The following is a 72,089-nucleotide window of genomic DNA, read 5'->3' on the forward strand; positions in this document are numbered from 1 at the left end:
GAAACAGGAATGGTTAAACATTTCTGGAAAAAGCAATATTAAGCGTTTTTTCAACAAAGGAGAGGGAACGCCGTAACCAGCACTCTCCACCAGGATTTACGTTTCCCTGTCTTTTGAAATATGTACGCGCCGTGTGTATTAGGACTAGTTTTATTATACGCAGTAGAAAAATTCTGTTTTACACGTTTATTGTGGCACAGTACTCGTGCGCATCTATTCTGTAATCGTCACATCAAGCGTAGCTAGAGAACTTATTGGCGGCCCTGTACATGTGACGGTTTTTTTTAACGCGCTTAAACTCTTGATTGAACTACGGCAATCTATTTGTTTGTTTGTTTTTTCGTCTTCTACAAAAATGTGACATCTTTGCAGATAAGGTGAAGACCTTGTAGATATTATACTTTAAAAAATACTTCAGTATTGCCGTGCAGCAAACCATATGAGTATTGAGATGTAGATATTGAGGCAAGGATGACACTGAAATAAACTAAATTGTATATTTTGGGTGGCGTGCGGCCTCTTATTCACTATTTTTGCTCTACCACATGGAAACAAATTGATGCTTAGGGCACGAGTTACCGGAAGTGTATTTTTTTATGGTGGCTCGCAAAACAGGAATCGCCGACTGGCTCGATCTTAAGGACCCCAACAACTGATTGCGTAAAGAACATGCTTCTATTACATGATAAATTGTTTAAAATTGAATCGGTCACTTCGCAAATGCGGTTGAGGCACGTTGGCTGTAAGTATTTTTTAAACAGACAATTTATCCAAAAGACGCCATGTGGAACATTAAATCAAGGCGCTTTGCGTTCGATGATGAAAGCAAAAACCATATTGAAATCAAAATTGCTGAAAGAATAGATGTTTCTCAAAATTCAGGCAACAAATGGGAGATAAAATACATTCATTGTCTAAGCTTCAGTGTTCTGTGTTTGAAGTTTGGCGAACAGGTTGATTGCTGCCTTTTTCAAAGGTAAACAAACCACAAGTACTTGTAAAATAATGTAATGATATCGGCGTTTTAAGCGTGTTGGCTCAGTATTTTCTACGAGAAATGTCACACGTCATATATTGATTCCCATCTCCTAGCATATGATCGAACTATTTGTCATGTTTGCTACATGCGTTTAAAATTGTCCAACTAATTTTCATTCAAAGAAAACCAAAAAAAACCATGTGGATCAGAAAAAAAGACGCGTCGGTAATAAAGAAAGGCACTTATCGTTTAAAAGTAGGCATGTTTAGAAACTATTTATAAGGAACGCTGGCCAAAACAGCTCCCTAATTACCTGGAGACAACAAAAATCGAACGCAATCAAAGTTAAGATATAATGTTCAATTTCTGCCGAAACATTTTTCAGAGATATTTGACACGGCCCTTTAAGATAAACAATTAAAGTTCAAAATATCCTGTAGTTCTGAAAGTCAAATCAAAACCCAACGTGTTTAATGGCTTCCATGGAAACCAGAAATGTTTATAAGCAACTGTTCAGTATCATGTGGTCTAAAATGGAAAAATAGAATACTGATGCAAACATAAATTGCTATGCATTTGTGGCTGCATTCACCATGCAATCATTGGACCCGCAATCCTAAACAATCAAGAAGATCGCCGGGGGAGGAATATCATTATGCGGATTCCCGCACTGACTCACCGGTCAGAAGAAAAGGTTAGGGCCTACGACCCCTGCCCATGCCGAGCCAAGAACATGAGTAAGCATTGTCGCCTATATTTTGTTTGCTATTAGAGTCAAAGCAAACAGAATTACATTTGTTTCTCTACGGCAAACATTCGTTAGTAATAGTGCCATCAATATAACTTGAGGTCTACTGCGACAGTGAATACATGTACTAACAACGTTTATAACCAAAACACCAGTTGTTGACAACAACGCCCACTAAATGCAATAACAATGTTTACACTCAACACCCCGGTCCTTTTATTTGTTGTCTGCGGCATCATAAGCGGAAATATGAATATCTGACGTCACTAGCAAATCTAGAGTAGTGATTACGTAATGTCTTGAGCCATCTTTGAAGATTCCTCGCATATCATGCACCCCTGGAATAGGTTTGACAGCTTTTATATTTGAGAGTAAGTTGGTGTGCCGCAGCATTTTTGCGTAGATTCGTCTTGTTGGTGCACTGTCGGTTTTAAAATTATTTTGATATATCAAGAGACCGTTTTACTCCATGAAACCGTTGATGTGGCAGGAAGTAGGGTCGAAACAACTTACGTATTTGCAGTGTCCAGCAGATAGTAGCTTCGACGCACTGGAATAAAGTGGCAACGTCTAATAGAGCGAAGAGATCCATGAGTGTATGTTGCTGTAAACCCACAGACCTAATGGACGCGTTCCTTGTTCCTGGTAAACGCCGTTTCGGGTGGTTTTCTTAAATTAAGAAGAAAAATAAACGAATCAAAATAATTTGGTTTTACAGAGGCTCGAAAAGGCAACACTAAAGCACAACTCGCAAATTAAGTACGTTCTCTCACGATGCGGGACGAAGCGTCGCCAATGGCAACATTGGGTTGTTTATTAGCGAGTATATGCAGCGAGGTCGACGTTGCAGGCCTTTGACAGAGCCCAAAAAGGAGAATAACGTTGATCCACTCTCTTTTATGTGCATATGGGATTGCGTAAGAAAGCTGTAAGAAATGTAGTCGGGAGTCATTACACCCTTTTAAGTTGCAACACCCTTACTCTTAGCGTCACACTCATTTTGGTTTGCAAAAATTGTGTTGGCGGCCTACAGTATCAATTTCAACGAATGTGCAGTGGGTTTTAGTACGGTGTATAACAGGTGTTGAATGGGTGCTTGTGATTTCATCTCAGCGGTAATTATTAGCACCATCAATACTTCGTTTTACATACTCTTACGTTTACTACTGTGAAATATGGCAAGGAACCCCACCTTGTATACTTTCAAAACAGCCAAGTCTCTTTTATTATTTGTCAACGTTATTTCTAAGAATTTATATTTTTTGCGCAAAAATAAGCAGCCTTTTATTTCGCGGTATTGACAAAAATTATGGTCTTGTAGGGGCTGATGCAGCCTAAAAAATGTCGCGCTCAAGGCTTATGAATCCTGCGTTTTGAAAATTTTATATAAAAATGTTCCTATCAATAAAAATGAATAATTTTCGAAAGGTTTAAAACATGTTGACCTGAATCCGCAAGCTAAACTTTTGCTACCTTTAGTTCTCTCCAACGGCCGGGAAGAGCGTTGTTGGGTTACACCCCTGGCCGAAACTGAACGACTGGCATATTCTCTGTGTACACCCCAATGCTTTAAAAGCTGTTGTATAGGTGGTATTGGGTATTTGTAAAAGGTTACACTCTCGTTTTTTGTGTCAAAACCCCGTATCTATTTGGGTGTAATGAAACTCATTCTGTTCAGCAAAAAAGGTGGCGGCCTCCGTACGCACCACGGCTTGTTTTTTTTTTCAAGGCGTGGTACGGGAGTATTTAGCTGTAAATGAATTAGGAGAATATATTTGTTTTAGAACATGTCATGCATTAAACTTGCCTGCTCATGTCGCAAAAGCTCTATTCCGCCCCAGTAGCTTCTCCTTTCCAATAAGTACGGTTTTTTAAATAGCATAAAACAATATTCGTTAGGCTGTTTTTAGTTGCCACACTATAATTAAACCCCGTACCAATACCTAGTACCTACCGGAACATTTTTTTATTCTTATACCGTTGACAACCAAAATATCGTAATCAAAGTACACCGATAACATGGCAATTGAACACTACTAAATTTCGCGTATAAAATTAAAATGAACATTCCGAGCAGCATTCAAAATTAATTTCACGAATCCTCACATTCATTTTTTTTTCAATGCAGCGCTCTCCAAAAGCGGTGATAAGTTTTGCATGGTGGTCATATTTGTTTTTTGTGGTGTTTTACACGAAGAAAAGGGGGGTGAAAATAATCAAAGCGTCTCTCGTTTAACACAGTGAAATGCAAAGATATGTTTTGTGCGATAATAAGTAAGTATACTTTTCCAATTATGTATCTCATTTATTTTTATTTGGAAGTTAGAGATGCATGAAAACATTCATATTTAAAAATTATAACTGCTGGCATTGTGTAAGAGCGGCGCGTTTCGATAAACGCGCGCTATATACCGCTAGAAACACCGGTTTGACCGCGATTACTACACACGCTTTTTCTTGTATTATCAATCGCCATGTCGTTATTATCCTTATTTTTACATGCCATCTCATTGTTGAAGTTGGTTTTTGTATTTTTGCTTTTAACAAGACCACAATTCAAACCAAGAAAGCTCCGGGTTATTTATGAGCACGTTTCTTGGATCATTTTGAAAAAAAAGTCTGGAATAGGTGTTTGGGATGTAGTTAAATTCTATGCAACAATAAACACATGCTAACACCAAATAAACCGGTTTTAAAATCTTCGTGCGGACTAATATATGCTGAAAGTAAAAAGCCTCAGTGGAAAAGAGAAAAAACATTTGATTTTTCGCAATATGCTTACCGACTCTAAAAATTACTTTGCTCACGACTTTATAAGAAATTGCAAGTATATACTTGCTTTGTTCGTTCATCCGCTTTTGCTGCTCATTTCAGTTTGGTCCATGTGTGACCCTTCGGCATGTTACTCATTCTGTATATCGTTCTGCGCTGATCCAATTCCAATTTTCACGCCTAGCTGCACGGCCCAATCTTTATGTTAAGGTGTGATGCAAACCTACACTTCTATTTCGGGTGCTCACCACATCAGAATGTTTTATTCTCAGGCTCATTTTTAGTTCGAAGATATCTTAAAAATGTGTTTGTGGGACAAGCCTTTAATCATCCTTAAAAGGCTTTCTAAAGCTTCTTGCATAAAGGTAAGGAAAGTAAAGTTAGTAGACAAGTTACATCAGCACTTATAGATGCGATTGTTGAACCCACATACAATCTTGCAAGGTGCTGAGATATACACAATTCGCTCTTTCTAAACATTCACACCTGAATGCATTCTTGTTCGGAAACAAAATGAATTGCTCACACAAAGCCAAACTTATTGTTATGCGCAACAGAAAAGTTTCACCAAGGCAGCTGGACTGGTTAGATAGAGATCACGGATCGTATGACATGTTTTAGGGGACGCCACAACGCTGAAGTACTTGAGCACCACAAGCGGAGCCTCCTTGTCACAGAGGCGTATTTGGCACAAGATGAAACTAGATTTGTTGAGAGCCTCGAGATTCGGAGGGAGCATCTTCAGACGGCAGGAATAGGTTGAGTTTCACTAGTACCTGTTTCAACTTTTTCATGTTGGACGGGGAAAGTTCGGTAGTAGCTGGTTTTAGTCTGATCCTTACAGAGCATGTTTTATTCGGGTCTCAGGGGTTCTCAGGATCAGAATAAAACCGTCTACCGAATTTGCCCCGTCCAACATGAAAAAGTGGAAACAGGTAATCGATAAGGCATGTTTACAATAACTGAAATAATTCTGAATCACTCCGAAACTACGGCCCATTCTTTCCAAAAGAAAGAGGAACTACCGTGTCAGGAACTAAGCAAAAGAGAGTGGAACATTTTAAGTAAGTGCAAATCCAAGAAGGCATCCGCCATAACCCGAACAAAAACCCGCAATTTTACCGAGATAAGATTTCTAACACTGGCCACACGCGAAGAATCTAACAAGCTCCAGCACTAGTAACTTCCCGCACTCTGACAATACAACCGATAATGTCCCTCCGACTGCAAGAATGCTTCGACGACTACACCCTAACCAGTTCAGTTAAGCACCAGTACAAATAATTTTTCCTCGTCTGCCGTCACAAAAGAAATCTTACCGGGAATGTAATGAACCTTTCAAGTATAACCTTCTCCCCAGTTCAGATGAACGTCTTGTCAAATAACCTAAACTTTTGCCCGGCTACTGGTGTTTTTGATGAATTTGAACTTTTTAGGACTTAGATAATTTGGCCAGAAATTTGAGGCTACGAGAATACTTCTACGTTCACACTGCGAGGGAAGAAGCCCACAGCACCCTACCTAGCTATAAGCACTGAATCCCTCCCACACAGCGTGATTGTTGCCTGAATATGTGCATCAAACCTGTTCAAAGCGGTGTGGCAAAAGCAAAGCAAACACAAAGTTCTTTCCACCATAACGTGACAACCAACGAAAAGAAAGCCCGAGAGGAACTCACAAGTTGTCCTGACATAATTAATAAACCTGCCAAATCAGGGAGGTGCCATCGTAATCCTTGACAAAACCGACTATGTTAACAAGGCCAATAGGCAACTATCGGTATCAACGTTCTACTGACAATACCGAATGATCCCTCTCCAGACTATAAGCAAGTCATCAAAAATAAACTTGTTGAGCTTTTTATAACTAAAACAATAAATTAAACCACTGCTAGTTCCCTGATTCATTCAAGCCCAGTAGCCTGTAAATTCTATATTTACGTTAAGATTCACAAGGTGAACAACCCAGGGTGCCCCATTGTTTCTAGCATTGGCAATGTTATCAAAGCCCTCTCGCGCTATGTGGATAATTTCATTTCCAACATCCCGCCCAGCTTTCCCTCCTTCATTAAGGATACACATGATTTTCTCTCAGACATCTCAAAAATTGAAATTCCTGATAACTACCTCTACTAACCCTCAATGTGGCGTCACTGTATAATAACATCCCCCATAAAGATGGCATCATTGCTGCATCGCTTGAGTATGAGCAGTCATTGTGCGACAAACCTATCGATTCTTCTACTTTCCAAACTTTTCTTATGCTTAATCTTGTACTTAACAAAAGGGTCATGGTTTGGGCCTGTTGGTGATGCATAATTGAAACTGAAAGCGCAAAAATAGACACGGACAAAGAAAGGGGACAACAGGACGAGCGCTAACTACCAACAAAATGTATTTGGAAAAAACCACAATATATACATGCCACGCTTTCCACTTGCATACTACCACACATGCGCAGAGACACTTATAATCGCCTGAGATAACAGAGTTCTTTTTGAGAAAGGGATACAGAGGGTGTGCTCACGCAGTGAGACTGCAACCTATCTATTTTTTCAGCTTCTATAATTTCTCTTGTTAATCTATCTTTATTCTTGCCGATTATGATACATTTGTCGAAGAGCGGTTCGCAGTGCGGTTTGTGGTGACACGTGGAACAGTGATGCGCTAACCATCCGCCACTCCCGTTTTTGACATTGCTAGAGTGCTCGCGAAGCCGGTCATTAACACAGCGACCAGTCTGCCCAATGTAACGTTTGCCGCAAGAAAGAGGAATTTCATATACCACGTTTTCTGCGCATGTTGTGCGCTTACATTTATGTTTTATACCGCAACGGCTACGGCGTTGACCCCAGGGAGAACTCATTATGCATAACTAGCCCAGTTTTTCTGGGGCAGAAAAAACCACTCTAATATTGGTACGTCCGGCAATTTTCTTCAAGTTGTGGGAAATATTGTGGAGGTAAGGTATAACCGCATACTTTGGACGGTTTTCAAGTGAGGCCGGCTGCTCTCCCTGCGTTCGGGCTCGCAACTTTTTTAGCAGGGACTCAGCAACAGCGATTTGCAACAGAGCCGGATACCCCGAGTTTGACAATTTTTGCGATTGTTGACGGAGGCTGGTAGCCATTGAATGGTCACACGATTTCTTGATAGCGTTCTTAAAACACATGTTTATGATTCCCCTCTTCACCAATTTTGAGTGCGCGGAAAGAAAGGGGAGGAGTGGTTTGCTGCTCTTGGTTGGTATGCCCAACAAGTGTGATCTGGGTGAAATGTCAAGTTTATGTCGAGAAACTGTATTGAGTTATTAACCGGAAGTTCAAAAGTACATTCGAGGGGCCTAAAATTTTCTTTAACAACGGATAACACATCATGGGCGCGACATTCTAGAGCATCAGAATTACAATCTAAGAAGAATAAATAATCATCCACAAAGCGAAACACACGAACAACATTCATGCTGTCAAGGCGGCCAGCCACAATGTTATCTAGTTTGGATAAAAACAAATCACTAAGAATCGGAGCAATGCATGAGCCAATGCATATTCCTTCGCGTTGCAGGCATGGCTTACCATCATACTGAATAAAAGTGGAACGTAGATAAAACGATAAAAGTTCTAAAAAACCGCTAACAGACACCCCTGTGGCATTTTGAAATGGGACACTACCGAACTCGTCAATGTAGCTTTCCATAAAATTAAGCAATTTGTCATGTGGCAAAGAGTAATAAAGGTCTTTAATATCTAGAGAAAAGGCATAGAGCACTTGTTTAGAACAAGAATGCAGGAAGTCTAAAATATCTTCCGAGTTCCTTACAAGAAAGGGATCGTCAAAGGTTAAAATGCTCAACTTCTCTTGTAAAAATGATGCTATTGACTTCTGCCATGTTCCCGTTTCAGAAACTATAACTCGCAGTGGTCTATCAGGTTTGTGCGTCTTGGCACTGAAAAACACATCAAGAAAATCTTTTTTTGAATTTTCGATGCCGTTGACCACTGTGCCTAAATTTAGCTTTTTACACAGTTTCTTGGCTTCACTTTTCACTCTAGAAATGACAACTTTATCGTGGACTTCATTTCTAGTACATCGGGCTCTTTTAAATGTTGTTCACTTGACCCTTCAATGACCATCGCTCTCTTGGCATTAGCCACATGTCGTGCACGTAGACTATCTTTCTGCATTCGGAACAATTTTCTCCCCGAAGAAGTCAAGCAGTTGTTCGGTATCCTTGCCCCGTCTGTAGGCCACGGCACTAGAATTTGCAGAATTTTGAAGGCTGAGTGGAATCGCCAAGCACGTTTCTACAGAGAGCTCCTGTCTTCGCAACTGCTACGCACCTATGGGGCCTGGAAAGCTGGGAGACACCTTCGAGAATGTCTACGCATCGCAAACCAGACGACGGAATTCCTCTGGACCCTTGAACTCACGCAGCTAAGGACAGCCATCCGAAAGACTCGGCCAACTTCCAGGTGTGTCGTTGATCGAATGGAACCGATAGACTTGCCTCCGTATGTTGAAGATGTCCTGTCCTTAGGGCCGAAGTTTGCTGTGGAACCGAGGCGCTCGGCGCCTGAGTTACTTTCTTTGGTGCATCACGTGTCGCGGCACGCCGCTGACATTGAGCATAACCGGTGCATCTCTGAAGGCGTCGACGTGTTGTCTCGCTGCAGGCCGGTTCCCTCCAAGTTACTGGTAAAACGTGTTGCTACATTTTTAAAAGACCACAGCATCTCGGTTGTTCCCGCAGACAAAGAGGGGGGGTTTGCTGTTATATCTCATGACCTGTTTCGTACAAAGGCGGACGCGGCAGTTTCCTCTGTTTTTGGGGTTCACGATAAAGTTGTCATTTCTAGAGTGAAAAGTGAAGCCAAGAAACTGTGTAAAAAGCTAAATTTAGGCACAGTGGTCAACGGCATCGAAAATTCAAAAAAAGATTTTCTTGATGTGTTTTTCAGTGCCAAGACGCACAAACCTGATAGACCACTGCGAGTTATAGTTTCTGAAACGGGAACATGGCAGAAGTCAATAGCATCATTTTTACAAGAGAAGTTGAGCATTTTAACCTTTGACGATCCTTTTCTTGTAAGGAACTCGGAAGATATTTTAGACTTCCTGCATTCTTGTTCTAAACAAGTGCTCTATGCCTTTTCTCTAGATATTAAAGACCTTTATTACTCTTTGCCACATGACAAATTGCTTAATTTTATGGAAAGCTACATTGACGAGTTCGGTAGTGTCCCATTTCAAAATGCCACAGGGGTGTCTGTTAGCGGTTTTTTAGAACTTTTATCGTTTTATCTACGTTCCACTTTTATTCAGTATGATGGTAAGCCATGCCTGCAACGCGAAGGAATATGCATTGGCTCATGCGTTGCTCCGATTCTTAGTGATTTGTTTTTATCCAAACTAGATAACATTGTGGCTGGCCGCCTTGACAGCATGAATGTTGTTCGTGTGTTTCGCTTTGTGGATGATTATTTATTCTTCTTAGATTGTAATTCTGATGCTCTAGAATGTCGCGCCATGATGTGTTATCCGTTGTTAAAGAAAATTTTAGGCCCCTCGAATCTACTTTTGAACTTCCGGTTAATAACTCAATACAGTTTCTCGACATAAACTTGACATTTCACCCAGATCACACTTGTTGGGCATACCAACCAAGGAGCAGCAAACCACTCCTCCCCTTTCTTTCCGCGCACTCAAAATTGGTGAAGAGGGGAATCATAAACATGTGTTTTAAGAACGCTATCAAGAAATCGTGTGACCATTCAATGGCTACCAGCCTCCGTCAACAATCGCAAAGATTGTCAAACTCGGGGTATCCGGCTCTGTTGCAAATCGCTGTTGCTGAGTCCCTGCTAAAAAAGTTGCGAGCCCGAACGCAGGGAGAGCAGCCGGCCTCACTTGAAAACCGTCCAAAGTATGCGGTTATACCTTACCTCCACAATATTTCCCACAACTTGAAGAAAATTGCCGGACGTACCAATATTAGAGTGGTTTTTTCTGCCCCAGAAAAACTGGGCAAGTTATGCATAATGAGTAATCCCTGGGGTCAACGCCGTAGCCGTTGCGGTATAAAACATAAATGTAAGCGCACAACATGCGCAGAAAACGTGGTATATGAAATTCCTCTTTCTTGCGGCAAACGTTACATTGGGCAGACTGGTCGCTGTGTTAATGACCGGCTTCGCGAGCATTCTAGCAATGTCAAAAACGGGAGTGGCGGATGGTTAGCGCATCACTGTTCCACGTGTCACCACAAACCGCACTGCGAACCGCTCTTCGACAAATGTATCATAATCGGCAAGAATAAAGATAGATTAACAAGAGAAATTATAGAAGCTGAAAAAATAGATAGGTTGCAGTCTCACTGCGTGAGCACACCCTCTGTATCCCTTTCTCAAAAAAAACTATGTTATCTCAGGCGATTATAAGTGTCTCTGCGCATGTGTGGTAGTATGCAAGTGGAAAGCGTGGCATGTATATATTGTGGTTTTTTCCAAATACATTTTGTTGGTAGTTAGCGCTCGTCCTGTTGTCCCCTTTCTTTGTCCGTGTCTATTTTTGCGCTTTCAGTTTCCATTGTACTTAACAAGTTTGAGTTTGACGGCGTTCATTGCGTGCAAGTCAGCGGAACGTCAATGGGAACTCGAATCGGACCCAACTACGCCAAAATCTTTATGGCTCAATTGTAATCAAACTTTATTGACACTCAAAATTTAAAACCAATGTACTATGAATGGTATATATTACGACGTATAATAATCTGGCAGCACGGTCACGCGGAGTTCCTCACCTTCATTGGGGCACATAACCTAGCCCATCCTACCATTTCTATTGCTCATTCCTCATGCAAGGTTCAAGTCTGCACCCAAAGCTACTCGCATGTCGCAGTTAACGCTGAAACCTGAAAAGTGCGGATTCGAATACCAGGAGCTGAAATTTTTGTGCCACATCATCAACGCCGCGGCAGTTCTGCCTAACCCGGCGAAAACGTCAGCCATAGCAAACTTCCCAAGTCCGAACAACAAGAAGAGCGTGCGAAGATTTCTCGGACTGTGCGCATACATCCGGCGCTTCGGCGCAAACTTCGCACGCACACTCAGACGCTTGAAGAAAGATGGCACTGCTTTGATCTTGAAAAGTGCCCAAGAAAAAGCATTCTGGGAACTGCAACAACGCCTGCAAAGCCCACTGTGATTGCTCATTTTGACGAAAACGCCGAAACGGAAATGCACAAGGACGCCAGTGATATAGGCGTTGGTGCCATCCTCATCCTAAAGCAAAGCGTTCATCTGTTTACAGCCGTGGTCTGTCTAAAGAGAAAACTACTCTGCCTCCGTAAAAGAGTGCTGACTATCATATGGGTCATTTCAAAAATTCGCCAATACGTGTATTGAAGAGCGTTCAAGGTTGTGACAGACAACCATCCGCTGTGTTGGCTCGCCAATTTTAAGGACTCCTCTTGCCGTCTGGGTAGGTGGAGCTTGCGCCTTTAAGCATTCGAAGTTAGAGTCGTCTACAAATCTGGCACGAACAAATACGACGCACACTGCCTTTCGCGCGCCCCCATCAACCCTGCCTCCACAACATTCCGACGAAGACGGCGCATTCTTCGGAGTCCTGATGGAAAGCCGCCGAGCCACCCAGCAGCGTTCCGGCACACTGTTACGCGTCATGATTGAGTACCTCGAAGGACGCAACGCCAAAATGGACGTAAACGGAACTTAACAGCACTCACCCTGAAGAACTCCGTCTTCGTGAAGAATTTAAGCACCGGAACGAGAACAAATATTATTCTTGTCATCCCAGCAGACCTTCGTGACAAAATTTTGGGAGCGTGCCACGAAGACCCGTGTTCCGGACATTTCGGCACATCTCGCACTATTGAAAAGATCAACGCAAGATACTACTGGCTCCACCTTACCTCTGACGTAACCCACTACGTCCGCAGCTGCCGTGACTACCAGCGACTAAAAACGCCGCCGACGACACCTCCCGGACTTCTACAGCCGATCGCCGTCCAATCGGGGCCCTTCCAACAGACTGCATTGGACCTTCTGGGCCCGTTCCCTTCGTCCCGATCCGAGAACAAGTGGATTGTCGTAGCAACAGACTACAGACGCGCTACGAAGAGAGCGCCGCTCGTCCGAGGGGGACTGCTCAAGAGGTCGCGCAGTTCTGTATAAACCAAGTTGTGCTGCGGCTTGGAGCCCCTGAATTCCTAATCACGGATCGCGAAACAGGCTTCACTGCGGAGCTCATGCAAGAAATCCTACGCTACAGCAACACGGATCACCGAAGAATGACGGTGTACCACCCCCACACGAACAGACTAACGGAACGCCTCAACAAGACGATCGTGGATATGCTGTCTCTGTAGGTCGACGTTGAACATGAGACTTCGGACGAAGTCCTTCTGTATGTCACGTTTTAGCACAACACGGCTATCCAGGAAGGTACACAGATGACCCTGTTCCAGCTTGTTGACGGAAGACGGCTGACTACGTTTCTTGACGCCATGCTTCCGCACGTACATACGACTAACTTAACGCCGACGTCCAACGATACCTTCAGAGTGCGGAAGAGGCCCGCCAGCTCGCTCGAGTTCGCACAACGGACCGCCAGCTAGTGCATGCCGGACGCTACAACCTCCGACGCCGAGAAGCCGAGTACCATCTTAGGTATCGTGTGTTGGTTTGAACTCCCATTTGACGTGGGATTAGCCAGAAACTTCTGGAACTGCATTTAGGACCCTATCGTATTCTACAACGCGTTGGCAAGCCCAACAATGAGGTAATCCCCGATGGTGATTCCGGAACATCGCAACGACGCATGCGGTCCGAAGTCATTCACGTTGCTCGCCTGAAACCTTACTACGCAAGATAGCAGACTTTTTGTTGTTTGTTTGGATTGTCTTTTCTTTTAGCATCGGGTTGGTGCAGACATAGAAGGGGCTAATACCGCAAACCATATTTTGGGTTTGTTTATGTTTTGCTGTTTCCGCCCGACTTTGCCACCTTATGTTATCTATGTTATCTGTGGGCCAAGGGAGCCCGTCTTCCATTCTTTTTTTCAATGCCGCATGTGTTAAATCTTCTGATAGGGAGAGCGTTCTGAATTAACGTGAACAGTCTAAAATAACCTTCCTTGTTATGGGTGTAATTCGACGGTTCCAGAAACACTCGGCCCCAAATATAAATTCCCGTGGAGCCAACGCCACGGCATTCGAATCGTCGACGGTTGCCTACGCATGTCACTTTGTTGACAGCTGCTTCGACGCCTGAGTATTCTTTGAGTTGTTGGGGAGCACTAGATCGCTCCAGTAAACTTGTTTTTTTTAGACAACTGCATCATCTTTGGCTTCGGGACAACATGTTTGGGTGCCGTCCTCATGCAAAAGCAAATCCGTTGCGAAAAAATATTCCTCTAGTGCGAACGTACCTTCGCATTTCGAACGTGCCCTTTCCTAAGGACCATCCGCACCACTGAACACCACCCACTGGACCACCCCTGTCTCTCTTAGTGAGTTTTCACCACCTTTGGACAAGTGCCAGCCGAGCGCCGCACTAAGGCTAACGCCGAACGCCGGCCGCCACCGCCGGCGTGGTCGACCATGCCCGCCGTGGAGGAGGCCGACGAAGCGCAAGCCCCGTCCGAAAACCACAGCCACACCTCAAGGCGCCTCTACCCATGGGCCATGGAAGTCGAAGAAAATTTCCCAAGGCGTGCCAGCGACGGCCATCTGGCCGAACCCCTGAACGGGATGACCCCTACAACGGAACCAGCAGCCATGGACACTGGTATTACAACCGTCAGCACCGACGGACGTCGGGACCCCGAACTTCAAGTCGACCGTAGCACCGGTCGAACGACTATCGCCATCCACGGAGCCGAGCTCCCGTCAACAGACACGGAGGGCTGGCAAGTTACCGGCAAGCGAATCCGACAACGTACTACCTCCACCACTAACCGCTGGGGCTACCTGCAAGGAGCCTGTCACCAACCCCACCGCGTACGCGAGGAGGGCGGCAGCCCGTATTACAAAAGCGGCCCGCATGCCTCACACGCTCTCGCGAGAGGATAACAAGATCGTCCTGCGCCCACGAGGAGGGCTCAATATTGCCCGCACAGAGGCGTCGACACTCATGTCGCCCGTCTTCGCAGCGGCAGAGATATCGCGACACGAGTCGAGGAGGACACGATTTGTACCAACGTGCCCCAGAACATCGTAGTTTTAAGCACCCCCGACGAAGGCCGGGCCAAACGTTACACCAGCGCATGCCACCTCTGCATCGGGGGCATGGAATACAAAGTAAGCGCCTACCGGTCGGCCCCGAGAGGAATGGTGAAAGGAATCATCCGCGGCATCGGAGTAACAGACACTTACGAAGATCTCCTTCCAATATCGTCAACGAGGCCAACGCGCTAGCTCTGGAAGCGCACCGAATCGGCACGTCAACCACCATCATTGTACTGTTTGAGGGAACCCGAGTTCCCAATTACGTGAAATACGGCTCCATTCTGGTCAAGTGCAGTCTCTACCGCCAGCAATACGAGGTGTGTCAGCGGTGCGGCCAGGTAAGAAACCGCACGGACGTCTGCCCCTTCCCAGACACCAAAGTATGTTACGCGTGCAACGCACCGAACCCGGGCCCCGAACACGGGAAAGAATGTACACTACGCTGCAAGCTCTGCAGTGGTCCTCACCCCACTGGGGCGGTAGGATGTAAGAACAGCTACAAGGTTCCGTTTGTCGCTACGCGTCGCCGTTGGGAACGGACACACGTGGAGCTACAACAGCCGCCATTAGGCTTAGCGGACTTCCCACAGCTGCAGCTGCCAGTCCCAGCTGCGGGCAGATGCAGCCGCTCACGCCATCGCAGCAGCAGCCGCCGCCACTCCGCCAGTCGTCGCCGGAGCGCCAATCGCAGCGCCAGCCGTTGCGGTCGAGCGGCCCGGTCACAAGAGCGAGTGGCGTGGGCGGATGTAGTCACACCGCCTGCTCCCAAATTAGCGCCAGCACCAGCGAAGCTGCAGCCAAACCCTGAGATGCTCGCTCTACGCGCCGAAAACAACCGACTAAAGCATTGCGTCACCGAGCAGGATGCCCGTGTCATCGAGATGAACCAGAAGCTGGACCGCCTACTCGCCCTCCAGCAACAACCGCCGCCGCTCGCCCTCAACGTACCCGTGGAAGACACTGCCGACGAGGACTAGGCAACGGACTAGCCATCTCAAACCAAACGACGAGCCACTGACGCGCCCAAGGGCAGCAAGATGAAGGTAGCACTCCGCCGTCTCGAAGAAAGGTTCAACAGACACGAAGAGGCATTGAACAGACACGTGGAATCTACTAACAAGCGCCTAGCAGCCCTCGAAGCGACCACGGCGAACATGAACGCAGGCCTCACGGCACTCGAGCAGACGTGCCAAGCCATGCAGAGCAGTATACAGGCGATACAAGAAACGCTTATACAGATCCAGACGGCCATCTTCCAACCTGACCCCGGTCCGCACCACTCGCAACCCGACCAACGCCCGACATGGCCAAAGCACTACTAACCCCCAGTGGAGACCTTCTCGTTGCGCATTGGAACTCAAACGGCTTTCATCATAACCAAGCAGTATTACAACCACACATCCAGCAGCTCCCTCGCCCACCTGACGCTATTCTACTCCAAGAGACCCACAGAGAGGCCCCTCCGGCCCTACCGGGATATCGCTCCCATGCCTGCCCACCCAGCGCCCGCACCGTCGGCAAGGGAGCCGGCCAGGGCGTCTGCATCCTGGTACAGAAAGGCATCACCTACGCCGAACACACGCTCCTGCAGAAGAGCCCCATCGAGCACTGCGCCGTAGAGCTCATCATCGGTCGGAAAAAGAGAAAGGAGAGCACTTGCTTGATCAATGTATACAGCAATCCCAAACATCACCACCAGAAGTTCCGAGCCTTAATACACAAGACGAGCCAGCTGGCCCAAGACAGCACGGCGTTGCTTTGAGGGGACTTTAATGCTTTCCACAGGGACTGGGACTACCCCACGACCAACGTCAAAGGACGCAGTCTGCTCGAAGACACCACGGACGTCGGCTATCACCTGCTAAACGATCCTGCGGCGCATACCCGCCTCGGCGCGTCTACGCAGCGAGACACCAACCCCGAACTCACCTTCTATAGGCGGGCCCGCGGCGGCACCGCGGCTCGCTGGCGGAACACGGGGGAAACGCTCGGCAGCGACCACTGTATCGTAAAAGTCACCGTGCCGCTGCGTTCCGCGGCACCAGCGCCTACCCCCAGAGCGCAGCGCGTGGCCGACTGGGTCGCATACCGCAAAGCATTGGAAAGCGTTCCAGAGCAGGTGGTTGACATCGGGCAGTGGACGCAAGCCCTGAATGAAGCGGTCCGCGCGGCCACCACCGACGTCGACCTTGATGACTCTATTCCCCAGATCGACAGCCGCCTGGCACACCGGATTGAGGCGAAGAAAGCCCTACAGAACAGGTGGAAGCGACAACGCCACTACCGCCAGCTCAGTAAGAGAATCGCGGTACTCAATCACGAAATCGAAAAACACTGCGCCGTCCTCTGCCGCCAACAGTGGCACGCGTGTGTGTCAGGAATCCGACGGCCAGATGTATAAGAGCCGCACCTGGCATCTCTTACGCCACCTGTTGGACGAAACCAAGTCTAAAGGAACGCAACGCCATGGAATTACCCGCACCTTACAGCGGGCCCAGCGAGAACTCGGAGTGTTTGAAGTGTTTCGACGCCTAGATGCCCGCTACCTGCTTTCCACCCCCCCCCCTGAACCCCTCCCGGACTATACGGGAGCGGACAATGTTCTTATCTACCAAGACATTGAGGAATGGGAGGTCAGGGCAGTTCTGCAAACGATCAACTGCAGGTCGGCAACCGGACCGGACAAGACACCGAACACGGCGCTTCGCAACCTGAGCGACGCGGCTGTCACCACCCTCACGCGCTTCTACAACGAGTGCTGGCGAAACGGCCGTCTACCTCAGCGATGGAAGGAGGCGAAAACGGTCCTCATACCCAAACCCGGAAAGCCCCCCCACATAGACAACCTGCGCCCCATCTCGCTCACGTCTTGCGTGGGCAAGGTCCTCGAGCACGTGTTGCTCAACCGGTGGCAACTGTACCTCGAGAAGGAAGAACTATATCCGAACACACTCCTCGGCTTCCGCGCAAAGCTAGGAACCCAAGATGCCATGCTACTGCTCAAGCACCAAATCATCGACGACCTGGCTCGCACCCTCGACAACAGAGCGGTGCTGGGCCTGGATCTCCAGAGTGCCTTCGATAAGGTCCGCCCCTCCGCCATCCTGAAGCAAGTATCCCCCCTCAACATAGGACAGCGCACCTTTTCGTACATCAAGGACTTCCTGTCCAACCGAACCACAACCATCCACGCCAGAGACATGCAGCTCCCCCCAAAGTCGCTGGGAAGCATTGGAACGCCGCAGGGATCGGTGATCTTCCTCATGTTATTCAACGTGGTGATGATCGACGTGGCCTACCACCTCGCCCGCCTTCCCGACGTCCGGCACACCATGTATGCCGACGACATCACTCTGTGGAGGATGGGGGACAGCGACGGCCACATCGAAGCTAACCTACAGCAAGCGATCGATGTCATCGAAGACCGACTTCAGCAAACGGGTCTGGTCTGCTCCCCAACCAAGTCCGAGCTTTTAATACTACCGCCCCACGAACGCCGCGCCGGTGCCTCAGCAGCCGAAGACATCACCCTCCGCACGAGAAACGGAACTGCAATTCCGCACGTGAAGATCTTGCATGTCCTCGGACTTCATCTCGACGCGCACAGGCGCAACGGTTTCACCATCAACAAGCTGGAGACCAACGTTACGGCAGCCACCCGGCTCATACGGAGGGTATCCACACGCCACGCGGGCATGAAGGAGGCTAGTCTCCTCCGGCTGGGGCAGTCGTTCGCCATCAGCCACTTCGCCGAGGAAAGTCGGCGAGCGCCAGAAGCTGAACGCCATCATTCGCAAGGCCTACCAGGTGGCCATCGACCTCCTTCTCCACGCCAGCACGGACAATCTCTTGGAGTTGGGCGTCCACAATACCCTGGAGGAGATCGCCGAAGCTCAGCGTACGGCTCAACTCACGTGATTCTCGCAAACGCGCACCGGGCGCTACATCCTGCAGCGTATCGGCCTCCAAAGACGAGAGGACTGGTGCGGCGAAGTCTCGCCGTCTCTGCCGCAGAGTATACTATGCAGCCTCCACGTGCCCCCGGTTTCTCGACACAGGCATCCGGACCACAACCAGGAGCGTCGACTCGCCAGGGCCAAGGCACTCACCGTCGCACACACCACGGACGCCGTCGCCTTCTATGTCGACGTCGCTCAGTACCCAAACCGACCGAACGCTTACGCTGCAGTAGTCATAGCAGCTGTCTCTGGCGATCTGTACACTGCGGGTAGTTTCACGGCTCGCGCCGCCCACCACGCCGAAGAGATGGCCATTGCCCTGGCACTCACGAACCCAAGATGTACCACCGCCCTCAGCGACTCGCGACAGGCGATCGTTAGCTACGCCAACAACAGAGTGTCCCCCAGTGCTGTGAGGGTGTGCGGTGCCCTACCTCCCCGAACGACACCGGTAACTCTACGCTGGTTCCCCGCGTACGCGCGCCCCCTGGGCCTCCGCGAGGGGCACGACAACAGGAACGAGGAGGCCGACCGGGCCGCGCACGCGCTCGCCTGCCGCGACGCGCCCGATGGTCTGGCCTCCCCTCCTGTGCCACCCGTAATCGCGGAGCCGGAACCCTTCACCACATACCCGGACGTCTTCTAGTGGTACCACCTCGGTCGTCGAACCTACCCACCGCCTCATCCGAGGCGGACAAGGAAAGAATCAGTGATATACAGACAGTTACAGACAAATTCGCTGCTAACCCAGTGTTTGCCAAGCATATGTTTTCTGAAGTGTACTTCAGTGATGTGTGCAGACTATGTGCGAAGGAGAGGGCCATGGCGGCTCACATCCTGAGGAACTGTCAACTCCACCCACGAAAAGCCAGCAAAGCCACGAGTAGATGAAGGCAGCAACCGTCTGTTTCAACATGCGACACCCCGCAAACGAACTTGGTCTTAACACATTCCGCATCTGTTCCCAAAGTCTCGTCTATACTAAAAAAGCACTACAACATTCTTACCCAAAGTGAGTGCCTAAAACATATTTTTCCCGAACCCGCACAGATTGTGTACAGGAGAAGCAAAAACATTAGGGACGTCCTGACCTCATCCAAAATAGGGACTCAAACAACCGGCGGATGCAGTCCTTGCGGGAAGCCCAGATGTCAAATATGCACGCACATGTCTACAACGGATACAGCGGTCAGTCCAGCCTCTGACTTTCGTCTAAAAATCAAAGAAAACCTGAACTGTGATAGTTCCAATGTGGTATATTTGCTCCAGTGTAGGGTGTGCCAATTACAATACATCGGGCAAACACAAAAGTCGTTCAGAACTAGGTTTAACAATCACAAGTCACATTTCAAAACTCTGCCGTCTCTCCCGTTGTCAAAACACGTTAACCTTCCTGGGCACTCTTTTGACCACCTCACAGCCACGATATTAAAATCTGGGTTTCGCTCTCACCATGATCGACTAATCCGCGAATGGTGTCTCATTTACAACTTCAAATCCGCATCCTCAGGCATTAATGAGAGTTTGGGGAAATTATCGTCTTTGGTGGGTGCCTAAGCCATTTTCACCGTTTTCCTTTTTTTTTCTTGATTCGCCCTACCGAACACTGTCAGCCACCCCACGTTCCCCCCCCCTCTCCACCCTTCTCTGTCTCCCTTTTTTTTTCGTGGAATAGTAGCTGCATTCCCAGTACGCCTCCGCTCCCGCGGTTGGCAGCCCCCTTTGGGGGTTAAATTTGTTATCGCGAACGCGCGGTCCGTGCGGTCACTCACCATTTTCTTCGATGTTACGCGGTTCCCGCACCCCTCCGCTTCTTGGACTGTGAATCATTAGTCTCTTCTTTGCATGCCTCCATCATGCTGTGACATGCTTTTATTGTATACACAGAAACTTGTTGACCCTTACTGGAGACCGATTCATTAGTTGCTTCCACGCAAGACACACCTAGTTACTTCCTACCTGACTAAATAATTGGTTGCGTTGCTGGCACGTGCGCTCTTCTGTGACTTCTGTGAACTTGTAAAGTGTCCTGACATTTCCCACTCCGCTGGTAATTGGTGGTTTCAGGAATGGATGTGTCACCGCCGGCTTCCGTTCTGTATTTTTTGTTGTTCGTGTACTTTGCATTTAGTGTGTCGAGACATTCCCTGCACCATTCATTTATTTGTGTAATTCGTATGAAAAGTGTTTTTGAACAGGTCCCTACCCTGTCTTCTTTTTTTTATGGATGAAGCTGAATATTGCTGGGCTTTTTAAAAAAGAGTTCGTCCCCATGTATAGTGCCACATGTATAATGCCCTCCCTTCACTGTTCTCTCACCCCAACCCGCCAATGTTGTTAAAAAAAGTGTACACTGCAGCACACCCTGTTCACCTATATAAACGTGCGTGCTCTAACGTTGTATGTTACTCAAGATGAAGACTGGTCCTCCCTCCAGTATAAACGTCAGTAAACCACTGTTTTTGTTTTTAGTCGTGCGTCTACCATTTGCTCAAGTATATATATATTTATATATATATTGTCGCGAAGACAAGAACGATGCAGTTGTCTTGAATGAGAAACACGTTTATTGGAGCGAACTTGTGCTCCTCTAACAACTCAAAAGAATACAGAGGCGGCGAAGCAGCGGTCAACAAAGTGACTTGCACAGGCGAGTGTCGCCGAATCGAATGCCCCGGCGTCCGCACTGCAGGCTTTTTATCTTTCGGCGCGCGGGGTTCTCGAAACGTCGATTCGCATCGAGAACATAGTAGATCCAAGAAGATTATTCTGGGCTGTTGACGTTAGATCGGAATGCCCTCCCTATCACAACAGATAACACATGCGGCACAGAAAGAATGGAACACGCGCTTCCCTTGGCGCAGAGATAACACACACCGGCGCAGCCGGGCGGTAAAAGCAAAACACAAATAAACAAACCCAATGTATAGTTCGCGGCATTACCCCCCTCTAAGAGTGCATCGACCCGATGCTAACATAAGCGACAGTCCGAACAAATGAAAATAAAAGTTCGTCATCGTCCGTAGAAAGGTTTTAAGCGAACCACGTGGACGACTTCAGGCCACGTGCGTTGTCGTGATGTGCCGGAGTCACCATCGGGGATCACTTCGTAGGTAAGTTGGCCAACACGTCGTAAAATCTGGTAGAGTCCGAAATACCGTCGCAGGAGCTTCTCACTGAGTCCGCGTCGTCGGATGGGAGTCCAAACCCACACACGATCCCCTGGTTGGTACTCGGCGTCTCGGCGTCGGAGGTTGTAGCGGCCCGCATCCACCAGCTTCTGGTCCGTTATACGAACTCGAGCGAGCTGGCGGGCCTCCTCCGCACGTTGAAGATATCCGTGGACGTCGGCGTTGAGGTTGTCGTCTTCTACGTGCGGAAGCATTGCGTCGAGCATCGTAGTCGGCCTTCTACCGTAGACAAGCTCGAACGGCGTCAGCTGCGTCGTCTCCTGGATAGCCGTGTTGTACGCGAACGTAACGTACGGGAGTACTTCGTGCCAAGTCTTATGTTCAACGTCAACCTACATTGACAGCATATCTGCGATTGTCTTATTCAGACGTTCTGTTAGTCCGTTCGTTTGGGGGTGGTACGCCGTCGTTCTTCGGTGATCCGTGTTCCTGTAGCGTAATACTCCTTGCATCAGCTCCGCAGTGAATGCCGTTCCGCGGTCTGTGATTAGGACTTCCGGGGCTCCATGTCGCAGCACAACTTGGCTTATAAAGAACTTCGCCACTTCTTGTGCAGTCCCCCTCGGAAGAGCGGCGGTCTCTGCGTATCGCGTCATGTAGTCTGTCGCTACGACAATCCACTTGTTCTGTGATCGTGACGTAGGGAACGGGACTAAAAGGTCCATTCCAATCTGTTGAAATGGTCTCGATGGGACGGCGATCGATTGCAGAAGCCCGGCGGGTCTTGTCGGCGGCGTTTTTCGTCGCTGGCAGTCACGGCAGCTCCGGACGTAGTGGGTGACGTCAGATGTAAGGCCGGGCCAGTAGTACCTCGCCTTGATTTTTCCAATAGTGCGGGCTGTGCCCAGATGTCCGGAAGACGGGTCGTCGTGGAACGCTTCCAAAATTTTGTCACGAAGGTCCGCGGGGATGACGAGAAGGTAATTCGCTCTAGTTCCGGGGCTGAAATTCTTCTTCACGAGGACGGAGTTTCTCAGGCTGAATGCTGGTAAGCTGCGTTTGAAGGTCCTAGGAACGGCAACGTTGCATCCCCCGAGGTACTCGATTATGACGCGTAAGTCGGGGTCGGCACCTGCTGGGCGGCTAGGTCGCTCTCCGTCACGATCCTGAAGAACGCGCTGTCTTCGTCAGCGTCTTGTGGTGGTGGGTCAACGGGGGGGCGGGACAGGCAGTCGGCGTCGGAGTGTTTCCTGCTGAATTAATAAACGACTGTAACGTCGAACTCCTGCAGGCGCAAGCTCCACCGCGCAAGACGGCCAGAGGGGCCTTCAAATTGGCGAGCCAACGCAGCGCATGATGGTCTGTTACAACCTTGAATGGCCTTCCATACACGTATGGGCGAAATTTTGAAATCGCCCATATAATAGCCAGGCACTCTTTCTCAGAGGCAGAATAGTTTTTCTCCTCCTTCGACAGACCACGGCTGGCATAGGCGATTACCCTTTCGCAGCCGCTTTGCTTTTGGACAAGGACGGCACCCAAGCCTATATCACTGGCGTCCGTGTGCATTTCCGTTTCGGCAGTTTCGTCGAAATGAGCGAGCACGGGCGGTCTTTGCAGGCATTTTTGCAGCTCGCAGAATGATTTTTCTTGGTCGTTTTCCCAGCTGAAAGGGGTGCTATCTTTCGTCAAGCGCGTGAGTGGCTCTGCAATGCGTGCGAAGTTTGCGACGAAGCGCCGGTAGTATGCGCACAGCCCGAGAAATCTTCGTACACCCTTCTTGTCTTTCGGCCTTGGGAAGTTCGCAATGGCTGAAGTTTTTGCCGGGTCAGGTAGGACTCCCGCGGCGTTGACGACGTGGCCCAAGAACTTGAGTTCCCCGTATGCGAAACGGCACTTTTCAGGCTTCAGCGTCAACCCCAACGTACGAATGGCCTCGAGTACAGACTCCAACCTTGCAAGGTGTTCGTCGAAAGTCCGGGCGAATACCACTACGTCGTCGAGGTATACGAGGCAGGTGTGCCACTTAAGGCCTGCTAGCACAGTGTCCACGACTCTTTGAAACGTCGCTGGTGCTGTGCACAGCCCAAACGGCATCACCTTGAACTCGTATAGGCCGTCTGGGGTTATAAATGCAGTCTTCTCTCGGTCTCTCTCGTCCACTTCAATTTGCCAGTAGCCGGTCTTCAGGTCCATTGATGAGAAGTACTTCGCGTGGCAGAGGTGGTCGAGGGCGTCCTCGATTCGGGGGAGGGGGTACACGTCCTTTTTCGTGATTTTGTTCAGTCGCCGGTAGTCAACGCAAAACCTTAATGTGCCGTCTTTTTTCTTTACGAGTACGACGGGCGCAGCCTAGGGGCTTTTCGAGGGCGGTATAATGTCGTCGCTGAGCATGTCGTCGACTTGAGTCCGGATGGCTTCCCGTTCGTGTGAAGAGACGTGGTACGGTGACTGTCGGGTGGGTCGGGCTCCATCTTCGGTTATTATTCGGTGCTTCGCTAGAGGGGTTTGACGTAGTTTTGCGCTCGACGAAAAATATTCGCTATAGCGACGCAGCAAAGCCAATAACTTGTTTCGTTGTTCTTGCGGTAGCGCCGGATTCACGTCGAAAGGCTGCGGGAGCTTGAAGGTTTCTACGGGTGTGCGTTCAAAGTCGGCGACCGCGATCACGTCACATGCTCCTTGCGTTTCTTCGAGGAATGCAATTGCCGCGCCCTTGTTTAAATGCTGGTACTCCTCGGTGAAATTCGTAACCAATATGTGGGATTGGTGTTCCTTGAAGCGCGCAATGCCTCTTGCTACCGACACACCACGGTTGAGAAGCACCCTTTGATCGGTGTCTACGATAGCGTCGACGTCAGGAGCAGCATCTTCACAGTAGACTGCGACCATCAAGCTTGCGCGGGGTGGCAGGGTGACATGATCATCGGCAATCCTTACAGCAGCACGTCGTTCGGGGTTCGGTTCCGGCGTCATGGAGTGATTGGGGGAAAAAGTTATGGACTTTGTCTGCAGATCGATTATTGCACCGTTGTCCATCAAAAAGTCCATTCCAAGAATTACGTCGCGGGAGCAGTTAGGCAGAATGACGAACGCCGCAGGGTACGTTGTGCCGTCTATGGTGACACGCGATGTGCACGTTCCACTTGGCGTCACGAGGTGGCCTCCTGCTGTGCGTATGTGCGGACCGTCCCATCTGGTCATAACTTTCTTCAGTTTAGACGCAAATGGTCCGCTCATTACCGAATAGTCAGCTCCCGTGTCTACGAGGGCGACTACGTCAAAGCCGTCGATAGACACCTTGACGTCAGATGTAGTCTTCCTCGAGTTCCGGGTTTGTCGGGGCGTCGTATCTCTGCTTGTACGTGTTGACGGTCGGGCACTGTGCATCGTCGTTGTCGTCGTCTTCTCAACGGACGTCTCGGTCAGGTCGGGTACGCGTCGCGCCGTGTAGCTGTCGTCGTGTTCAGGAGTCTCGTTAGGGCTAGGTCGGATCGTCGGGTTGAGGGCATGTCGTGAATGATGGTCTTCAGCGAGTCGCTCCGTCGTTGGAGGGTTTTCATTTTTCCGCCGTTGTGGAACTTTACCTCCCGAAGTTGCTGCTTTTAGTTTCCCCCGCGTGGGCTGGGGGACCTTCCACGTGAGAAGTCAGCAGAGCTGCGGCGGTTCGGTGACTGATACGGGTAGGGCGACGGTGAACGGTTGAAGGGGGCTGGTCCTCGGTTGGTGTTGGAGAGGTATTTTTTGATCTCAGCAGGGCGCTGGCCGTATCGGGGGCGTGGGGCGTTGACGGAGAACCCTCGCAACCCGAGCCTCTTGTAGGAACAGCGACGGTAGATGTGGTCGGCCTCTCCGCAGTGGTAGCACAGCGGGCGATTATCGGGCGTTCGCCACACGTCGGTCTTCTTTGGCGTCTGGTATTGGTCTACAAGGCGTCGGGCGGGCGGCATTGGACGGCGGTATGGCTCGGCCTCTTGACGACGGGTTGGAGCAGGGCGGGGTTGACGAACAGCCGAGGAGTAGGTCATGGCTTGTGGTTCGCGGGGTGCTTCCGATGGCTTAGAAGTTCCCAGTGCGTTTTGGACTTCTTCTCTGATTACGTCGGTCAGGGAAGCCACTTGAGGTTGCGGCGTCGTTGGAAAAAGCTTCCGAAGCTCCTCCCTGACCACTGCTAGGATGGTCTCTCGCAATGTATCGGAGCTTCCATTTGCGGCACCGATGGTCTCCGAGAACAGTGCGTTGACAGGGCGGTCGTACTGCCTCGTTCGAATTTCTAGCGTCTTCTCCATCGCGGCCGCCTCAGACGCGAATTCCGCCACTGTCTTCGGAGGGTTACGGACTAGACAAGCAAAAAGCTCTTGCTTCACTCCTCGCAGTAGAAACCTGAGCTTCTTTTCCTCGGTCATTTCAGGGTCCGCACGACGAAAAAGTCGCTTCATGTCCTCAACAAAAATCACGACTCCTTCGTTGGGGTGCTGCGTTCAAGTTTCAAGCAAAAGCGCAGCTCGCTCTTTTCTTACCACGGTAGTGAAAGTCTTAAGGAACTCCCTTTTGAATTGTGTCCAGTCGGTCAAAGAGCTCTCATGGTTCTCGAACCAAGTTCGAGCAGCATCTTCTAAGTAAAAGAAGACATGCCGGAAAGTTTCTTCGTCGTCCCACCTGTTGAAGATGCGGACGCGCTCCAGCTTCTCCAACCATTCTTCGGGGTCTTCAGCGGGGGCTCCCCGGAACGATGGCGGTTCTCGGGGCTGCTGCAGGATGATTGGCGACGTTGTTTCTTGTACCATGGTGTTGGTTGCAGCGTTCCTTCTCTTGGGCCCTTCTGGCAGTAGACCGAACTCGGGTAGCAATCCTTGCAGTCGGGGGCTTTCTCTGGTTGGACTGGCTTGGCGGCTTCGAGATGTCGTAGAGGGCATAAAGACTTAGTACCCAGCACCTCCACCAGATATCGCGAAGACAAGAACGATGCAGTTGTCTTGAATGAGAAACACGTTTATTGGAGCGAACTTGTGCTCCCCTAACAACTCAAAAGAATACAGAGGCGGCGAAGCAGCGGTCAACAAAGTGACTTCCACAGGCGAGTGTCGTCGAATCGAATGCCCCGGCGTCCGCACTGCAGGCTTTTTATCTTTCGGCGCGCGTGGTTCTCGAAACGTCGATTCGCATCGAGAACATTGTGGATCCAAGAAGATTATTCTGGGCTGTTCACGTTAGATCGGAATGCTCTCCCCATGACAACAAATAACACATGCGGCACAGAAAGAATGGAACACGCGCTTCCCTTGGCGCAGAGATAACACACACCGGCACAGCCGGGCGGTAAAAGCAAAACACAGATAAACAAACCCAATGTATGGTTCGCGGTAAGATATATATATATATATATATAAATATATATATATAATATATATTATTATATACGTATATAAATATATCTATAAATATATAAAAATATAGATGTTACTCCCCATAACGAGCCGAGTCCGCGACGATGAAGTTTATCCCTAAAGAATAATTTATTTGGTATGTACAGGGGCCAGATTGGCCCGACTAGGAAATTACAATTCAGTCCATGAGTCCTCTCATGCGACCAACACAACAATAAACGCTCACACTCCTCCGCCTCTCTAAGAAGCAGCTCTGTGAAACCTTGTAGCTCAGGCGCACTCTGCGTGAAAGGCCTCATGAGAGAAACGTGGACTACTCCGGTTTTACGCCTGCGACAGTCGTTGAATAAAGGTGCAGGAGACACTTATAATTTACGGACAAATCTTGCTCAATGAGGATGTATGGCTCAACCTAGCAGTTCAGAAGCTTCTCTCATAGGCCGGTGATTGTGTCGGCATCCACAAGAGCACTTCTTCTATGGGATGAAAATGAATGTTGCGTTTCGCAGCATCTTAAACGGCTTTGCCTTCTTGCTGCCTTGCTTCCGAGTGGATGCGGGCTATGTGTCGACAGTGCTTTATTTATTTATTTATTTATTTACAAGATACCTACATCGCCACGAGGGCATTTTTGTAGGGGGGACGTGCAACATGTACAGAACAGAGTATACAAATACATTTATACATCCATACACTTTTTCAAAAGCACTTATTCGTAGTGATTAAAAAAAACCAACACCAAACTGATCATAAGCGGGAGAAAAAAAGATCGTTATTTTGAAGGCTAACCAATTCCTCTGACAACATATTCCAGTCACTTATTGTTCTAGGGAAAAAAGATTTTGCAAGAATATTTGTACTGTGGGAATACTCTCGCACTTTTTTTGGATTATCATGACGAAGTGATATGTAGTTTGGCTCGAGGAGATACCGTTTTTTGTCGATACCTGTACGATTGTAGTAAATGCAGTGGAAAAATTTAAACCTTAACTTTTTACGTCTGAACAGCAGTGGTTCCCAGTTCAGGGTAGCTTTAATCGCCGATATGCTAGCAAAAGGGTCGTACTTGTTGGTAACAAAACGCGCTGCCTGGTTTTGCAGCTTTTCTAATCTTTCTATAAGGTACTCTTGGTGTGGGTCCCACACTACACACGCATAATCAAGTATAGATCGAACATGCATAAAATACAGTGTTTCTTTCACTTCTGTGGATGCATCCTTAAAGTTTCTACCGATAAAATATAACATTCTACTGGCCTTTGTAATTATGTACTCTACATGTTTAATCCACTTGAGTGACTGAGTTAAGTATACACCTAAGTATTTATACTCTGTAACGCTAGTGATTATTGTATCTTTTATTTTATAACTTTCTTGGGTTATAGCTGATTTTCGTGTAAACCGGAGGTGATTACATTTCTCGATATTTAGGTTCATGTCCCATCCGTCACACCACCGAGCTACTGTTTCTAGGTCTTTTTGTAGCGCATATGTGTCGCTTAGTGAATTTATCTGCCTATAAATAACACAGTCGTCAGCAAATAATTTAATTTCGGACTTATTGTTTTCTGTTATATCATTTATATAAATTAAGAACAATAATGGTCCTAGTACGCTACCTTGTGGTACGCCAGAACTCACCGCAATAGAGCTAGATTTGTGACTATTTAAAACCACGCATTGCTCGCGGCCGTGCAGGTAGTTACGTATCCAAGAATGAATTTTATAGTTAATATTCAGGGATGCAAGTTTATTGTCCAGAAGGTTATGAGGAACGGTATCAAAAGCCTTCCTGAAATCTAGAAAGATTGCATCTACTGGCGTATTATTATCGAGGGCCTGTGATATGTAATGCTGAAATTCTACTAGTTGAGTATTGCAGGAAAATCCACTGCGAAAGCCATGCTGAGAAGCTGTAAGGTAGTTGATGGAGTTGAGATACTGAAATATTGCACTATATATAATATGTTCTAAAATTTTACAGCAAATTGAAGTCAAAGAAATCGGTCTATAATTTTTCACATTTTTTCTATCCCCGGACTTAAAAAAAGGCGTTACATTTGCAAATTTTCAGTCTTTGGGAACAACGCCTGACTCCAGTGACACTTTGTAAATAATAGCTAAGTACCTTGCAATAACGTCATGGCACTCCTTCAGTACAAATGGCGATAGCCCATCTGGACCACATGCCTTAGAAGTGTCCAGTTCGCGTAAGAGGCGATCTATACCATAAACATCTATAATGATATCATCCATAGAGTGGGTTACATCACTAACGCGTGACGGTAAAGGAGCAGTTGACGTTTTCTTTGAAAAAACAGACTGGAAAAATGCATTGAATGCTTCCGCCATTTCAGCATTACCTTGCACAGTGATTCCATCCACTGATAATGACTGTATAGAAATGTCATCTTTCCTGGTTTTCTTTACGAATTTCCAAAACTGTTTCGGGTTTTGCTTAAGGTCAATGTTCAACCGGCCAAAAAATTGCCTTTTCGCATTTTTTATTGCAATCTTAACCTTATTATTAGAGTCTTTCAAAGCCTGTTCATTAAATTCGCTACTATTTCTGCAGAAACGCCTATAGGCTCGCCGGGCTTTCCTTATTAACTTGCGAATTTTGGCGCTGAACCAAGGTTTTTGTTGTTTTTTTGCCGTAAGGTACTTCGATGGTATAAACGTTTCTGTTAAATGTTTTACTTTATCGCGAAAGATGCACCAAAGTTCTTCCAACCCTAGGGATTCAGACAGCCGAATAAAAATTTCGAGGTATGATTCTAATTCTGCAGAGATAGCTTCATAGTTTCCTTTATGAAACATGAAAACTTGGCGAGGATGTTGCATTTGATTCGAAGCACTAAGTAAGGACAATTCTGCTACAACTGCTTTGTGGTCGCTTATGCCAGGAATAACAGATACTTTAGATATAATATTCGTGTCGTTACATAACACCAAATCCAAGATTGCGTTCTGCCTGGTAGGTTCTAAAACGTACTGGTTGAAGCCAAACGTAGACACCAATTCTTTAAACTGACGATAAAGCTGAGAAGTATTATTTGTCGAGTTTCCTGCAATCCAATCAAAGTCGGGCAGATTGAAATCGCCCCCTAAAATTGACCCGTCAGGTATCACTGATAGCGCGTCAGTAAGTTTGCCAATTGGTTCTTCACTACTATTTGGTGGGCGGTAAAATATACCAATTACTAAAGTTTTTCCTTTAGGAAAAAAAACTCGACACCATACGGATTCCGTATCGTCGTCAAAAAAAAGTGGCTGACTGTTTAGTCTACTTGATATTAAAAGAAACACTCCCCCGCCATGTCGATGCCTGTCTTTACGATAGACAGTATATCCGGAAGGAAAAATTTCTGCACTTCGCACGCTTTCGTCCAACCACGACTCCGTGCCCATAATAATTTGCGGTTCAACAGTAGCAACCAAAGACGCGAATTCGTCTACTTTATTTTTAATACTACGGCAGTTTACGAGAAGAATAGATAGAACACCCGGCAAAACGCAAGTCTTACCGCTCCGCGTCTTATCTTTTGGGCACACAGCCCGTCATTCGCTTCCTGTTGATAGCGTGGCCGACTTAGGTTTTCGGACAGGCACGGGTTCATTTTTTTCACTGTCCCAGATAAAACTTTTGCCGTCAATGACCAGCTTGTCGTAGTTGAGGTAGACGCGGCTATCTTTATTCTGCTTCATTTCCTTCGCGTAGTTCAAGAGCTTCCGACGTTTTTCTTGTACTGCTTGGCTAAAGTCCTCGGAAACACTGTAATCGGTGCCTTTAAACTTGGTGGCATTGTGCATCACGCTTTCTCGCATTTTCCAGCTAAAAAAGCTTGCCACAATAGGCCTAGTCTTTCCATTTTTATACGTCCCTATGCGGTGCGCCCGCTCTATGGAAATATCTTTCAGACCGAGTACATCTCTACAAACATTGCTAACCAATTTTTCGGACGTTTCCCATGTTTCCTTTACAGTTACATCCGGCACTCCAAAAAACACCAAGTTTGACCGGCGACCTCGGTTTTCAAGGTCGTCTAACTTGGCCATCATCGCCTTTTCTCTTTGTTCAGTGCGTGTAATTCGATCTTCAGTGACCTCAACCCTCGAATTAATGCCATGAAGTTGATTTTCTAGTTCTTTTTGTTTCAATTCTATACTCTCCAGCTTAGCCAGTATTTGTGCCTGTCCAGCATGTACATCTTGAAGCATCTTTTCTATTCTTGATATCTGTTCTTGTTCAGCCTTATTCATAGGACCTGGGTTTAACTCAACATCTCCTGACAAGAGTAGCAAACATTCCATGACAAGCGGAGAGAAGTAATTGCAAAATGGCAGACCTCCTACTAACATTTGTACAACAAAACGCATGAAACAAGCACGAACCTCGCGTCTGTCGATGGGGCACGACACTTGGACAAGCATCACATTGTTAGAACGATAGCATTTTACGTGAGTTAAATAACTCACCTGGTACATGATATAGCGTGAGTGCGGGCCGAAAAAAGTGTCGTGCCCCAGTCGACGTTCGCTAGGCAGCTCCTTTTTGTGGTCTTGAACCGGATCCGGAAGTGTTCCACGATGGTTGGCCATCTGTCGGTCTCAAAGGTGAAGCAGGGATGCTTGCGGGAAGTCCGGTGGCTTATGAAGATGACCGCTTATGAAGATGACCTGAAAATTAGCTGGTCGGAAAACGGGGTAACGAGAGAGGTCGCTGCAGAGGTCGCTGCAGTTGTCAATAAAGACGGAAGAGGAGCGGGCAAAAACCAGAAAAATGTTGAGTTGAGGTGGTTGAGGTGGTGCGCTAAATTGCTATATTGTAATGAAAGTTTACAAACGAAACAATTTGTTCCCAGTTGGTGCGGTCCTGTTTCATATACATAGAAAACGCATCAAAGAGCGTCCGTGAAAGCGTTAAGACAGGCTGTTCATCAGAGGGTTATAGCTGCTTTTTGTTTTATGAATTGTTTTTGCCGCTTGAAGAATTTCTACAAAAATTTCTGACTAGCAGGTATTGCCACAGTCGCCTAAGAGGACGCGGAGTGCATCATGGCGCAAGAATGTCTAGATGCTGCCTCAGCAAGTGTCTGGTAAGATTGCTGACCGAAGTCACTATCTAGCGGTACCTGTTTGGTATGTTTGGAAGCAGCTTGTACAGCGCAATGCCCACCGTTCCGAAGGTCGCCAACGGAAAAGGTGCCGGTTGTAGCCGGCCGGATGGAGGAGTCGTAGCGCGTTTTCGGTGCTCGCGTTTGGCGCAGAAGACATGTACTTTGCCATGATTATTGAAATCCCAGGCCAAAAGAAGCAACAATGAATGCGGTCGTAGCTTTTGTCAAAATCCACAATTCCTGCTGTCGGATCATCGTAAAATGCCTCTAAAAGAGCTGCCTCTAGCCTCGAGCCTATAGGATGGTGGCTGTAACGGTACAGAACACCGTTATCAAGCCGTAAGTTTTGTAGTTGCTGACGTAGTCAATGGATGAGAGGTCGCGTGGAGCCCTCTATCCGTTCGAGTATTGTTCGGCAAAAAGTATTGTCGTGCTGAAAAGCTGGAATACAGATGTCATCAATCGCGGTTTAAGCAATGGGCGCAATAGGACAAGCCGGCCTGCTTGCCGACGAGACACAGATGGCCGATTGAGATAAAAGACAGCGTGAGAGGGCATGCACCTCAAAATGCGTTTTGCGGACTTGCACGTGATGATAGAACATTGCTGCTGTAGACGAAGAAGGCAACGGCCAAGGTGTCCAGCTGGGTTCTTCAACGTCGACAACCAGCAAAATGCGTGATTGCCAGTGGCGACATTGAAATGTCGATCATACAACTAAGGGCGGAACTTTTGGATTGCTCACACAAGAGCCAGGTATTCCTGTTCTGTAATTGTGTAGTTTTGTTTTGCCGACGTCAATGCCCGCCGGGTGGGAACCGAACCCACGACCTCCAGAATACCGGTCTGGTGCTATAACCACTACGCTACCAGCGGGGCGATTTTCCCCTCCACTTTTTGGGGTATTTATGTTAGGTATTTTTGTTTCCTGTGCTTGGAGGTGGTAGCCAGCGCCACTCGGACTACTCGGCGTGAAGAGGACCTTCTTATTAACCCCGGGGCCGTGACTCGAGTGTCTACGACATGTCGAGAGTGGTCGACCAGCGTTGAACCATCTTAATCTACCTATGGCACCAAGACTACCAGAACCGAGGCCATCGCTATGCATGTAGATACTCATAATACGAAATAATTGGCTGGTTCAAACTAACACAGAAATAAGAGTTGGCAGTCAAAAAAAAACCTCGGAAAGCAAAGTGGAAGATTTGGTAGGTCATTGAAAAGAAAGAAAATGGAGAAAAAAATGCCCGCGAGGTGGGATCTCTTTCAATGACCTACCACAAACCACCCCATTGCTTTCCGAGGTTTTCTTGACTGCCAACTGTTATTTCTTTGTTTTATTTATATATATATATATAAGTGTCCAAATCTGCATATATAAGGTTAGTAGCGACGGAGACACACGAGAAAGACGTTGAAAATAGAAATAAGTTTACTGAAGTTGCAGGAAGAGGACTTCTATTTTCTACATCTTTATCGTGTGTCTCTGTCACTACTAACCTTATTTTTTCGTGCTCTGTGTCAGTTTTTATCTATCCAGACTATATATATATATATATATATATATATATATATATATATATATATATAGATATATATAAATATATATATATATATATATATATATATATATATATATATATATATATATATATATATATATATATATATATATATATATTGTGAGACTGTTCTGAGCATCGCGTCCTATTTACAGTGACCGGGTCGTACATTGTGGGCAACCTCCTGTGCTTCATCTTCTTCCCCTCATAATCATTCTCATCACCATTCGACCAATTCCCCTCTTGGGAAGATCATCGTCATCGGAGGCTGGCTCTGGGTCCGCGACAGTTGTAACGCTTCCTAATAAACGTCCTCCAGTCGGATGGCCAGTCGTTCCCTAAGTACATCTGAAAAAAATTACACCATCACTGAGCAGGAGTGTCTCGCTGTGGTTTGGGCCGTTCAGAAATTTCGACCATACCTTTACGGACGCCACTTCACAGTAGTGACTGACCACCATGCGTTATGCTGGTTGCAGACACTGAAAAATTTATCTGGGCGCCTCGGACGCTGGGTTCTTCGACTTCAGGAGTATGATTTTACCGTCACTTACAAGTCCGGGAAAAAGCACCTCGCCGCGGACGCACTTTCGCGGTGCCCTCTTGAGTCGTCTACGACTTCCGCGTCATAGTCACTTACTACCACCCTCCCTATCGCACCCGTCAACCACACAACATTTATTGACGGCCTGTCTCATTTGCCTGCTCTTCAGTGAGCAGACACATACTGCCGCACGATAGTCGACCGGCTTACCGGCGCAATACAACCACCGAACAGTCGGGCGCATCGGCAGCTTCAACACTTTCGGTTTTTGCATGGTATTTTGTATTATTCAAACCACCACTCGTCGGGCAACAGATGGGTCCCTGTTGTACCGCGCGCTAATCGGCAGCAGATATTAGAAGCCTTTCATGACGATGCTTCAGCGGGTCACCTCGGCTTCCACAAAACTTACGACCGCGTCCGCTCTCGTTTCTTCTGGCCTGGCCTCTCCACCTACGTTGCCCGCTACATCGCTTCATGCCCATCTTGCCAGCAGCGGCAAAAGCCCACATCTGCGCCGCCCGGACTTCTACAACCGCTCCCTTGCCCTTCGCAGCCCTTCCACACTCTTGGCATTGATCTCTACGGACCTTTGCCTTGCACGGCTGCCGGCTTTCAGTGGATTGTAACAGCCGTAGACAATTTAACTCGTTACGCCGAAACAGCGCCCATTCGCTTTGGCTGTGCAGCCGAGGTAGCAGACTTCTTCTTGCGTGCCATTGTGTTGCGCCATGGCGCGCCCCGTGTTCTTTTGAGCGATGGCGGCAAGACATTTATCTCCAGCACTGTTGAAGAAGTTCTCCGTGCTGCAAACACAGTTCATAAGACCACTTCCGCTTACCATCCGCCGAAAAACGGTCTCACTGAACGTTTCCACCGAACTCTTTCAGATTCGGTACATTCGGCCTGATCACACCAACTGGGATGCCATTCTACCATTCGTTACTTTTGCATACAACACTGCAGTACAAAAGACTACCGGTTACTCTCTCTTCTTGCTCGTCTACGGCCGCGATCCCTCATTCATGCTGGACGCCAGTGTCTTAAGTGCTTCTGTGTATAGCTCCAGCCCGTTACACGAGTTCATCTCCCGCCTCAACTACTGCCGTCGGCTTGCTAGTCTCAACACGGCAGCCAGCCAACGCGATCGCAAGGACCGCTACGACGCCAGTCACCGCACCGTCCTCTTCCGTCCTGGTGACGAGGTGCTACTGTGGACGCCCACACGGAAACCTGGGCTCTGCGAAAAATTTCTTCACCCCTTCACAGGCCCGTACACCATCTTAGAAGAAACTTCGCCCGTGAACTACCACGTCACTCCGTGCAGTGCTCCTCGGGATCGTCGCTACCATGGCACAGAAATAGTGCACGTCTCACGACTGAAGCCTTTCATGCGTCGCTCCTCTTGATGTACCGCGGCCAGGAGGCCGCCTTCACACGGAGGGGGAATTTGTGAGACTGTTATGAGCATCGCGTCCTACTTACAGTGACCGGGTCGTGCATTGTGGGTAACCTCCTGTGCTTCATCTTCTTCCCCTCATAATCATTCTCATCACCGTTCGACCAATTCCCCTCTTGGGTAGATCATCGTCATCGGAGGCTGGTGCTGGGTCCACGACAGTTGCAACGCTTCCTAATAAACGGCCTCCTGCACATGTACCTCAAGGTACTCTCAATATATATATAAATATATATATATATTTATATATATATATATATATATATATATATATATATATATATATATATATATTTATACATGCATATATATATATAGTGGAAGCGGGTCGATTTGAAGGAAAGCAGATAACCCTAACCCTGCCCTATCATGATTTCTCTTCCTTGTTTCAGTTTTTCTCTAGGCGGTGAAGGTTATTCCTGTGCGAAGACAGCCTAGATCCCCAGCATAGCGTCCTTGCATCAATGTACAGTTAGAGTGCGCTGCAATGTCACGTTCTCATGTTGGAGTCGGTCGTGGGCACTGGCCTCGCCACCGAATATTTTCGTTGTTTTATGGCTTCATTGTAAATCCCCCCACCAAAAGCATCTATCACCCATGAAAAAGGACCCTTACAGCATTACTGAAACCCCATGCACCGAGCACCGTCTTTGCAATAATTGTATTTTCTTTTATTCATTTCTCTCTTGTTTTCTACACTGTAAAAACCTGTCTTTGACTCTGTTACAGTTTTTATAATATATGATAGCATGTGCAGTTTGTATAATGCCGAAGTACCTGTAGCACCGATTTAGGTTTCTGCATACACACTGTATAGATGGTTATTTTATTCATTTTCTTTTTTTCGTTCTTTTCTTTTCAAGATACAAGACGAGTTTCATGTGTCTGTAATGCTGTTCAGTGTTTGGGATCCTGCAGGTTGGTCAAGCTTTCAATTTCTGACAGCTTTGACTGTTCGCTCCCGCGTCATGCACATTGTGCCATGCGAATGAAGACAAACAACATTTCTTGTAATAAATTCTACCAATTAGTCTAAACCAATCAACAAACAGTCAATGTTTGTCATCCTCGAAAGTAAAGGAACATGGTAGACAAACATTATGACTCCAAGAAGCTCGCATCCGTTACCTCCTCGTTGAGGTAACGAGAAAAAAATTAAAGTGAGAACCTGCTCAAACAGGACAAAATCGCTGACCTGCCAGTTACTGCGAATCCACACTGCATGCTGAACACCATTCAGTTGTTATATGTGAGAAAGAGCTACGGTAAGAGCACTGAAAGAGAAGTGAAAGATCAAGGTGTAGTCGCGTGTTCGGGAGGCGGCTTGTCTGGACGGAGGAATGCCGCTTGGATAATCCCCTGTAATAATGCAGACGGCCCCACCAAGTTCCCAGAGGGAGGAGGGTTGTGATCGTTGTCTGACCACGCAGCGCGACGGCTTGTCCGCGAGGTCCAATTGTTAAGCGCCATCGTCGCAACGGCGTAGCCGTCGCTATTCACCCCCCAGCTTCGGAGACATGTGTATACGCCGCCCGCCGCTTGCTCGCCCACGCGCCGACTTTTGCAACGAAGGTGGCGGCGCCTTAATAAAAATTCCTCAGAAGGTACAGTGACAGTGGTCTACGTGAATGTCGGCACTCCCTTACGCGTGTACGGAAGCCAGAGGGACGTTCCCGTGAGGGAGTAATACCGAGGTGTTATAAGGCTGAACAAGGAGTTAGAAAGCGTTTTGTCTGAGCCCTCAGCTATGCAGTTCCCGTCGAGACCAGGAGACTCGACTGCTAAAGCTAGGTGGGGATTTCTGAGCTCCCTAAGCGATAGGTATCCTTTAGTATCGCGTCGGAAGTTTAGGGTACAGCTGTGTACCGGGCAAAAAGATGGGTCTGGCGCAGGAACTGAGTTCGGGCAGTCATTTCTCGAGCGATTTGTGTACGCTCCGAGCATAGGACAGTTAGAAGGAGTTGAGAAGCTCGAGTGACTTTTGCAAAATTTGAGCTACAGCATCTTAGTGAAGTTTGAAGCTTTTCCTTTTGTTAGTCATGTGTGCGGTTACTGTAATGTAAATAGTTTTATATAAACTCTTCGTTTCCTTCCACCAAATACAAACGCCTCGAGTTCATCAATCCGGTGACTATCTCCGACAACTTCAACACCGTAGCCCTGCGACCCTCCTGCCAAATCAACCGTAGCCGGAGCGGTTGGGTATCTGTTCGCTAACGAATATAGAGGAAACGAACATCTACAATATTTACTTGCGCAGTCGGCAGGATTTGGCATAAAAAATCACCAGGCCACAGCCAAGGGCAGCAAATTTACGCAAGCCCTACTTCATCGGCACCAGCCGAGCTTATCGCAGAGTGGAGTGGTTGAACCAAGCCAGCGCACGGAGTCCACGGTAGGGTAGTCGAGCACTGGAGGTGTCGGTAAGTAGGATTTGTTTCGCCTCGTTGTATCGGTGTAGGCTGAGTCTTAGAGTGCATGGTAGCAACGCGGATCATGCTGCGAACACGGCGGAACGAGACGGAAATTGTCAGACACATGAGGTGCCACCTCGAGCAGGTACGACGGCAGAAAGGATTGCCCAAGCGGAATTAGAGGCGATCATTCCTAGACGAATCGAACTAGAATTTCAAGAACTGAAGCTTCAACCGGAGGAGTGGAAGAGAAGTGCGGAAATCGAAGGAGCACATGCAAAAACTGTAGCTGGAATCTGAAGAGTGGTTGCGAAGGTTTGAGTTGGAGCTGGAGCCAAACGACAAAGCCCCTCAGGTTCGGACACCGGTTGGAAGAAACATTCGGGAATAGACCGAGCCAGTTGCATAGCAACCGTCAAGATGAATGGGGCCGGCAAATGTTTGGAAGTGGAATTTTGGGATGCCAAAGTAAGGAGCCGCGCCTTCCCATACGCGGCTAGCATTTTCACCAAGGCCGAACGCGTGGATACGAACGTGGTCATGAGAAGCGTTGACTCCAGGGTGTCTGGTAGAATCAGAGAGTTTAAGTGTAGCCCTGTTGCTACAGCGAAAGTGGGGCAAATAGCCTTAGCCATAGAAACTGAGCTAGAACAGGCCGATCCCGCTCGCCCACATTCAGCGTGTGGACAGGAAATGGAGGGAGGCGTTGTACAGTAAAGCCTTGGGGCGAGCTGCTTCCTAAATCACTTTCACAATTCGCAGGCGAGGTTGAGGTGTGAGTTAACAATTGAGTCCCCATTCAAGAGACTTAGTTGATTCGCAGGCGAGATTGAGGTGTGAGTTAAAAATTGAGTCCCCGTTCAAGAGACTTAGGTTGTGCGGATAGAAGAGGGGGGGGAGACAAGGAGTACAGAAAACCTTTGACGGGATGACGCATACACAAGACCAAGCCCAAGGTAATAGTGAAGAAAAGGAGCCAGAACATTTGAAGAGGGTACAAAACATAGGAAGATATTGTGTTCGTTAATTACCCTTGAATGTGAGAGTGTATACTAGGAGGTATGGAGAACAACAAAGCGCACTCTTGGACACTGCGAAACAAAAATTCAGCCCACCTCCACGAAGGGAATGGTGAGTAAATGGGAATGCATTTCTTTTGCGCGAGAGTGCGCGGAATTTATAATTAATGAGGAGACGGTGAGACATTCCATTTATATATACTTGCGACCGAGCGAACGAGAGAGTGGGGTGAGCGTCGAGAAGGGAAGCACCGAAGCACCGCCCCTACCCTCACCTACACTCTCCCACACACGCGGGAGCTCCGGCGAGCTCCCGCGATGCGAGCGCCCTCACACGCCCGAGCGCGCTTCTCCTCTCCACTCACTCAACGCTGATCCGCCCGCACCACCTGCTCCGGTTGCTAGGGGAGAAGAGGAGTGCGCTCGCTCTCAGCTGTTGCTATGGGTGAGGGGGTGAGAGCGGAGAGATAACACCTGCGGGCGCGTGGACACCGCACGGCGCCTGACATGGCTCGACTAAGAAATGCCTTCGCATTAAAAAAATAAAAGCTCCCGAGGAGGTTCTGAAGGAGAGAGGAAAACCGTGTGAGGAGGCCGATAAAGTAGGAGAGGGACGAGTCGCAATCAGCGATCTCACCGATCCGATGTCCGAGACACAGCATCGTAGCTTTAGTGTTCGTTGCTGTCGTTACCAAGAGTTGGTTGGGAACCACGTCGGAAGGGTTGATGCACTACCTCCTGCGACAGAGCAGGGTGCAACGGGCCTGTGTCCTGAGTTACGCCCCGATGAGTGTGTGCTTGGACAGCATAAAAACTGTCTTGTCAGGTCGCTGCAGGGAATGCCCATAGCGTGCATAAGCGGTTTTTGATAATAACAGATGCTTCTGAGGTCGTTGCTGCGTGTCACTGTACGTAAGGTAAAGAATGACACCGACAAGGTCGTCGTGTTTAAGGGCCGCCGTTCCGCTCCAACACCAACCCTTTGCTCACGCTGCCAGCACGAAGCTTTGCCTTACGTTGGGGCATTGGGGAGGCACGATCACTTCGCCTATTGGGACAGAAATAGAAGTGGAATTTTGCAATGTCTCTTCTTCTTCCCCGTAGTCTGTTCGCCTCATGAGGCTAAATTGTAAAGACTTTCGTTGGCATTGGAATGCTCTGCATTCAAGGCCATCTACAAAATACATCACGAGGGTTCTGGCTTCAGCAGTCTGAAATGCCTTTGGCTATCCCCGACTTCCGACCACGTCTTACGTGCGGCCGCTGGGAAAAGACGTTCTACGTCTTCCTGCGGTGGTCGAGGGGCGGCGCTAGTTGACCGGGCTCTGAGCAGTCGTAAATACAAAACCCCGCGGTATAGTCGAGAGGGCAGTCGCCGCGGAACTAGCTCAATGGTAGAGCACCGCACGCGTTATGCGGAGGTTGTGGGTTCGATTCCCGCTTCCGGAAAAAACGGCGCATTTTTTCTCGACTTGAATTTTCAATTATTTATTCCTGCATAAAAAAAAGGCAATCATACCTCATTCGGCAATATAAAAAACACTGTTAAAACGCCAAACAGCACTGGCAATAAGGACTGCAACTTTGATATGTGTCCTTACGGAATCCCTCGTCCCGTACGTCTCTGTTCTACAAAATACATTACGAGGATTCTGGCTTCAGCAGTCTGAAATGCCTTTGGCTATCCCCGACTTCCGATCACGTCTTACGTGCGGCCGCTGGGAAAAGACGTTCTACGTCTTCCCGCGGTGGTCGAGGGGCGGCGCTAGTTGACCGGGCTCTGAGCAGTCGCAAATACAAAACCCCGCGGTTTAGTCGAGAGGGGAGTCGCCGCGGAACTAGCTCAATGGTAGAGCACCGCACGCGTTATGCGGAGGTGGTGGGTTCGATTCCCACTTCCGGAAAAAACGGCGCATTTTTTCTCGACTTTAATTTTCAATTATTTATTCCTGCATAAAAAAAGGCAATCATACCTCATTCGGCAATATAAAAACACTGTTAAAACGCCAAACAGCACTGGCAATAAGGACTGCAACTTTGATATGTGTCCTTACAGAATCCCTCGTCCCGTACGTCTCTGTTCTACAAAATACATTACGAGGGTTCTGGCTTCAGCACTCTGAAATGCCTTTGGCTATCCCCGACTTCCGACCACGTCTTACGTGCGGCCGCTGGGAAAAGACGTTCTATGTCTTCCCGCGCTGGTCGAGGGGCGGCGCTAGTTGACCGGGCTCTGAGCAGTCGTAAATACAAAACCCCGCGGTATAGTCGAGAGGGTGTCGCCGCGGAAATAGCTCAATGGTAGAGCACCGCACGCGTTATGCGGAGGTTGTGGGTTCGATTCCCGCTTCCGGAAAAAACGGCGCATTTTTTCTCGACTTGAGTTTTAAATTATTTATTCCTGCATAAAAAAAGGCAATCATACCTCATTCGGCAATATAAAAAACACTGTTAAAACGCAAAACAGCACTGGCAATAGGGACTGCAACTTTGATATGTGTCCTTACGGAATCCCTCGTCCCGTACGGCTCTGTTCTACAAAATACATACGACGGTTCTGGCTTCTGCAGTCTGAAATGCCTTTGGCTATCCCCGACTTCCGACCACGTCTTACGTGCGGCCGCTGGGAAAAGACGTTCTACGTCTTCCCGCGGTGGTCGAGGGGCGGCGCTAGTTGACCGGGCTCTGAGCAGTCGAAAATACAAAACCCCGCGGTATAGTCGAGAGGGGAGTCGCCGATGAACTAGCTCAATGGTAGAGCACCGCACGCGTTATGCGGAGGTTGTGGGTTTGATTCCCGCTTCCGGAAAAAACGGCGCATTTTTTCCCGACTTGAATTTTCAAATATTTATTCCTGCATAAAAAAAAGGCAATCATACCTTATTCGGCAATATAAAAAACACTGTTAAAACGCCAAACAGCACTGGCAATAAGGACAGCAACTTTGATATGTGTCCTTACGGAATTCCTCGTCCCGTACATTTCTGTTCTACAAAATACATTACGAGGGCTCTGGCTTCAGCAGTCTGAAATGCCTTTGGCTATCCCCGACTTTGGACCACGTCTTACGTGCGGCCGCTGGGAAAAGACGTTCTACGTCTTCCCGCGGTGGTCGAGGGGCGGCGCTAGTTGACCGGGCTCTGAGCAGTCGTAAATACAAAACCCCGCGGTATAGTCGAGAGGGGAGTCGCCGCGGAACTAGCTCAATGGTAGAGCACCGCCCGCGTTATGCGGAGGTTGTGGGTTCGATTCCCGCTTCCGGAAAAAACGACGCATTTTTTCTCGACTTGAATTTTCAATTATTTATTCCTGCATAAAAAAAAGGCAATCATACCTCATTCGGCAATATAAAAAACACTGTTAAAACACCAAACAGCACTGGCAATGAGGACTGCAACTTTGATATGTGTACTTACGGAATCCCTCGTCCCGTACGTCTCTGTTCTACAAAATACATTACGAGGGATCTGGCTTCAGCAGTCTGAAATGCCTTTGGCTATCCCCGACTTCCGACCACGTCTTACGTGTGGCCGCTGGGAAAAGACGTTCTACGTCTTCCCGCGGTGGTCGAGGGGCGGCGCTAGTTGACCGGGCTCTGAGCAGTCGTAAATACAAAACCCCGCGGTATAGTCGAGAGGGGAGTCGCCGCGGAACTAGCTCAACGGTAGAGCTCCGCACGCGTTATGCGGAGGTGGTGGGTTCGATTCCCGCTTCCGGAAAAAACGGCGCATTTTTTCTCGACTTGAATTTTCAATTATTTATTCCTGCATAAAAAAAAGGCAATCATACCTCATTCGGCAATATAAAAAACACTGTTAAAACGCCAAACAGCACTGGCAATAAGGACTGCAACTTTGATATGTGTCCTTACGGAATCCCTCGTCCCGTACGTCTCTGTTCTACAAAATACATTACGAGGGTTCTGGCTTCAGCAGTCTGAAATGCCTTTGGCTATCCCCGACTTCCGACCACGTCTTACGTGCGGCCGCTGGGAAAAGACGTTCTACGTCTTCCCGCGCTGGTCGAGGGGCGGCGCTAGTTGAAAGGGCTCTGAGCAGTCGTAAATACAAAACCCCGCGGTATAGTCGAGAGGGGGTCGCCGCGGAACTAGCTCAATGGTAGAGCACCGCACGCGTTATGCGGAGGTTGTGGGTTCGATTCCCGCTTCCGGAAAAAACGCCGCATTTTTTCTCGACTTGAGTTTTAAATTATTTATTTCTGCATAAAAAAAGGCAATCATACCTCATTCGGCAATATAAAAAACACTGTTAAAACGCAACACAGCACTGGCAATAGGGACTGCAACTTTGATATGTGTCGTTACGGAATCCCTCGTCCCGTACGGCTCTGTTCTACAAAATACATACGAGGGTTCTGGCTTCTGCAGTCTGAAATGCCTTTGGCTATCCCCGACTTCCGACCACGTCTTACGTGCGGCCGCTGGGAAAAGACGTTCTACGTCTTCCCGCGGTGGTCGAGGGGCGGCGCTAGTTGACCGGGCTCTGAGCAGTCGTAAATACAAAACCCCGCGGTATAGTCGAGAGGGGAGTCGCCGCGGAACTAGCGCTATGGTAGAGCACCGCACGCGTTATGCGGAGGTTGTGGGTTCGATTCCCGCTTCCGGAAAAAACCGCGCATTTTTTCTCGACTTGAATTTTCAATTATTTATTCCTGCATTAAAAAAAGGCAATCATACCCCATTCGGCAATATAAAAAACACTGTTAAAACGCCAAACAGCACTGGCAATAAGGACTGCAACTTTGATATGTTTCCTTACGGAATCCCTCGTCCCGTACGTCTCTGTTCTACAAAATACATTACGAGGATTCTGGCTTCAGCAGTCTGAAATGCCTTTGGCTATCCCCGACTTCCGACCACGTCTTACGTGCGGCCGCTGGGAAAAGACGTTCTACGTCTTCCCGTGGTGGTCGAGGGGCGGCACCAGTTGACCGGGCTCTGAGCAGTCGTAAATACAAAACCCCGCGGTATAGTCGAGAGGGGAGTCGCCGTGGAACTAGCTCAATGGTAGAGCACCGCACGCGTTATGCGGAAGTTGTGGGTTCGATTCCCGCTTCCGGAAAAAACGGCGCATTTTTTCTCGACTTGAAATTTCAATTATTTATTCCTGCATAAAAAAAGGCAATCATACCTTATTCGGCAATATAAAAAACACTGTTAAAACGCCAAACAGCACTGGCAATAAGGACTGCAACTTTGATATGTGTCCTAAATCCCTCGTCCCGTACGTCTCTGTTCTACAAAATACATTACGAGGATTCTGGCTTCAGCAGTCTGAAGTGCCTTTGGCTATCGCCGACTTCCGACAACGTCTTACGTGCGGCCGCTGGGAAAAGACGTTCTACGTCTTCCCGTGGTGGTCGAGGGGCGGCGCCAGTTGACCGGGCTCTGAGCAGTCGTAAATACAAAACCCCGCGGTATAGTCGAGAGGGGAGTCGCCACGGAACTAGCTCAATGGTAGAGCACCGCACGCGTTATGCGGAGGTTGTGGGTTCGATTCCCGCTTCCGGAAAAAACGGCGCATTTTTTCTCTACTTAAATTTTCCATTATTTATTCCTGCATAAAAAAAAGGCAATCATACCTCATTCGGCAATATAAAAAACACTGTTAAAACGCCAAACAGCACTGGCAATAAGGACTGCAACTTTAATATGTGTCCTAAATCCCTCGTCCCGTACGTCTCTGTTCTACAAAATACATTACGAGGATTCTGGCTTCAGCAGTCTGAAATGCCTTTGGCTATCCCCGACTTCCGACAACGTCTTACGTGCAGCCGCTGGGAAAATACGTCCTACGTCTTCCCGCGGTGGTCGAGGGGCGGCGCTAGTTGACCGGGCTCTGAGCAGTCGAAAATACAAAACCCCGCGGTATAGTCGAGAGGGGAGTCGCCGCGGAACTAGCTCAATGGTAGAGCACCGCACGCGTTATGCGGAGGTTGTGGGTTCGATTCCCGCTTCCGTAAAAAACAGCGCATTTTTTCCCGACTTGAATTTTCAAATATTTATTCCTGCATAAAAAAAAGGCAATCATACCTTATTCGGCAATATAAAAAACACTGTTAAAACGCCAAACAGCACTGGCAATAAGGACAGCAACTTTGATATGTGTCCTTACGGAATTCCTCGTCCCGTACGTTTCTGTTCTACAAAATACATTACGAGGGTTCTGGCTTCAGCAGTCTGAAATGCCTTTGGCTATCCCCGACTACCGACCACGTCTTACGTGCGGCCGCTGGGAAAAGACGTTCTACGTCTTCCCGTGGTGGTCGAGGGGCGGCGCCAGTTGACCGGGCTCTGAGCAGTCGTAAATACAAAACCCCGCGGTATAGTCGAGAGGGGAGTCGCCGCGGAACTAGCTCAATGGTAGAGCACCGCACGCGTTATGCGGAGGTTGTGGGTTCGATTCCCGCTTCCGGAAAAAACGGCGCATTTTTTCTCGACTTGAATTTTCAATTATTTATTCCTGCATAAAAAAAAGGCAATCATACCTCATTCGGCAATATAAAAAACACTGTTAAAACGCCAAACAGCACTGGCAATAAGGACTGCAACTTTGATATGTGTCCTAAATCCCTCGTCCCGCACGTCCCTGTTCTACAGAATACATTACGAGGATTCTGGCTTCAGCAGTCTGAAATGCCTTTGGCTATCCCCGACTTCCGACAACGTCTTACGTGCGGCCGCTGGGAAAAGGCGTTCTACGTCTTCCCGTGGTGGTCGAGGGGCGGCGCCAGTTGACCGGGCTCTGAGCAGTCGTAAATACAAAACCCCGCGGTGTAGTCGAGAGGGGAGTCGCCGAGGAACTAGCTCAATGGTAGAGCACCGCACGCGTTATGCGGAGGTTGTGGGTTCGATTCCCGCTTCCGGAAAAAACGGCGCATTTTTTCCCGACTTGAATTTTTAAATATTTATTCCTGCATAAAAAAAAGGCAATCATACCTTATTCGGCAATATAAAAAACACTGTTAAAACGCCAAACAGCACTGGCAATAAGGACAGCAACTTTGATATGTGTCCTTACGGAATTCCTCGTCCCGTACATTTCTGTTCTACAAAATACATTACGAGGGCTCTGGCTTCAGCAGTCTGAAATGCCTTTGGCTATCCCCGACTTTGGACCACGTCTTACGTGCGGCCGCTGGGAAAAGACGTTCTACGTCTTCCCGCGGTGGTCGAGGGGCGGCGCTAGTTGACCGGGCTCTGAGCAGTCGTAAATACAAAACCCCGCGGTGTAGTCGAGAGGGGAGTCGCCGCGGAACTAGCTCAATGGTAGAGCACCGCACGCGTTATGCGGAGGTTGTGGGTTCGATTCCCGCTTCCGGAAAAAACGGCGCATTTTTTCCCGACTTGAATTTTTAAATATTTATTCCTGCATAAAAAAAAGGCAATCATACCTTATTCGGCAATATAAAAAACACTGTTAAAACGCCAAACAGCACTGGCAATAAGGACAGCAACTTTGATATGTGTCCTTACGGAATTCCTCGTCCCGTACATTTCTGTTCTACAAAATACATTACGAGGGCTCTGGCTTCAGCAGTCTGAAATGCCTTTGGCTATCCCCGACTTTGGACCACGTCTTACGTGCGGCCGCTGGGAAAAGACGTTCTACGTCTTCCCGCGGTGGTCGAGGGGCGGCGCTAGTTGACCGGGCTCTGAGCAGTCGTAAATACAAAACCCCGCGGTATAGTCGAGAGGGGAGTCGCCGCGGAACTAGCTCAATGGTAGAGCACCGCCCGCGTTATGCGGAGGTTGTGGGTTCGATTCCCGCTTCCGGAAAAAACGACGCATTTTTTCTCGACTTGAATTTTCAATTATTTATTCCTGCATAAAAAAAAGGCAATCATACCTCATTCGGCAATATAAAAAACACTGTTAAAACACCAAACAGCACCGGCAATAAGGACTGCAACTTTGTTATGTGTCCTTACGGAATCCCTCGTCCCGTACGTCTCTGTTCTACAAAATACATTACGAGGGTTCTGGCTTCAGCAGTCTGAAATGCCTTTGGCTATCCCTGACTTCCGACCACGTCTTACGTGCGGCCGCTGGGAAAAGACGTTCTACGTCTTCCCGCGGTGGTCGAGGGGCGGCGCTAGTTGACCGGGCTCTGAGCAGTCGTAAATACAAAACCCCGCGGTATAGTCGAGAGGGGAGTCGCCGCGGAACTAGCTCAATTGTAGAGCACCGCACGCGTTATGCGGAGGTGGTGGGTTCGATTCCCGCTTCCGGAAAAAACGGCGCATTTTTTCTCGACTTGAATTTTCAATTATTTATTCCTGCATAAAAAAAAGGCAATCATACCTCATTCGGCAATATAAAAAACACTGTTAAAACGCCAAACAGCACTGGCAATAAGGACTGCAACTTTGATATGTGTCCTTACGGAATCCCTCGTCCCGTACGTCTCTGTTCTACAAAACACATTACGAGGGTTCTGGCTTCAGCAGTCTGAAATGCCTTTGGCTATCCCCGACTTCCGACCACGTCTTACGTGCGGCCGCTGGGAAAAGACGTTCTACGTCTTCCCGCGCTGGTCGAGGGGCGGCGCTAGTTGACCGGGCTCTGAGCAGTCGTAAATACAAAACCCCGCGGTATAGTCGAGAGGGGGTCGCCGCGGAACTACCTCTATGGTAGAGCACCGCACGCGTTATGCGGAGGTTGTGGGTTCGATTCCCGCTTCCGGAAAAAACGGCGCATTTTTTCTCGACTTGAGTTTTAAATATTTTATTCCTGCATAAAAAAAGGCAATCATACCTCATTCGGCAATATAAAAAACACTGTTAAAACGCAAAACAGCACTGGCAATAGGGACTGCAACTTTGATATGTGTCGTTACGGAATCCCTCGTCCCGTACGGCTCTGTTCTACAAAATACATACGAGGGTTCTGGCTTCTGCAGTCTGAAATGCCTTTGGCTATCCCCGACTTCCGACCACTTCTTACGTGCGGCCGCTGGGAAAAGACGTTCAACGTCTTCCCGCGGTGGTCGAGGGGCGGCGCTAGTTGACCGGGCTCTGATCAGTCGTAAATACAAAACCCCGCGGTATAGTCGAGAGGGGAGTCGCCGCGGAACTAGCTCAATGGTAGAGCACCGCACGCGTTATGCGGAGGTTGTGGGTTCGATTCCCGCTTCCGGAAAAAAAACGCGCATTTTTTCTCGACTTGAATTTTCAATTATTTATTCCTGCATAAAAAAAGGCAATCATACCTTATTCGGCAATATAAAAAACACTGTTAAAACGCCAAACAGCACTGGCAATAAGGACTGCAACTTTGATATGTGTCCTAAATCCCTCGTCCCGTACGTCTCTGTTCTACAAAATACATTACGAGGATTCTGGCTTCAGCAGTCTGAAATGCCTTTGGCTATCCCTGACTTCCGACCACGTCTTACGTGCGGCCGCTGGGAAAAGACGTTCTACGTCTTCCCGTGGTGGTCGAGGGGCGGCGCCAGTTCACCGGGCTCTGAGCAGTCGTAAATACAAAACCCCGCGGTATAGTCGAGAGGGGAGTCGCCGCGGAACTAGCTCAATGGTAGAGCACCGCACGCGTTATGCGGAGGTTGTGGGTTCGATTCCCGCTTCCGGAAAAAACGGCGCATTTTTTCTCGACTTGAATTTTCAATTATTTATTCCTGCATAAAAAAAAGGCAATCATACCTCATTCGGCAATATAAAAAACACTGTTAAAACGCCAAACAGCACTGGCAATAAGGACTGCAACTTTGATATGTGTCCTAAATCCCTCGTCCCGTACGTCTCTGTTCTACAAAATACATTACGAGGATTCTGGCTTCAGCAGTCTGAAATGCCTTTGGCTATCCCCGACTTCCGACAACGTCTTACGTGCGGCCGCTGGGAAAAGACGTTCTACGTCTTCCCGTGGTGGTCGAGGGGCGGCGCCAGTTGACCGGGCTCTCAGCAGTCGTAAATACAAAACCCCGCGGTATAGTCGAGAGGGGAGTCGCCGCGGAACTAGCTCAATGGTAGAGCACCGCACGCGTTATGCGGAGGTTGTGGGTTCGATTCCCGCTTCCGGAAAAAACGGCGCATTTTTTTTCGACTTGAATTTTCAATTATTTATTCCTGCATAAAAAAAAGGCAATCATACCTCATTCGGCAATATAAAAAACACTGTTAAAACGCCAAACAGCACTGGCAATAAGGACTGCAACTTTGATATGTGTCCTAAATCCCTCGTCCCGTACGTCTCTGTTCTACAAAATACATTACGAGGATTCTGGCTTCAGCAGTCTGAAATGCCTTTGGCTATCCCCGACTTCCGACAACGTCTTACGTGCGGCCGCTGGGAAAAGACGTTCTACGTCTTCCCGCGGTGGTCGAGGGGCGGCGCTAGTTGACCGGGCTCTGAGCAGTCGAAAATACAAAACCCCGCGGTATAGTCGAGAGGGGAGTCGCCGCGGAACTAGCTCAATGGTAGAGCACCGCACGCGTTATGCGGAGGTTGTGGGTTCCATTCCCGCTTCCGGAAAAAACGGCGCATTTTTTCCCGACTTGAATTTCCAAATATTTATTCCTGCATAAAAAAAAGGCAATCATACCTTATTCGGCAATATAAAAAACACTGTTAAAACGCCAAACAGCACTGGCAATAAGGACAGCAACTTTGATATGTGTCCTTACGGAATTCCTCGTCCCGTACGTTTCTGTTCTACAAAATACATTACGAGGGTTCTGGCTTCAGCAGTCTGAAATGCCTTTGGCTATCCCCGACTTTGGACCACGTCTTACGTGCGGCCGCTGGGAAAAGACGTTCTATGTCTTCCCGCGGTGGTCGAGGGGTGGCGCTAGTTGACCGGGCTCTGAGCAGTCGTAAATACAAAACCCCGCGGTATAGTCGAGAGGGGAGTCGCCGAGGAACTAGCTCAATGGTAGAGCACCGCCCGCGTTATGCGGAGGTTGTGGGTTCGATTCTCGCTTCCGGAAAAAATGACGCATTTTTTCTCGACTTGAATTTTCAATTATTTATCCCTGCATAAAAAAAGGCAATCATACCTCATTCGGCAATATAAAAAACACTGTTAAAACACCAAACAGCACTGGCAATAAGGACTGCAACTTTGATATGTGTCCTTACGGAATCCCTCGTCCCGTACGTCGCTGTTCTACAAAATACATTACGAGGGTTCTGGCTTCAGCAGTCTGAAATGCCTTTGGCTATCCTTGACTTCCGACCACGTCTTACGTGCGGCCGCTGGGAAAAGACGTTCTACGTCTTCCTGCGGTGGTCGAGGGGCGGCGCTAGTTGACCGGGCTCTGAGCAGTCGTAAATACAAAACCCCGCGGTATAGTCGAGAGGGGAGTCGCCGAGGAACTAGCTCAATGGTAGAGCACCGCACGCGTTATGCGGAGGTTGTGGGTTCGATTCCCGCTTCCGGAAAAAACGGCGCATTTTTTCTCGACTTGAATTTTCAATTATTTATTCCTGCATAAAAAAAAGGCAATCATACCTCATTCGGCAGTATAAAAACACTGTTAAAACGCCAAACAGCACTGGCAATAGGGACTGCAACTTTGATATGTGTCCTTACGGAATCCCTCGTCCCGTACGTCTCTGTTCTACAAAATACATACGAGGGTTCTGGCTTCTGCAGTCTGAAATGCCTTTGGCTATCCCCGACTTCCGACCACGTCTTACGTGCGGCCGCTGGGAAAAGACGTTCTACGTCTTCCCGCGGTGGTCGAGGGGCGGCGCTAGTTGACCGGGCTCTGAGCAGTCGTAAATACAAAACCCCGCGGTATAGTCGAGAGGGGAGTCGCCGCGGAACTAGCTCAATGGTAGAGCACCGCACGCGTTATGCGGAGGTTGTGGGTTCGATTCCCGCTTCCGGAAAAAACGGCGCATTTTTTCCCGACTTGAATTTTCAAATATTTATTCCTGCATAAAAAAAAAGCAATCATACCTTATTCGGCAATATAAAAACACTGTTAAAACGCCAAACAGCACTGGCAATAAGGACTGCAACTTTGATATGTGTCCTTACGGAATTCCTCATCCCGTACGTTTCTGTTCTACAAAATACATTACGAGGGTTCTGGCTTCAGCAGTCTGAAATGCCTTTGGCTATCCCCGACTTCGGACCACGTCTTACGTGCGGCCGCAGGGAAAAGACGTTCTACGTCTTCCCGCGGTGGTCGAGGGGCGGCGCTATTTGACCGGGCTCTGAGCAGTCGTAAATACAAAACCCCGCGGTGTAGTCGAGAGGGGAGTCGCCGCGGAACTAGCTCAATGGTAGATCACCGCCCGCGTTATGCGGAGGTTGTGGGTTCGATTCCCGCTTCCGGAAAAAACGGCGCATGTTTTTTCGTCATGAATTTTCAATTATTTATTCCTGCATAAAAAAAGGCAATCATAACTCATTCGGCAATATAAAAAACACTGTAAAAACGCCAAACAGCACTGGCAATAAGGACTGCAACTTTGATATGTGTCCTTACGGAATCCCTCGTCCCGTACGTCTCTGTTCTACAAAATACATTACGAGGATTCTGGCTTCAGCAGTCTGAAATGCCTTTGGCTATCCCCGACTTCCGACCACGTCTTACGTGCGGCCGCTGGGAAAAGACGTTCTACGTCTTCCCGCGGTGGTCGAGGGGTGGCACTAGTTGACCGGGCTCTGAGCAGTCGTAAATACAAAACCCCGCGGTATAGTCGAGAAGGGAGTCACCGCGGAACTAGCTCAATGGTAGAGCACCGCACGCGTTATGCGGAGGTTGTGGGTTCGATTCCCGCTTCCGGAAAAAACGGCGCATTTTTTCTCGACTTGAATTTTCAATTATTTATTCCTGCATAAAAAAGGCAGTCATACCTCATTCGGCAATATAAAAAACACTGTTAAAACGCCAAACAGCACTGGCAATAAGGACTGCAACTTTGATATGTGTCCTAAATCCCTCGTCCCGTACGTCTCTGTTCTACAAAATACATTACGAGGATTCTGGCTTCAGCAGTCCGAAATGCCTTTGGCTATCCCCGACTTCCGACAACGTCTTACGTGCGGCCGCTGGGAAAAAGACGTTCTACGTCTTCCCGCGGTGGTCGAGGGGCGGCGCTAGTTGACCGGGCTCTGAGCAGTCGAAAATACAAAACCCCGCGGTATAGTCGAGAGGGGAGTCGCCCCGGAACTAGCTCAATGGTAGAGCACCGCACGCGTTATGCGGAGGTTGTGGGTTCGATTCCCGCTTCCGGAAAAAACGGCGCATTTTTTCCCGACTTGAATTTTCAAATATTTATTCCTGCATAAAAAAAGGCAATCATACCTCATTCGGCAATATAAAAAACACTGTTAAAACACCAAACAGCACTGGCAATAAGGACTGCAACTTTGATATGTGTCCTTACGGAATCCCTCGTCCCGTACGTCGCTGTTCTACAAAATACATTACGAGGGTTCTGGCTTCAGCAGTCTGAAATGCCTTTGGCTATCCCTGACTTCCGACCACGTCTTACGTGCGGCCGCTTGGAAAAGACGTTCTACGTCTTCCTGCGGTGGTCGAGGGGCGGCGCTAGTTGACCGGGCTCTGAGCAGTCGTAAATACAAAACCCCGCGGTATAATCGAGAGGGGAGTCGCCGAGGAACTAGCTCAATGGTAGAGCACCGCACGCGTTATGCGGAGGTTGTGGGTTCGATTCCCGCTTCCGGAAAAAACGGCGCATTTTTTCTCGACTTGAATTTTCAATTATTTATTCCTGCATAAAAAAAAGGCAATCATACCTCATTCGGCAGTATAAAAACACTGTTAAAACGCCAAACAGCACTGGCAATAGGGACTGCAACTTTGATATGTGTCCTTACGGAATCCCTCGTCCCGTACGTCTCTGTTCTACAAAATACATACGAGGGTTCTGGCTTCTGCAGTCTGAAATGCCTTTGGCTATCCCCGACTTCCGACCACGTCTTACGTGCGGCCGCTGGGAAAAGACGTTCTACGTCTTCCCGCGGTGGTCGAGGGGCGGCGCTAGTTGACCGGGCTCTGAGCAGTCGTAAATACAAAACCCCGCGGTATAGTCGAGAGGGGAGTCGCCGCGGAACTAGCTCAATAGTAGAGCACCGCACGCGTTATGCGGAGGTTGTGGGTTCGATTCCCGCTTCCGGAAAAAACGGCGCATTTTTTCCCGACTTGAATTTTCAAATATTTATTCCTGCATAAAAAAAAAGCAATCATACCTTATTCGGCAATATAAAAACACTGTTAAAACGCCAAACAGCACTGGCAATAAGGACTGCAACTTTGATATGTGTCCTTACGGAATTCCTCATCCCGTACGTTTCTGTTCCACAAAATACATTACGAGGGTTCTGGCTTCAGCAGTCTGAAATGCCTTTGGCTATCCCCGACTTCGGACAACGTCTTACGTGCGGCCGCTGGGAAAAGACGTTCTACGTCTTCCCGCGGTGGTCGAGGGGCGGCGCTATTTGACCGGGCTCTGAGCAGTCGTAAATACAAAACCCCGTGGTGTAGTCGAGAGGGGAGTCGCCGCGGAACTAGCTCAATGGTAGATCACCGCCCGCGTTATGCAGAGGTTGTGGGTTCGATTCCCGCTTCCGGAAAAAACGGCGCATGTTTTTTCGTCTTGAATTTTCAATTATTTATTCCTGCATAAAAAAAGGCAATCATAACTCATTCGGCAATATAAAAAACACTGTTAAAACGCCAAACAGCACTGGCAATAAGGACTGCAACTTTGATATGTGTCCTTACGGAATCCCTCGTCCTGTACGTCTCTGTTCTACAAAATACATTACGAGGATTCTGGCTTCAGCAGTCTGAAATGCCTTTGGCTATCCCCGACTTCCGACCACGTCTTACGTGCGGCCGCTGGGAAAAGACGTTCTACGTCTTCCCGCGGTGGTCGAGGGGTGGCACTAGTTGACCGGGCTCTGAGCAGTCGTAAATACAAAACCCCGCGGTATAGTCGAGAAGGGAGTCACCGCGGAACTAGCTCAATGGTAGAGCACCGCACGCGTTATGCGGAGGTTGTGGGTTCGATTCCCGCTTCCGGAAAAAACGGCGCATTTTTTCTCGACTTGAATTTTCAATTATTTATTCCTGCATAAAAAAGGCAATCATACCTCATTCGGCAATATAAAAAACACTGTTAAAACGCCAAACAGCACTGGCAATAAGGACTGCAACTTTGATATGTGTCCTAAATCCCTCGTCCCGTACGTCTCTGTTCTACAAAATACATTACGAGGATTCTGGCTTCAGCAGTCCGAAATGCCTTTGGCTATCCCCGACTTCCGACAACGTCTTACGTGCGGCCGCTGGGAAAAAGACGTTCTACGTCTTCCCGCGGTGGTCGAGGGGCGGCGCTAGTTGACCGGGCTCTGAGCAGTCGAAAATACAAAACCCCGCGGTATAGTCGAGAGGGGAGTCGCCCCGGAACTAGCTCAATGGTAGAGCACCGCACGCGTTATGCGGAGGTTGTGGGTTCGATTCCCGCTTCCGGAAAAAACGGCGCATTTTTTCCCGACTTGAATTTTCAAATATTTATTCCTGCATAAAAAAAGGCAATCATACCTCATTCGGCAATATAAAAAACACTGTTAAAACACCAAACAGCACTGGCAATAAGGACTGCAACTTTGATATGTGTCCTTACGGAATCCCTCGTCCCGTACGTCGCTGTTCTACAAAATACATTACGAGGGTTCTGGCTTCAGCAGTCTGAAATGCCTTTGGCTATCCCTGACTTCCGACCACGTCTTACGTGCGGCCGCTTGGAAAAGACGTTCTACGTCTTCCTGCGGTGGTCGAGGGGCGGCGCTAGTTGACCGGGCTCTGAGCAGTCGTAAATACAAAACCCCGCGGTATAGTCGAGAGGGGAGTCGCCGAGGAACTAGCTCAATGGTAGAGCACCGCACGCGTTATGCGGAGGTTGTGGGTTCGATTCCCGCTTCCGGAAAAAACGGCGCATTTTTTCTCGACTTGAATTTTCAATTATTTATTCCTGCATAAAAAAAAGGCAATCATACCTCATTCGGCAGTATAAAAACACTGTTAAAACGCCAAACAGCACTGGCAATAGGGACTGCAACTTTGATATGTGTCCTTACGGAATCCCTCGTCCCGTACGTCTCTGTTCTACAAAATACATACGAGGGTTCTGGCTTCTGCAGTCTGAAATGCCTTTGGCTATCCCCGACTTCCGACCACGTCTTACGTGCGGCCGCTGGGAAAAGACGTTCTACGTCTTCCCGCGGTGGTCGAGGGGCGGCGCTAGTTGACCGGGCTCTGAGCAGTCGTAAATACAAAACCCCGCGGTATAGTCGAGAGGGGAGTCGCCGCGGAACTAGCTCAATAGTAGAGCACCGCACGCGTTATGCGGAGGTTGTGGGTTCGATTCCCGCTTCCGGAAAAAACGGCGCATTTTTTCCCGACTTGAATTTTCAAATATTTATTCCTGCATAAAAAAAAAGCAATCATACCTTATTCGGCAATATAAAAACACTGTTAAAACGCCAAACAGCACTGGCAATAAGGACTGCAACTTTGATATGTGTCCTTACGGAATTCCTCATCCCGTACGTTTCTGTTCCACAAAATACATTACGAGGGTTCTGGCTTCAGCAGTCTGAAATGCCTTTGGCTATCCCCGACTTCGGACAACGTCTTACGTGCGGCCGCTGGGAAAAGACGTTCTACGTCTTCCCGCGGTGGTCGAGGGGCGGCGCTATTTGACCGGGCTCTGAGCAGTCGTAAATACAAAACCCCGTGGTGTAGTCGAGAGGGGAGTCGCCGCGGAACTAGCTCAATGGTAGATCACCGCCCGCGTTATGCAGAGGTTGTGGGTTCGATTCCCGCTTCCGGAAAAAACGGCGCATGTTTTTTCGTCTTGAATTTTCAATTATTTATTCCTGCATAAAAAAAGGCAATCATAACTCATTCGGCAATATAAAAAACACTGTTAAAACGCCAAACAGCACTGGCAATAAGGACTGCAACTTTGATATGTGTCCTTACGGAATCCCTCGTCCTGTACGTCTCTGTTCTACAAAATACATTACGAGGATTCTGGCTTCAGCAGTCTGAAATGCCTTTGGCTATCCCCGACTTCCGACCACGTCTTACGTGCGCCGCTGGGAAAAGACGTTCTACGTCTTCCCGCGGTGGTCGAGGGGTGGCACTAGTTGACCGGGCTCTGAGCAGTCGTAAATACAAAACCCCGCGGTATAGTCGAGAAGGGAGTCACCGCGGAACTAGCTCAATGGTAGAGCACCGCACGCGTTATGCGGAGGTTGTGGGTTCGATTCCCGCTTCCGGAAAAAACGGCGCATTTTTTCTCGACTTGAATTTTCAATTATTTATTCCTGCATAAAAAAGGCAATCATACCTCATTCGGCAATATAAAAAACACTGTTAAAACGCCAAACAGCACTGGCAATAAGGACTGCAACTTTGATATGTGTCCTAAATCCCTCGTCCCGTACGTCTCTGTTCTACAAAATACATTACGAGGATTCTGGCTTCAGCAGTCCGAAATGCCTTTGGCTATCCCCGACTTCCGACAACGTCTTACGTGCGGCCGCTAGGAAAAAGACGTTCTACGTCTTCCCGCGGTGGTCGAGGGGCGGCGCTAGTTGACCGGGCTCTGAGCAGTCGAAAATACAAAACCCCGCGGTATAGTCGAGAGGGGAGTCGCCGCGGAACTAGCTCAATGGTAGAGCACCGCACGCGTTATGCGGAGGTTGTGGGTTCGATTCCCGCTTCCGGAAAAAACGGCGCATTTTTTCCCGACTTGAATTTTCAAATATTTATTCCTGCATAAAAAAAGGCAATCATACCTCATTCGGCAATATAAAAAACACTGTTAAAGCGCCAAACAGCACTGGCAATAACGACTGCAACTTTGATATGTGTCCTAAATCCCTCGTCCCGTACGTCTCTGTTCTACAAAATACATTACGAGGATTCTGGCTTCAGCAGTCTGAAATGCCTTTGGCTATCCCTGACTTCCGACCACGTCTTACGTGCGGCCGCTGGGAAAAGACGTTCTACGTCTTCCCGCGGTGGTCGAGGGGCGGCGCTAGTTGACCGGGCTCTGAGCTGTCGTAAATACAAAACCCCGCGGTATAGTCGAGAGGGGAGTCGCCGAGGAACTAGCTCAAAGGTAGAGCACCGCACGCGTTATGCGGAGGTTGTGGGTTCGATTCCCGCTTCCGGAAAAAACGGCGCATTTTTTCTCGACTTGAATTTTTAATTATTTATTCCTGCATAAAAAAAGGCAATCATACCTCATTCGGCAATATAAAAAACACTGTTAAAACGCCAAACAGCACTGGCAATAAGGACTGCAACTTTGATATGTGTCCTAAATCCCTCGTCCCGTACGTCTCTGTTCTACAAAATACATTACGAGGATTCTGGCTTCAGCAGTCTGAAATGCCTTTGGCTATCCCCGACTTCCGACCACGTCTTACGTGCGGCCGCTGGGAAAAGACGTTCTACGTCTTCCCGTGGTGGTCGAGGGGCGGCGCCAGTTGACCGGGCTCTCAGCAGTCGTAAATACAAAACCCCGCGGTATAGTCGAGAGGGGAGTCGCCGCGGAACTAGCTCAATGGTAGAGCACCGCACGCGTTATGCGGAGGTTGTGGGTTCGATTCCCGCTTCCGGAAAAAACGGCGCATTTTTTCTCGACTTGAATTTTCAATTATTTATTCCTGCATAAAAAAAGGCAATCATACCTCATTCGTCAATATAAAAAACACTTTTAAAACGCCAAACAGCACTGGCAATAAGGACTGCAACTTTGATATGTGTCCTTACGGAATTCCTCATCCCGTACGTTTCTGTTCTACAAAATACATTACGAGGGTTCTGGCTTCAGCAGTCTGAAATGCCTTTGGCTATCCCCGACTTCGGACCACGTCTTACGTGCGGCCGCTGGGAAAAGACGTTCTACGTCTTCCCGCGGTGGTCGAGGGGCGGCGCTATTTGACCGGGCTCTGAGCAGTCGTAAATACAAAACCCCGCGGTGTAGTCGAGAGGGGAGTCGCCGCGGAACTAGCTCAATGGTAGATCACCGCCCGCGTTATGCGGAGGTTGTGGGTTCGATTCCCGCTTCCGGAAAAAACGGCGCATGTTTTTTCGTCATGAATTTTCAATTATTTATTCCTGCATAAAAAAAGGCAATCATAACTCATTCGGCAATATAAAAAACACTGTAAAAACGCCAAACAGCACTGGCAATAAGGACTGCAACTTTGATATGTGTCCTTACGGAATCCCTCGTCCCGTACGTCTCTGTTCTACAAAATACATTACGAGGATTCTGGCTTCAGCAGTCTGAAATGCCTTTGGCTATCCCCGACTTCCGACCACGTCTTACGTGCGGCCGCTGGGAAAAGACGTTCTACGTCTTCCCGCGGTGGTCGAGGGGTGGCACTAGTTGACCGGGCTCTGAGCAGTCGTAAATACAAAACCCCGCGGTATAGTCGAGAAGGGAGTCACCGCGGAACTAGCTCAATGGTAGAGCACCGCACGCGTTATGCGGAGGTTGTGGGTTCGATTCCCGCTTCCGGAAAAAACGGCGCATTTTTTCTCGACTTGAATTTTCAATTATTTATTCCTGCATAAAAAAGGCAGTCATACCTCATTCGGCAATATAAAAAACACTGTTAAAACGCCAAACAGCACTGGCAATAAGGACTGCAACTTTGATATGTGTCCTAAATCCCTCGTCCCGTACGTCTCTGTTCTACAAAATATATTACGAGGATTCTGGCTTCAGCAGTCCGAAATGCCTTTGGCTATCCCCGACTTCCGACAACGTCTTACGTGCGGCCGCTGGGAAAAAGACGTTCTACGTCTTCCCGCGGTGGTCGAGGGGCGGCGCTAGTTGACCGGGCTCTGAGCAGTCGAAAATACAAAACCCCGCGGTATAGTCGAGAGGGGAGTCGCCCCGGAACTAGCTCAATGGTAGAGCACCGCACGCGTTATGCGGAGGTTGTGGGTTCGATTCCCGCTTCCGGAAAAAACGGCGCATTTTTTCCCGACTTGAATTTTCAAATATTTATTCCTGCATAAAAAAAAGGCAATCATACCTCATTCGGCAATATAAAAAACACTGTTAAAACACCAAACAGCACTGGCAATAAGGACTGCAACTTTGATATGTGTCCTTACGGAATCCCTCGTCCCGTACGTCGCTGTTCTACAAAATACATTACGAGGGTTCTGGCTTCAGCAGTCTGAAATGCCTTTGGCTATCCCTGACTTCCGACCACGTCTTACGTGCGGCCGCTTGGAAAAGACGTTCTACGTCTTCCTGCGGTGGTCGAGGGGCGGCGCTAGTTGACCGGGCTCTGAGCAGTCGTAAATACAAAACCCCGCGGTATAGTCGAGAGGGGAGTCGCCGAGGAACTAGCTCAATGGTAGAGCACCGCACGCGTTATGCGGAGGTTGTGGGTTCGATTCCCGCTTCCGGAAAAAACGGCGCATTTTTTCTCGACTTGAATTTTCAATTATTTATTCCTGCATAAAAAAAAGGCAATCATACCTCATTCGGCAGTATAAAAACACTGTTAAAACGCCAAACAGCACTGGCAATAGGGACTGCAACTTTGATATGTGTCCTTACGGAATCCCTCGTCCCGTACGTCTCTGTTCTACAAAATACATACGAGGGTTCTGGCTTCTGCAGTCTGAAATGCCTTTGGCTATCCCCGACTTCCGACCACGTCTTACGTGCGGCCGCTGGGAAAAGACGTTCTACGTCTTCCCGCGGTGGTCGAGGGGCGGCGCTAGTTGACCGGGCTCTGAGCAGTCGTAAATACAAAACCCCGCGGTATAGTCGAGAGGGGAGTCGCCGCGGAACTAGCTCAATAGTAGAGCACCGCACGCGTTATGCGGAGGTTGTGGGTTCGATTCCCGCTTCCGGAAAAAACGGCGCATTTTTTCCCGACTTGAATTTTCAAATATTTATTCCTGCATAAAAAAAAGCAATCATACCTTATTCGGCAATATAAAAACACTGTTAAAACGCCAAACAGCACTGGCAATAAGGACTGCAACTTTGATATGTGTCCTTACGGAATTCCTCATCCCGTACGTTTCTGTTCCACAAAATACATTACGAGGGTTCTGGCTTCAGCAGTCTGAAATGCCTTTGGCTATCCCCGACTTCGGACAACGTCTTACGTGCGGCCGCTGGGAAAAGACGTTCTACGTCTTCCCGCGGTGGTCGAGGGGCGGCGCTATTTGACCGGGCTCTGAGCAGTCGTAAATACAAAACCCCGTGGTGTAGTCGAGAGGGGAGTCGCCGCGGAACTAGCTCAATGGTAGATCACCGCCCGCGTTATGCGGAGGTTGTGGGTTCGATTCCCGCTTCCGGAAAAAACGGCGCATGTTTTTTCGTCTTGAATTTTCAATTATTTATTCCTGCATAAAAAAAGGCAATCATAACTCATTCGGCAATATAAAAAACACTGTTAAAACGCCAAACAGCACTGGCAATAAGGACTGCAACTTTGATATGTGTCCTTACGGAATCCCTCGTCCCGTACGTCTCTGTTCTACAAAATACATTACGAGGATTCTGGCTTCAGCAGTCTGAAATGCCTTTGGCTATCCCCGACTTCCGACCACGTCTTACGTGCGGCCGCTGGGAAAAGACGTTCTACGTCTTCCCGCGGTGGTCGAGGGGTGGCACTAGTTGACCGGGCTCTGAGCAGTCGTAAATACAAAACCCCGCGGTATAGTCGAGAAGGGAGTCACCGCGGAACTAGCTCAATGGTAGAGCACCGCACGCGTTATGCGGAGGTTGTGGGTTCGATTCCCGCTTCCGGAAAAAACGGCGCATTTTTTCTCGACTTGAATTTTCAATTATTTATTCCTGCATAAAAAAGGCAATCATACCTCATTCGGCAATATAAAAAACACTGTTAAAACGCCAAACAGCACTGGCAATAAGGACTGCAACTTTGATATGTGTCCTAAATCCCTCGTCCCGTACGTCTCTGTTCTACAAAATACATTACGAGGATTCTGGCTTCAGCAGTCCGAAATGCCTTTGGCTATCCCCGACTTCCGACAACGTCTTACGTGCGGCCGCTGGGAAAAAGACGTTCTACGTCTTCCCGCGGTGGTCGAGGGGCGGCGCTAGTTGACCGGGCTCTGAGCAGTCGAAAATACAAAACCCCGGGGTATAGTCGAGAGGGGAGTCGCCGCGGAACTAGCTCAATGGTAGAGCACCGCACGCGTTATGCGGAGGTTGTGGGTTCGATTCCCGCTTCCGGAAAAAACGGCGCATTTTTTCCCGACTTGAATTTTCAAATATTTATTCCTGCATAAAAAAAGGCAATCATACCTCATTCGGCAATATAAAAAACACTGTTAAAGCGCCAAACAGCACTGGCAATAACGACTGCAACTTTGATATGTGTCCTAAATCCCTCGTCCCGTACGTCTCTGTTCTACAAAATACATTACGAGGATTCTGGCTTCAGCAGTCTGAAATGCCTTTGGCTATCCCTGACTTCCGACCACGTCTTACGTGCGGCCGCTGGGAAAAGACGTTCTACGTCTTCCCGCGGTGGTCGAGGGGCGGCGCTAGTTGACCGGGCTCTGAGCTGTCGTAAATACCAAACCCCGCGGTATAGTCGAGAGGGGAGTCGCCGAGGAACTAGCTCAAAGGTAGAGCACCGCACGCGTTATGCGGAGGTTGTGGGTTCGATTCCCGCTTCCGGAAAAAACGGCGCATTTTTTCTCGACTTGAATTTTCAATTATTTATTCCTGCATAAAAAAAGGCAATCATACCTCATTCGGCAATATAAAAAACACTGTTAAAACGCCAAACAGCACTGGCAATAAGGACTGCAACTTTGATATGTGTCCTAAATCCCTCGTCCCGTACGTCTCTGTTCTACAAAATACATTACGAGGATTCTGGCTTCAGCAGTCTGAAATGCCTTTGGCTATCCCCGACTTCCGACCACGTCTTACGTGCGGCCGCTGGGAAAAGACGTTCTACGTCTTCCCGTGGTGGTCGAGGGGCGGCGCCAGTTGACCGGGCTCTCAGCAGTCGTAAATACAAAACCCCGCGGTATAGTCGAGAGGGGAGTCGCCGCGGAACTAGCTCAATGGTAGAGCACCGCACGCGTTATGCGGAGGTTGTGGGTTCGATTCCCGCTTCCGGAAAAAACGGCGCATTTTTTCTCGACTTGAATTTTCAATTATTTATTCCTGCATAAAAAAAGGCAATCATACCTCATTCGTCAATATAAAAAACACTTTTAAAACGCCAAACAGCACTGGCAATAAGGACTGCAACTTTGATATGTGTCCTAAATCCGTCGTCCCGTACGTCTCTGTTCTACAAAATACATTACGAGGATTCTGGCTTCAGCAGTCTGAAATGCCTTTGGCTATCCCCGACTTCCGACAACGTCTTACGTGCGGCCGCTGGGAAAAGACGTTCTACGTCTTCCCGCGGTGGTCGAGGGGCGGCGCTAGTTGACCGGGCTCTGAGCAGTCGAAAATACAAAACCCCGCGGTATAGTCGAGAGGGGAGTCGCCGCGGAACTAGCTCAATGGTAGAGCACCGCACGCGTTATGCGGAGGTTGTGGGTTCGATTCCCGCTTCCGGAAAAAACGGCGCATTTTTCCCGACTTGAATTTTCAAATATTTATTCCTGCATAAAAAAAGGCAATCATACCTTATTCGGCAATATAAAAACACTGTTAAAACGCCAAACAGCACTGGCAATAAGGACTGCAACTTTGATATGTCCTAAATCCTTCGTCCCGTACGTCTCTGTTCTACAAAATACATTACGAGGATTCTGGCTTCAGCAGTCTGAAATGCCTTTGGCTATCCCCGACTTCCGACAACGTCTTACGTGCGGCCGCTGGGAAAAGACGTTCTACGTCTTCCCGCGGTGGTCGAGGGGCGGCGCTAGTTGACCGGGCTCTGAGCAGTCGAAAATACAAAACCCCGCGGTATAGTCGAGAGGGGAGTCGCCGCGGAACTAGCTCAATGGTAGAGCACCGCACGCGTTATGCGGAGGTTGTGGGTTCGATTCCCGCTTCCGGAAAAAACGGCGCATTTTTCCCGACTTGAATTTTCAAATATTTATTCCTGCATAAAAAAAAGCAATCATACCTTATTCGGCAATATAAAAACACTGTTAAAACGCCAAACAGCTGTGGCAATAAGGACTGCAACTTTGATATGTGTCCTTACGGAATTCCTCATCCCGTACGTTTCTGTTCTACAAAATACATTACGAGGGTTCTGGCTTCAGCAGTCTGAAATGCCTTTGGCTATCCCCGACTTCGGACCACGTCTTACGTGCGGCCGCTGGGAAAAGACGTTCTACGTCTTCCCGCGGTGGTCGAGGGGCGGCGCTATTTGACCGGGCTCTGAGCAGTCGTAAATACAAAACCCCGCGGTGTAGTCGAGAGGGGAGTCGCCGCGGAACTAGCTCAATGGTAGATCACGGCCCGCGTTATGCGGAGGTTGTGGGTTCGATTCCCGCTTCCGGAAAAAACGGCGCATGTTTTTTCGTCTTGAATTTTCAATTATTTATTCCTGCATAAAAAAGGCAATCATAACTCATTCGGCAATATAAAAAACACTGTTAAATCGCCAAACAGCACTGGCAATAAGGACTGCAACTTTGATATGTGTCCTTATGGAATCCCTCGTCCCGTACGTCTCTGTTCTACAAAATACATTATGAGGATTCTGGCTTCAGCAGTCCGAAATGCCTTTGGCTATCCCCGACTTCCGACAACGTCTTACGTGCGGCCGCTGGGAAAAAGACGTTCTACGTCTTCCCGCGGTGGTCGAGGGGCGGCGCTAGTTGACCGGGCTCTGAGCAGTCGAAAATACAAAACCCCGCGGTATAGTCGAGAGGGGAGTCGCCGCGGAACTAGCTCAATGGTAGAGCACCGCACGCGTTATGCGGAGGTTGTGGGTTCGATTCCCGCTTCCGGAAAAAACGGCGCATTTTTTCCCGACTTGAATTTTCAAATATTTATTCCTGCATAAAAAAAAGGCAATCATACCTCATTCGGCAATATAAAAAACACTGTTAAAACGCCAAACAGCACTGGCAATAACGACTGCAACTTTGATATGTGTCCTAAATCCCTCGTCCCGTACGTCTCTGTTCTACAAAATACATTACGAGGATTCTGGCTTCAGCAGTCTGAAATGCCTTTGGCTATCCCTGACTTCCGACCACGTCTTACGTGCGGCCGCTGGGAAAAGACGTTCTACGTCTTCCCGCGGTGGTCGAGGGGCGGCGCTAGTTGACCGGGCTCTGAGCTGTCGTAAATACAAAACCCCGCGGTATAGTCGAGAGGGGAGTCGCCGAGGAACTAGCTCAAAGGTAGAGCACCGCACGCGTTATGCGGAGGTTGTGGGTTCGATTCCCGCTTCCGGAAAAAACGGCGCATTTTTTCACGACTTGAATTTTCAATTATTTATTCCTGCATAAAAAAAGGCAATCATACCTCATTCGGCAATATAAAAAAACACTGTTAAAACGCCAAACAGCACTGGCAATAAGGACTGCAACTTTGATATGTGTCCTAAATCCCTCGTCCCGTACGTCTCTGTTCTACAAAATACATTACGAGGATTCTGGCTTCAGCAGTCTGAAATGCCTTTGGCTATCCCCGACTTCCGACCACGTCTTACGTGCGGCCGCTGGGAAAAGACGTTCTACGTCTTCCCGTGGTGGTCGAGGGGCGGCGCCAGTTGACCGGGCTCTCAGCAGTCGTAAATACAAAACCCCGCGGTATAGTCGAGAGGGGAGTCGCCTCGGAACTAGCTCAATGGTAGAGCACCGCACGCGTTATGCGGAGGTTGTGGGTTCGATTCCCGCTTCCGGAAAAAACGGCGCATTTTTTCTCGACTTGAATTTTCAATTATTTATTCCTGCATAAAAAAAGGCAATCATACCTCATTCGGCAATATAAAAAACACTGTTAAAACGCCAAACAGCACTGGCAATAAGGACTGCAACTTTGATATGTGTCCTAAATCCCTCGTCCCGTACGTCTCTGTTCTACAAAATACATTACGAGGATTCTGGCTTCAGCAGTCTGAAATGCCTTTGGCTATCCCCGACTTCCGACAACGTCTTACGTGCGGCCGCTGGGAAAAGACGTTCTACGTCTTCCCGCGGTGGTCGAGGGGCGGCGCTAGTTGACCGGGCTCTGAGCAGTCGAAAATACAAAACCCCGCGGTATAGTCGAGAGGGGAGTCGCCGCGGAACTAGGTCAATGGTAGAGCACCGCACGCGTTATGCGGAGGTTGTGGGTTCGATTCCCGCTTCCGGAAAAAACGGCGCATTTTTCCCGACTTGAATTTTCAAATATTTATTCCTGCATAAAAAAAAGGCAATCATACCTTATTCGGCAATATAAAAACACTGTTAAAACGCCAAACAGCACTGGCAATAAGGACTGCAACTTTGATATGTGTCCTTACGGAATCCCTCGTCCCGTACGTCTCTGTTCTACAAAATACATTACGAGGATTCTGGCTTCAGCAGTCTGAAATGCCTTTGGCTATCCCCGACTTCCGACCACGTCTTACGTGCGGCCGCTGGGAAAAGACGTTCTACGTCTTCCCGCGGTGGTCGAGGGGCGGCGCCAGTTGACCGGGCTCTGAGCAGTCGTAAATACAAAACCCCGCGGTATAGTCGAGAGGGGAGTCGCCGCGGAACTAGCTCAATTGTAGAGCACCGCACGCGTTATGCGGAGGTGGTGGGTTCGATTCCCGCTTCCGGAAAAAACGGCGCATTTTTTCTCGACTTGAGTTTTAAATTATTTATTCCTGCATAAAAAAAGGCAATCATACCTCATTCGGCAATATAAAAAACACTGTTAAAACGCAAAACAGCACTGGCAATAGGGACTGCAACTTTGATATGTGTCGTTACGGAATTCCTCTTCCCGTAAGGCTCTGTTCTACAAAATACATACGAGGGTTCTGGCTTCTGCAGTCTGAAATGCCTTTGGCTATCCCCGACTTCCGACCACGTCTTACGTGCGGCCGCTGGGAAAAGACGTTCAACGTCTTCCCGCGGTGGTCGAGGGGCGGCGCTAGTTGACCGGGCTCTGAGCAGTCGAAAATACAAAACCCCGCGGTATAGTCGAGAGGGGAGTCGCCGCGGAACTAGGTCAATGGTAGAGCACCGCACGCGTTATGCGGAGGTTGTGGGTTCGATTCCCGCTTCCGGAAAAAACGGCGCATTTTTCCCGACTTGAATTTTCAAATATTTATTCCTGCATAAAAAAAAGGCAATCATACCTTATTCGGCAATATAAAAACACTGTTAAAACGCCAAACAGCACTGGCAATAAGGACTGCAACTTTGATATGTGTCCTTACGGAATCCCTCGTCCCGTACGTCTCTGTTCTACAAAATACATTACGAGGATTCTGGCTTCAGCAGTCTGAAATGCCTTTGGCTATCCCCGACTTCCGACCACGTCTTACGTGCGGCCGCTGGGAAAAGACGTTCTACATCTTCCCGCGGTGGTCGAGGGGCGGCGCCAGTTGACCGGGCTCTGAGCAGTCGTAAATACAAAACCCCGCGGTATAGTCGAGAGGGGAGTCGCCGCGGAACTAGCTCAATGGTAGAGCACCGCACGCGTTATGCGGAGGTTGTGGGTTCGATTCTCGCTTCCGGAAAAAACCGCGCATTTTTTCTCGACTAGAATTTTCAATTATTTATTCCTGCATAAAAAAAGGCAATCATACCTTATTCGGCAATATAAAAAACACTGTTAAAACGCCAAACAGCACTGGCAATAAGGACTGCAACTTTGATATGTGTCCTAAATCCCTCGTCCCGTACGTCTCTGTTCTACAAAATACATTACGAGGATTCTGGCTTCAGCAGTCTGAAATGCCTTTGCCTATCCCCGACTTCCGACAACGTCTTACGTGCGGCCGCTGGGAAAAGACGTTCTACGTCTTCCCGTGGTGGTCGAGGGGCGGCGCCAGTTGACCGGGCTCTGAGCAGTCGTAAATACAACACCCCGCGGTATAGTCGAGAAGGGAGTCACCGCGGAACTAGCTCAATGGTAGAGCACCGCACGCGTTATGCGGAGGTTGTGGGTTCGATTCCCGCTTCCGGAAAAAACGGCGCATTTTTTCTCGACTTGAATTTTCAATTATTTATTCCTGCATAAAAAGGCAATCATACCTCATTCGGCAATATAAAAAACACTGTTAAAACGCCAAACAGCACTGGCAATAAGGACTGCAACTTTGATATGTGTCCTAAATCCCTCGTCCCGTACGTCTCTGTTCTACAAAATACATTACAAGGATTCTGGCTTCAGCAGTCCGAAATGCCTTTGGCTATCCCCGACTTCCGACAACGTCTTACGTGCGGCCGCTGGGAAAAAGACGTTCTACGTCTTCCCGCGGTGGTCGAGGGGCGGCGCTAGCTGACCGGGCTCTGAGCAGTCGAAAATACAAAACCCCGCGGTATAGTCGAGAGGGGAGTCGCCGCGGAACTAGCTCAATGGTAGAGCACCGCACGCCTTATGCGGAGGTTGTGGGTTCGATTCCCGCTTCCGGAAAAATCGGCGCATTTTTTCCCGACTTGAATTTTCAAATATTTATTCCTGCATAAAAAAAAGGCAATCATACCTCATTCGGCAATATAAAAAACACTGTTAAAACGCCAAACAGCACTGGCAATAACGACTGCAACTTTGATATGTGTCCTAAATCCCTCGTCCCGTACGTCTCTGTCCTACAAAATACATTACGAGGATTCTGGCTTCAGCAGTCTGAAATGCCTTTGGCTATCCCTGACTTCCGACCACGTCTTACGTGCGGCCGCTGGGAAAAGACGTTCTACGTCTTCCCGCGGTGGTCGAGGGGCGGCGCTAGTTGACCGGGCTCTGAGCAGTCGTAAATACAAAACCCCGCGGTATAGTCGAGAGGGGAGTCGCCGAGGAACTAGCTCAAAGGTAGAGCACCGCACGCGTTTTGCGGAGGTTGTGGGTTCGATTCCCGCTTCCGGAAAAAACGGCGCATTTTTTCTCGACTTGAATTTTCAATTATTTATTCCTGCATAAAAAAAAGGCAATCATACCTCATTCGGCAATATAAAAAACACTGTTAAAACGCCAAACAGCACTGGCAATAAGGACTGCAACTTTGATATGTGTCCTAAATCCCTCGTCCCGTACGTCTCTGTTCTACAAAATACATTACGAGGATGCTGGCTTCAGCAGTCTGAAATGCCTTTGGCTATCCCTGACTTCCGACCACGTCTTACGTGCGGCCGCTGGGAAAAGACGTTCTACGTCGTCCCGTGGTGGTCGAGGGGCGGCGCCAGTTGACCGGGCTCTGAGCAGTCGTAAATACAAAACCCCGCGGTATAGTCGAGAGGGGAGTCGCCGCGGATCTAGCTCAATGGTAGAGCACCGCACGCGTTATGCGGAGGTTGTGGGTTCGATTCCCGCTTCCGGAAAAAACGGCGCATTTTTTCTCGACTTGAATTTTCAATTATTTATTCCTGCATAAAAAAAAGGCAATCATACCTCATTCGGCAATATAAAAAACACTGTTAAAACGCCAAACAGCACTGGCAATAAGGACTGCAACTTTGATATGTGTCCTAAATCCCTCGTCCCGTACGTCTCTGTTCTACTAAATACATTACGAGGATTCTGGCTTCAGCAGTCTGAAATGCCTTTGGCTATCCCCGACTTCCGACAACATCTTACGTGCGGCCGCTGGGAAAAGACGTTCTACGTCTTCCCGTGGTGGTCGAGGGGCGGCGCCAGTTGACCGGGCTCTCAGCAGTCGTAAATACAAAACCCCGCGGTATAGTCGAGAGGGGAGTCGCCGCGGAACTAGCTCAATGGTAGAGCACCGCACGCGTTATGCGGAGGTTGTGGGTTCGATTCCCGCTTCCGGAAAAAACGGCGCATTTTTTCTCGACTTGAATTTTCAATTTTTTATTCCTGCATAAAAAAAAGGCAATCATACCTCATTCGGCAATATAAAAAACACTGTTAAAACGCCAAACAGCACTGGCAATAAGGACTGCAACTTTGATATGTGTCCTAAATCCCTCGTCCCGTACGTCTCTGTTCTACAAAATACATTACGAGGATTCTGGCTTCAGCAGTCTGAAATGCCTTTGGCTATCCCCGACTTCCGACAACGTCTTACGTGCGGCCGCTGGGAAAAGACGTTCTACGTCTTCCCGCGGTGGTCGAGGGGCGGCGCTAGTTGACCGGGCTCTGAGCAGTCGAAAATACAAAACCCCGCGGTATAGTCGAGAGGGGAGTCGCCGCGGAACTAGCTCAATGGTAGAGCACCGCACGCGTTATGCGGAGGTTGTGGGTTCCATTCCCGCTTCCGGAAAAAACGGCGCATTTTTTCCCGACTTGAATTTTCAAATATTTATTCCTGCATAAAAAAAAGGCAATCATACCTTATTCGGCAATATAAAAAACACTGTTAAAACGCCAAACAGCACTGGCAATAAGGACAGCAACTTTGATATGTGTCCTTACGGAATTCCTCGTCCCGTACGTTTCTGTTCTACAAAATACATTACGAGGGTTCTGGCTTCAGCAGTCTGAAATGCCTTTGGCTATCCCCGACTTTGGACCACGTCTTACGTGCGGCCGCTGGGAAAAGACGTTCTATGTCTTCCCGCGGTGGTCGAGGGGTGGCGCTAGTTGACCGGGCTCTGAGCAGTCGTAAATACAAAACCCCGCGGTATAGTCGAGAGGGGAGTCGCCGAGGAACTAGCTCAATGGTAGAGCACCGCCCGCGTTATGCGGAGGTTGTGGGTTCGATTCTCGCTTCCGGAAAAAAGGACGCATTTTTTCTCGACTTGAATTTTCAATTATTTATTCCTGCATAAAAAAAGGCAATCATACCTCATTCGGCAATATAAAAAACACTGTTAAAACACCAAACAGCACTGGCAATAAGGACTGCAACTTTGATATGTGTCCTTACGGAATCCCTCGTCCCGTACGTCGCTGTTCTACAAAATACATTACGAGGGTTCTGGCTTCAGCAGTCTGAAATGCCTTTGGCTATCCCAGACTTCCGACCACGTCTTATGTGCGGCCGCTGGGAAAAGACGTTCTACGTCTTCCTGCGGTGGTCGAGGGGCGGCGCTAGTTGACCGGGCTCTGAGCAGTCGTAAATACAAAACCCCGCGGTATAGTCGAGAGGGGAGTCGCCGAGGAACTAGCTCAATGGTAGAGCACCGCACGCGTTATGCGGAGGTTGTGGGTTCGATTCCCGCTTCCGGAAAAAACGGCGCATTTTTTCTCGACTTGAATTTTCAATTATTTATTCCTGCATAAAAAAAAGGCAATCATACCTCATTCGGCAGTATAAAAACACTGTTAAAACGCCAAACAGCACTGGCAATAGGGACTGCAACTTTGATATGTGTCCTTACGGAATCCCTCGTCCCGTACGTCTCTGTTCTACAAAATACATACGAGGGTTCTGGCTTCTGCAGTCTGAAATGCCTTTGGCTATCCCCGACTTCCGACAACGTCTTACGTGCGGCCGCTGGGAAAAGACGTTCTACGTCTTCCCGCGGTGGTCGAGGGGCGGCTCTAGTTGACCGGGCTCTGAGCAGTCGTAAATACAAAACCCCGCTGTATAGTCGAGAGAGGAGTCGCCGCGGAACTAGCTCAATGGTAGAGCACCGCACGCGTTATGCGGAGGTTGTGGGTTCGATTCCCGCTTCCGGAAAAAACGGCGCATTTTTTCCCGACTTGAATTTTCAAATATTTATTCCTGCATAAAAAAAAAGCAATCATACCTTATTCGGCAATATAAAAACACTGTTAAAACGCCAAACAGCACTGGCAATAAGGACTGCAACTTTGATATGTGTCCTTACGGAATTCCTCATCCCGTACGTTTCTGTTCTACAAAATACATTACGAGGGTTCTGGCTTCAGCAGTCTGAAATGCCTTTGGCTATCCCCGACTTCGGACCACGTCTTACGTGCAGCCGCTGGGAAAAGACGTTCTACGTCTTCCCGCGGTGGTCGAGGGGCGGCGCTATTTGACCGGGCTCTGAGCAGTCGTAAATACATAACCCCGCGGTGTAGTCGAGAGGGGAGTCGCCGAGGAACTAGCTCAATGGTAGATCACCGCCCGCGTTATGCGGAGGTTGTGGGTTCGATTCCCGCTTCCGGAAAAAACGGCGCATGTTTTTTCGTCTTGAATTTTCAATTATTTATTCCTGCATAAAAAAAGGCAATCATAACTCATTCGGCAATATAAAAACACTGTAAAAACGCCAAACAGCACTGGCAATAAGGACTGCAACTTTGATATGTGTCCTTACGGAATCCCTCGTCCCGTACGTCTCTGTTCTACAAAATACATTACGAGGGTTCTGGCTTCAGCAGTCTGAAATGCCTTTGGCTATCCCCGACTTCCGACCACGTCTTACGTGCGGCCGCTGGGAAAAGACGTTCTACGTCTTCCCGCGGTGGTCGAGGGGTGGCACTAGTTGACCGGGCTCTGAGCAGTCGTAAATACAAAACCCCGCGGTATAGTCGAGAAGGGAGTCACCGCGGAACTAGCTCAATGGTAGAGCACCGCACGCGTTATGCGGAGGTTGTGGGTTCGATTCCCGCTTCCGGAAAAAACGGCGCATTTTTTCTCCACTTGAATTTTCAATTATTTATTCCTGCATAAAAAAGGCAATCATACCTCATTCGGCAA

General features: G+C 48.6%; 1 protein-coding gene and 1 pseudogene across 1 annotated transcript; one reads left to right on the forward strand and one right to left on the reverse strand.

Moving 5' to 3' along the window:
* Positions 1–19,487: 19,487 nt before the first annotated feature.
* On the reverse strand, positions 19,488–34,959 carry LOC144143416 (uncharacterized; annotated as a pseudogene).
* Positions 34,960–35,205: 246 nt separating this feature from the next.
* Positions 35,206–35,856, forward strand: LOC144143418 (uncharacterized). Its single transcript, XM_077675175.1, has one exon. The coding sequence runs from the start codon at positions 35,206–35,208 to the stop codon at positions 35,854–35,856; it is 651 nt and encodes a 216-aa protein (XP_077531301.1).
* The last annotated feature ends 36,233 nt before the right edge of the window (positions 35,857–72,089 follow it).

Source organism: Haemaphysalis longicornis, unplaced genomic scaffold (assembly GCF_048455015.1).
Source record: "Haemaphysalis longicornis isolate Haplotype H1 unplaced genomic scaffold, Haemaphysalis longicornis Haplotype H1 scaffold_6, whole genome shotgun sequence".
In the NCBI taxonomy this organism is placed as follows: domain Eukaryota; kingdom Metazoa; phylum Arthropoda; class Arachnida; order Ixodida; family Ixodidae; genus Haemaphysalis; species Haemaphysalis longicornis.

Coding starts and splice junctions, on each gene's coding strand:
- LOC144143418 (XM_077675175.1), top strand. CDS start 35,206: ATGGCGGCAAGACATTTATCTCCAGCACTGTTGAAGAAGTTCTCCGTG.